Source organism: Molossus molossus, unplaced genomic scaffold (genome assembly GCF_014108415.1).
Source record: "Molossus molossus isolate mMolMol1 unplaced genomic scaffold, mMolMol1.p scaffold_m16_p_15, whole genome shotgun sequence".
Taxonomy (NCBI): domain Eukaryota; kingdom Metazoa; phylum Chordata; class Mammalia; order Chiroptera; family Molossidae; genus Molossus; species Molossus molossus.
Genome location: NW_023425350.1, coordinates 50350835 through 50421858, shown reverse-complemented (window position 1 = coordinate 50421858; position 71024 = coordinate 50350835). Strand labels below are relative to the sequence as shown.

At 42.6% G+C, this 71024-nt stretch overlaps 3 protein-coding genes across 3 annotated transcripts; 1 reads left to right on the top strand and 2 right to left on the bottom strand.

The window, feature by feature from the left end:
• Positions 1–16422: 16422 nt before the first annotated feature.
• Positions 16423–31735, bottom strand: GKN1 (gastrokine 1). Its single transcript, XM_036262413.1, has 7 exons — positions 31651–31735; positions 22237–22295; positions 20536–20589; positions 20309–20446; positions 18434–18544; positions 17170–17317; positions 16423–16517 (listed from the first exon to the last, which is right to left on the bottom strand). Exons 1-7 carry the CDS (start codon positions 31733–31735, stop codon positions 16423–16425), a joined length of 690 nt encoding a protein of 229 aa, XP_036118306.1.
• A 6500-nt stretch (positions 31736–38235) lies between these two features.
• GKN2 (gastrokine 2) lies at positions 38236–45071 on the top strand. Its single transcript, XM_036262228.1, has 6 exons — positions 38236–38247; positions 40162–40215; positions 40653–40790; positions 42950–43060; positions 43720–43876; positions 44989–45071. Exons 1-6 carry the CDS (start codon positions 38236–38238, stop codon positions 45069–45071), a joined length of 555 nt encoding a protein of 184 aa, XP_036118121.1.
• A 5709-nt stretch (positions 45072–50780) lies between these two features.
• LOC118630542 (gastrokine-3-like) lies at positions 50781–60938 on the bottom strand. The gene is made up of 6 exons (XM_036262412.1): positions 60852–60938; positions 55097–55150; positions 54781–54915; positions 53072–53179; positions 51737–51878; positions 50781–50875 (listed from the first exon to the last, which is right to left on the bottom strand). The coding sequence occupies exons 1-6, from the start codon at positions 60936–60938 to the stop codon at positions 50781–50783; spliced, it is 621 nt and encodes a 206-aa protein (XP_036118305.1).
• Positions 60939–71024: the final 10086 nt, after the last annotated feature.

Here is a 71024-nt window from a genome sequence, read left to right as displayed (position 1 = left end):
AGCCTAAAGGTCAATTCAGTCCATCTGAGGCTGAGCCTCCCTGAAGGGCGGAGGAAGGGAAATGTACCTGTGTGCAGACCTTGAACAACCACCCCCTTACAGCCCCTGGGAGACCTTAAACCTGCCTGCCTACTTCTCCCCAAGTTGCTGCCACTTCAATCCTCGCACCGCGGACATCTGCCCCATCTTTGACCAGATGCGAACCTTTGTCAACAGTCTCTGAAAGTGCTGAAAAGGGACAGCTGGAGCAGCGCTCAGAGTGAACTGGGGTTAGTTTGAGAGTGAGAGGGAAAGTTGGAGAGTGGCAGGTTCTCTGTCCACCAGGGTCCTGCAAGGCTTCAGTGGCCAGTGGAAATGTTAGCATTGGTTAGCTTTCTGGTCATCTACTCGTACAAAATAAACCGTCTCAAAATGTAATGACCTGAAACAATAATTTATTATTGTCGCTCATGGTTCTGTGGGTTGATAGGAGCTCAGATGGACATTTCTCATTTGGGATCTTCTACGTGGTTGCAGCAAGATATTAGCTGGGCTGCAGTCCTCCAAAGGGTTGCCTGGCTCAGTGGCTGAGCCTCAACCTATGTACCAAGAGGTTGTGGGTTCAATTCCCAGTCAGGGCACATACACAGATTGTGGAGGGCATGCAGGAAGCAACCAATCAATGTTCACTCTCATCAATGTTTCTATCTCTCTCTCCCTTCCTTCCTTTCTTTCTAAAATCAATAAAGAAAAAATAAATTAAAAAACAAGAAGGGTAAGTTGGGTTGGATAGTCAAGATGGCCCACACACATGGCTGGCATTTGATGCTGGCTGTTGGCTGGGAGCTCAGGTAGCGCTTTTACTAGTAACATGTATATGTGTCCTCCCCATGTGGCTTGGCCTTCGAACAGCTTGGAAACTCAGTTTACAAAAAGAACAGTCCAAGATTGAGCATTCCAAGGCACTCAGGCAGGGGTGGCCAGTCTTATATCTGACCCTTGGAAGTTTCTGAGCATCACTTTTACTTCTCTCTGTTGGTCAAAGGAAGCCATTGAGGACAGCTTAGATATAAAAAGAAAGAATTAGACTCTACTTTTTGATTACAGAAAAGGCACACCTACTGAGTGAGGTAAGGAACTGATGGAGGCCATATTTTAAGAGTTGACTGCAACCTGAATAGGGCCTGGGAAATGTATGTAATGGAATGCAACAAATGGGTATTAGTGCTTACTATGCATCAATACCTTTGCACATATTGTTATATTTAATGTTTTTAACAACCCTATAAAGTAGTTTTTTTTTCCTCCAATGCTTCACCCTTTTCTGGGTCCATGCTTTTTGCACATAACTTTTCAGTGCCTCTCACATGAGAAGTACACAAGGAGATTACTGCCCTGGACCTTGACTTTTGACTTGACCATATGACTTCCTTTGGTCCCTGGGATGATAGTAGATGTGATGCAAACAGGGTTTGCAATGTACTTATTTGGTTGTCTATGCTCTATGACATCTTTGCCCTTGCCATGAGAAAGGTTTCTTCCAGGCTGGTGCTGTGTCTTCCACCTGGAACCCAGAATGAGACACATGGACTAGACCAGAGCCAGCTTGATTTGTAACTCAATGCAGAGATGTTAATCCAAGCCCAGCCTAGGTCAGCCAGTTTCCAGCTAGCTGACCACAGATGGTAAAAAAGAAAATGCTTATTATTGAATTCAACTGAGATTTTGTGGTTGTTTGAAATAGTTGACGAATGCAAAAGACATTGTTAGCTTTATGTTCTTTTCCTGGGGCCCCGAGCAATTGATTAACTGACCTAAAAACTAGTTTTTATTTTTTGAGCCCTGCTTAGTCCAGCACCCCACACTGTCTGCTACACTATCACTACAGGAAGTGGGACCAAGCTCCTACACTGTCCCAATGGGGTGGGAGTTGGAGGGACTCATTTCTAGGGACCTAAGTGGGAAGGCTACTGCCTAGATTGCTTCTCTAGGAAGTTCTTAGAGATTGCTGACAGTTTGATCCTGAGGTGTATGTGGGTGGGGAGGGGGGATTGCTGTGTTGAGTTTCACTATTTCTTGGGCAATTTCCACTGAAGAAACAGAACAACTGAGGAGGCAGGGCCCATTTGTAGAGTTCAAGCATGAAAGACAGAATTGTTGATGTAACTGCCTTGTGTAGTTAGTTAAAAGACTCAAAAGGCCCTGGGAGGGCGTTGTTCTCATAGAGATTCATTGTGTGTGTGTGTGTGTGTGTGTGTGTGTGTGTGACAATGACTGGGACTGGAACTCTGTACCTGAAAGTTCTAACATTTGATACTCTTCACAGTGAGAACAGAGACATTCATTTACGACTTAGCTTTTGATATTTACACAGATTAAGGCTCTTTTATATTCCATGCTTGTTCTCTCAATAAATGATATTATGTGAATAAATGTGTGAGAGAATAAGAACTGGACTCATGTTTATTTTGAAATAATTTTAGATTTATGGAGAAATTGTGAAGATAATACAGAGAGTTCCTACATACCCTTCACCTATCTTCCTCTATGAGACTATTTTACATAACCAAGGCACAATGATAAAAACTGTAAAATTAATGTTAAAATAATAAGAAGAAAGTGTCAAATAATGTTAAAAAAAAAACAAACATTGTCACAATGTTATTAACAAACCTACAAGCTTCATTTGGATTTTACCATTTTTTTATTAGTGTCCCCCTTTCCACTCCAGGATCCAGTCCAGGGTTCACATTGCATTTAGTCATCACATCTTCTTGGCCTCTGCCAATCTGTGACAGTTTCTCAGTCTCTTCATAGAAAGTTGAATTGAGTCTTCAAAAAAGATATATCCAAGCCCTAACCCCTGCTACCTGAGACACTATTTTGGAAATAGGATTTTTGCAGATATGAGTTAAGGCTTTCAGGATAAGGATTTAGGGGGGACCCTAAATCCAGTGACTGGTGTCCTGATAAGAGATAGGAGAGGGAGACTGAAGACAGAGAGACATATAAGGAAGAAGGTCATGTGACACAGAGGCAGAGACCAAACTCATGCTGCAACACGCAGAGGAACCCCGAAACCACCAGACACTGGGAGAAGCATGAAAGAATCCTTCCCACAGCCTTTAGAAGGGGCATAAAGCTGCTGACACTTTAATTTTAGACTTCTGGCTTCCAAAATAACGAGAGAATAAACCCCTGCTATTTTAAGCCATTGAGTGTGTAGAAATTTGTGGTCGCAGCCCTGACACGCTAATACAAGGACTTGACAATTTTGATGAATACTATCAGAGATTTTGTAAAAGGTCCTATATTTTGAGTTTGTCTGATGTTTTTTCTCATGATTTCACTGGGGCTATAGATTTTGGGGAAGAATGCCAGAGAGATGAAGGGCACATCATATCAGAGGGCACATGATATCAACATGCCTTTAACACTGACGAGGTTCACCTTGATCACTTAGTTAAGGTGGTATCTGTCAGGTTTCTCCATTGTAAAGTTATTATTTTTCCTTTTCCATACTCTACGTATGAGAAGCAGTCACTGAATCAACCCACACTCAAGAGCAAAGAATTTAATTCTATCTCTGTAGCTTTACATTCCACTTTGGATCTTGGAGCCCTGACACACATTCATTTTAAATATTCCTAGAATGTTGTTGTTGTTGTTTTTAATGATCATAGCCTAGAGTATCCATATTGTAGAAATTATTATCTTATTATTACTATTATTATCCCCACAAGACTGTCTTCACTTCAGATAGTAACTGCAAATCCAGAAGTCTCCAGGCCATCTTCACTGCTGATCAAGGGCTACAAATTCAGGAGTTCTCAGTAGCTCCTCAGGTCCAATAATTCACCTAGAATGACTCAGAGTCCAGGAAAGCAGTATACTTATGATTATAGTTTTATTATAGAAATGGGATATAAATCTGAACCAGCCAAAGATAGATGCAGGAGGTGAGGTCTGGTAGGGCCTCAGTCATGAAGTTTCCTTTTAATTTTATTTTACTTTATTTATTTTTATTAAATTTATTGGGGTAACATTGGTTAATAGGATTACATAGGTTTCAAATGTACGTTTCTATGATACATGATCTGTACATTGAGTTGTGTGTCTGTCATCCAAAGTCAAATAATCTTCCATCACCACATATTTGGTCCTCTTCCCCCTTTACCACACCCACCCCCTTCCCTTTGGAAACAACTATACTGTTTTCTGTGTCTATGAGTTCCAGTTTTACATCTCACATATAAGTGAAATCATATAGTTCTTAGCTTTTTCTGACTGACTTATTTTGCTTTATATTCTCAAAGTTGATTCATGGTGTTGCAAATGGCAGTGTTTCATCTTTTCTCATGGCTGAGTAGTAGTCCACAGTGTGTGTACCACATCTTCTTTATCCAATCCTCTATCAAAGGATACTTTGGTTGTCTCCCTGTCTTGGCCACTGTGAATAATGCTGCAATGAACAGACGGGTACATATATCTTTGTGAATAAATGTTTTTGAGTTTTTCGGGAGGATACCCAGAAGAGAGATTGCTGGGTCACAGGGTAGCTCTAATCTTAGTTTTCTGAAGAACCACCATACTGTTTTCCATATGGCGGTACCAGTTTATAGTCCCACCAGCAGTAAATGGGATTTCTTTTTTTCACACCCTCTCCAACATTTGTTATTACTCTTCTTAATAGCCATTCTAACAGGTGTTGAGGTGGTATCTCATTGTAGTTTTTTTTTTTTTCAATCCTCACTCGAGGACATTTTTTGCTTTTATCTTCAGATAGAGTGGGAGGGAGAGAGGGGGGGAAGAGAGAGAGGAAACATTGATGTGAGAGAGACATATCAAGTGGCTGCCACCCACACGATCCCAACTGGGGCTGGGGACAAACTGCAACCGAGGTACGTGCCCTTAGTGGGAACCAAACCCAGGCCTCTCCGGTCTGTAGGCCAACACTCTAACCGCTGAGCCAAACTGGCCAGGGCTCATTATAGTTTTGATTTCATTTCCCTAATAGCTAGTGAAGTTGAACTCTTTTCATATATTTGTTGGCCGCTTGTATGTCTTCTTGATAGAGATGTCTGTTCAGGCCTCTGCCCATTTTTTAATTGGATTGTTTGTTTGGTGTTGAATTGTATGAGTTCTTTGTATATTTTGGATATTAACCCCTTCTTGAAGCTGTTATTTGCAAAGATCATCTCCCATTCGATTAGTTGCCTTTTTGTTTTGATGAAGCTTCCTTTGTCCTCTCTCTCTAGAGGCAGGATTGTGACCATCTTGGCACATTTGATGTGGAGTATTGCCCACTCGAGAAGCTCACCGAAGCTTCAGAGTCCCTAGTTTTGTTGTTGTTTTTTTTTATCCTCACCCGAGGACATTTTTCCATTTTTTGTTCAGGTAGAGTGGGAGGGAGAGAGAGGAACAGAGAGAGAGAGAGAAACATCGATTTGAAAGGAACACATCGAGTGGCTGCCAACCGCACAACCGACCAGGGCCAGGGACAAACTGCAACCGAGGTATGCGCCCTTAGCGGGAACCGAACCCGGGTCTCTCAGGACCGCAGGTCGACGCTCTAACCTCTGAGCCAAACTGGCCAGGGCGAGTCCCTAGTTTTTATTGGGGTTTCATTATATAGGCATGATTGATTGAATCATTTATCATGTGATGAAATCTCCAGCCTCCTCCCCACCCCTGAGGTCAGGGTGATATCATGTGGCTCAAAGCCCAAACCTTCTAGTCACATGGTTGGTTTTTCTGGCATGATTGGCTCCCATTTTGAGTCATTTCCTTCACATAAACTGCCTAAGCGCCCACCATGAGTTATCTTATTAGCATAAACTATCGGGCGTGTTCTGAAGGGACCACCATGAGGGACAAAGAAGTTCCTATCACTTGGGAAATGACAATGCTTTAGACATTACCTCCTAGGAACCTGGAACAGAAGCCAGCAATAGTTTTTATTACACACTTTCCTATCTGATATAAAATACAACCCCTTCCCCACCTCAACCTTTCATTAATGGTTCTCCTTGTTCCCTCATGTTGCTCTGTTCTCTCCTTAATAGTTACCATTATTATTTATATTGTGTATTTAATTGTTTGTTGTTTTTTTCCACTGTTTGAATATAAACTTCATGAAGACAGACACTTTAATTGATTTTTTCTGCTTTATCTCTAGTTTCTAGAAAAGTCTGTCACATAGTAGGTGCTCAATGATACTTGTTAAATGAATAAATGAAGGAATGAATGAATAATATAAATAATATAAATAGAGAGTTGTAAATAGAATGTGATATTGATAATGATATTAGTTAAGGGAACTGAGCTGTAACTTTTGTTGTCTGATTTGAATCTTATAGGTCAAGATAATATTGTTGGGGGTAGTAGGAATGGCACCAGGTGTTAGACTCATTGGTCAGACCAGACCTGGGTTCAGCAACCTTGGTACTTGAGTTCTGGCTAGGAAAGAATTCAGAGCTAAGACTCAAACTATAAGAGAATGTTTATTTAGAAAATCACAGAGGTAGAAAAAGCAATTTATAAAAGAAATGGGCCAAGGAGACAAGTTATAGAGGTAAAGAAAAGGCCCTTGGAGCTTAGAAGTGAAGAAGGTAAAGGTCATAAGCCTGTGGAGGGGGAGGAGGAAGGGAAAGGCTCGGGTGTGCTCCCGGGGGGAGAGCACACTGGGTCCCTGTCCTAAGGGTTTTAAGGGTGGAAATTTTAGGGGAGGTCCCAGAGGAAGTTCTCAGTAGAATGTCCAGCAGCTTTCCATGGGTGTCCTTTCAGCGTCATGGTCTCTACTGACTGGTGGGCTCCAGGATGGGGGTCATTATTCAATGCAGTTGGCCCTGAGGTCAGCTGTGGGGTCATTTGTCTGGTTTTGCTGCTTTTCTGGGCCTGGAGCTAAAATACAATTGAGGCCTAGATGTTATCTCTAGGGAGGAAAGGTCGGGGTCCAAATTGCATGACCAGGGATATGCTAGGGGAGGAAAGGTAACCATGGGGGAGAGGTCCTCCATATAACTGTCCTTTGTAGCACCCAGGACTTTCTGCCATGGTAACCTTCTATACCTGGTTCATCGTCCTTGCTCTGCTCATATCTGTCTGTCTACCACAATAATAGAGAAGAAGATGGTTAAACAGACCCAGCCTAATTTGAATATCTGAGTAGGAGTGATTGAAAGGTAAGGTTTGAAATACTTTTTCTTATGTTCGAATTTGGTTTTACTTCCTGATATTCTTTTTTAAAAAAATTAATTTATTTTTTATTTATTAATTTGTTTTTGTTACAGATGTTTCTCATTTTCCCTACATTGACACCCTCCTCCCCTTTCTGCCTCATCCCCAGCTTTGTTGTCTATGTTCATTGGTCATGCACACATGCATGTAAGTTCTGTGGTTTATCTCTTCCCCCACAACCCCTCTCCTCTGAGGCTTGTCAATCTGTATCCTACCTCTATGTCTCTGGGTTAATTTTGTTCAGCAGTTTGTTTAGTTCAGTATATTCCATGAATAAGTGAGATCATGTGATATTTGTCTTCCTGATATTCTTAATTGATTATTCTTACTGAATATTTGGAAAGTGTAAAACTCAGCAAATAGATATATGTATTTATTGATATGAAAGTACCTTGGAAACATTGACTTTAGGTTAAACTTTGTTCATGAATGTTCTGGAAGGATTCGACTACTGGAGGCTTGGTTTAAACTATTTAGTTATGTCAGAAGTACAATTGGGAGGAGATCAGAAAGAGACTCTTATAATGGGCAAGGGCTTATCTAAAATATTTTCTGTTAACGTCTCTCTCTTAGATCAGGCTTGTAACAGGATATTATCTGCCCCTCTCTTGTGCCTCCTGGGGGCATGAAGTCACTAAAACTTCTGATGACCCTGCCAGCCAGCTCTGTGTACTCCCTGCACCTCCTGCCGACCCTGGTGGGCCGAGTGCTAGGCTAAACCATGGTTTGGCATGAGCTGCTCAGGTTATCCACACGCCAAAGAAAACCGTCAATGGAAGCTGCACATCAGGCTTCTGAGCAGTGATTTAGAGTCCTGTGGACAGCAGGGCTTGGCACTGGCACACCCAGGAACAGCAGCAGCTTCTCCCTGCAGACTTCTCGGCATCCCGGTGCTGAATGAACTCATTTTCACTTACACCCCTCTTCCAGGGGCAAGGGTCAAAAGCTGAATATTTGGAACCACCAGCCTCAGAGTTGAGCAACAGAGGAGAGGCCTCTGCCTCATGCTGGAATGAAAGAGCAGCTTCTTCCCATCCACACAGGTTTACCCTCCTATTGTCTTCATATTATCTTACTAATTGTGCTTTTAACTTTTAAAAATTACAATTAAGTATCAAGTGTAGACTGTTAAAAATATATATATGTAAGCTATAAAGACTCATGATAAAAAACACATGCATGAACTTCCCGCCCTTAGTCTAGTTTGAGAGAGAGAGAGAGAAAAAGCATTACCACTACCTTGGAAGTCTTCCATTTGTCCCTCCATGAGCCTTTCTTTCCCTGTCAGGGGTACACAGTCATACAAATTTTTGTGTTATTTCCTTGCTTTTAGTCAAGTTTTACCACATATGCATGTATTTCTAACAATATATATGTTTAGTTTTGCCTGTTTGAGGACTTATTATATAAATACAATATATTTTCTTCTGAAATTTGCTTTTTGGACTCAAGATTATTTTTCAGAGAGTCTTCTATGTTTGTTATGTGTGGCTGTGATTAATTTGGCTTTCTTTTTGTAATGGTTAGTATTCTACAAAATAAACACATCATGGTTTATTTAGCTATTCTAGCATTGGCAAACATTTCGATTATTTCTGGGTTGTTTTTTTTTTTTTTTTTTTGCTGTTTCAAACACTGCTGCTATGAACATTCTTGTGCATGTTTCTGGATGTCTATGTGCAAGAATTTCTCTAGGACTCATACTTCAGAGTGGAATTGTTGGATCTTGGATCTTAGGATAGTCACATCTTTAGCTGATTAAACAATGCTGAATTATTTTCCAAAGCAGTTGTGTCAATTCATGTGTGCCCTGGCTTGTTCTTGTCATTCTCCATCTTCTCCAACACATGCTATTAGACTTTTTAATTGCCAATCAGATGGGTATAAAATGATCTCTCATTATGGTTTAGTTTGCATTTTCCTTATACTAAGGAAGTTAAGATCTCTTCACATCTAGCTCTACTATTCAGGATTTCTTTTCTGCTATAAATTTATTTATGTCCATTTTTAAATTAGTTAATCATCTTTTCTTGTTGATATGTAGGAGTTCTTTATAGTATAATTTTTTTAAAATCTCACCCGAGGACATACAGAGAGAGAGAGAGAGAGAAAGAGAGAGAGAGAGAGAGAGAGAGAGAGAGAGAGAGAGAGAGAGAGACATTGATGTGAGAGAGCAATGTGCATTGGTTGCCTTCTGTAAGTGCCCAGACTAGGGATTGAACTCACAACCCAGGTATGTGCCTTGACCAGGAATTGAACCAGCAACCTTTCTATGCTCAGGACAATGCTCAACCAACTGTGTCACTTCAGCTGGAATCTTTATACAATTTTTATACTAATTCTTTATCCAGTTCATTTGTTGTAAATATCTCTACTACTTTTGGCTTATCTTATCACTCTATTTTTGCTGTGTCTGGATAAACAGACATTCTTATTTTTAATATAGAGAAATATATCAATATTTTACTTTATATCCAGGGCTTTTTTTCTAAAAAGTGTAGCAAGTCCCTCTCTCAGTAGTCATAAAGTTATTATTCTGTATTATCTTCTAAGGCTTTATTATTTTTATTCTATATTATCTAGGACTTTCATTTTTAAGTTTTTAATATTCTTGAGATTTAATTTTTTAATATGGTGTGACATAGGGGTCTAGTTTAATTTCTTATTTCTTTTTATTCCTTATGGCTACATAATTGTTTTGACATCACTTGTTTAAAAAAACTAATCTTTACCCCGTAGGCCTGAAATGCAACCTACATCCTATTTCAGTTGTTTATATGTATGTGGATCTGTTTGGTAGGCTTTTAATTTTGTTCCATTAATATATTTATATATCTCAGTACTCATATGGTCTTCGATACTTGTTTTCTTAATGATTTTGATGGGTCACATTCACTCATTTTGTTCTACACCAATAACTTGCCTATTCTTGGCTCTTTCAGGAAAGGTTTGAGATTTTACCTTACTTGAAATCTAAAAAGTTAGCCTGCCATAGTTTCATGGGTAATGGCAGACTGTGCCAATGGACCCCACAGAACACCTACTATATAAGACCACCCTACCAAGACTGGAGGACATAGTAGATCTATGTAACATAGAAACAAACACTAAGAGGGAGCCAAAATGGGGAGGCATAGAAACATACACCAAATGAAATAACAGAGAAAACCCCAGAAAAAGAGCTAAGTGAAATAGAAGCAAGCCATTTACCAGATATAGAGTTTTAAAAAACGGCTATAACCCTGGCCGGTTTGGCTCGGTGGTAAGAATGTCTCTTGCGAACCAAAGAGTCCTAGGTTTGATTTCGACCAAGGGCACATACCTTGGTTGTGTTTTGTCCCCACCCTCAATTGGGGTTGTGCAGGTGGCAACCAATCGATATGTTTTTCTCACACCGATGTTTCTCTCTCTCTTTTCCTCCCTCTCTCCCTCCATCTCTATCTGAAGATTAATATAAAAATATCCTCAGGTGAGGATCAAAACTAACTAACTAACTAACTAACTAACTAACTAACTAACTAGTTATAAAAATGCTAAAGGAATGTAGTAAGAATTCCAATAGCATAAGGGGCATAGAAACCATAAAAAAGAACCAGTCAGAAAAGAAGAATACAATACCTGAAATGAAGAATACACCAGAGGGAATAAACAGTAGGTTGGATGAAGAAGATAATGGAATCAGTGATTTGGAAGACAAGGTAGCAGAAAATGCCCAATCAGAGCAACAAAAAGAAAAAAGATTAAAAGCAATGAGTATAGTTTAAGAAACCTTTGGGACAACATGAAGTGGAACAACATCCCCTCAAAAGGGTACCAGAAGGAGAAGAGATAGAACAAGAGATCGAGAAACTTCTTGAGGAAATAATGGCTGAAAACTTCCCTAACCTGGTGAAGGAAAAAGACACACAAGTCCAGGAAGCACAGAGAGTCCCAAACAAGATGGACCCAAAGAGGCCCACACTGCAACACATCATAATTAAAATGGCAAAGGTTAAAGACAAAGAGAGAATCTTAAAAGCCACAAGAGAAAGATATTTAGTTGCCTACAGGGGAGTTCCCATAAGACCATCAGCTGATTGCTCAACAGAAGCATTTCAGGCCCGAAGGGGTTGGCCTGAAATATCCAAAGTGATAAAAAGCAAAGACCTACAACCAAGACTACTTTACCCAGCAAGGCTAACATTTAAAATGGAAGTTGTGGCTTAGTTAGTTGGGCATTGTCCCAGGCAATAAAAGGTTGCCAGTTTGATTACTGGTGTGAGCACATGCCTGGGTTGCAGGCTTAATTCCCTGGTAGGGGGTGTGCAGTAGGCAGCTGATTGATGTTTCACTCTTGCATTAGTGTTTCTCTCTCTCTCCCTCTCCATTACTCTCTCTCTAAAAATAAATACAAATATTAAAAAATTAAAATGAAATAAAATTGAAGGAGAATCAAAGAGCTTCTCAGACAGTTTTCCCTTCAGAGCAACTTTAGCCCAGGGGATAAACAACCGCCCCACCTGCTGGAATTCCTCTCACCCCACCTGCCAGGAGGAGAGTATGTCTAGTACAGAGCTACAACCTGAGGTTCGTTAAGAGTCAGACTCTACCAGCCAGCCTGCAGGCAGAGATGAATCTCTGGCTGCTTTGAGTCTTTTGTCTGGCTGGCAGTCATTGGGATTTGTGGGTCTGGGGACAAAGTTGTGAAGGCTGCTGCCTGGGTCCCTGTGCTTTCATTAACCCATGCTGCAGAAATCATTTTTCTCAGGCAAAGTTTCCCCAACAAAGCAGCTTTAGCCTGGAGGCTTTAGCCTGGAGTGGGGTGGGGGGTTGGGGTCAATCACCCCACACTCTGGAAATTCTCTCACCCTGCCCACCAGGTGGAGTTTACCTCAGGGTGTAGCTGAGGACTACAACCTGAGGCTCATTAAGTGACTGAGACTAACAGTCAACCTGCAGGCAGAGGCAGACTGGTGCAGCCACTATGTAAAACAAAATGGCGTTTCCTCAAAAAAATTAAAAATGGAGCTGTCATTTGACCCAGTGATCCCACTTCTAGAAATATATCCTAAAAAGCCTGAAACACCAATCAGAAAGAATATATTCACCCCCATGTTCATAACAGCACTATTTATAATAGTTAAAATCTGGAAACAGCTCAAGTGTTCATCAGTAGATGAGTGGATATAAAAGCTGTGACACATAGACACAATGGAGTACTATGCAGCAGTAAGAAAGAAAGATCTCTTACCCTTTGAGACAGCATGGAGAGACCTGGAGAATATTGTGTTAAGTGAAATAAGCCAGTCAGAGAAAGACAAGTATCACATAATCTCACTTATTTTTGGAATATAGTGAGCACAATAAGCTGTCAAACAAAATAAATCCATAGACATGGAAGTAGGGAACAGACTGACTAACTTCAGAGGGAAGAGTTTTGGGGGAGTGGGAAGAGAAAAACCAAAGAACTTCTATGCATATATGCATAACCAGTAAGCACAGACAACACTGTTGTGAAGGCGGCAGGGGTGGAAGCAGAGAGAAGGGTGTCAGTAGGGGGAAAAAGGGGAGAAACATCTGTTATACTTTTACCTATAGAGATATATGAAAACAAATTCTGACCACAAGAAACAAACAAAGAAAAAAACACGGTGACAAAGAAACACAGATACAGAGAAAAGACTGACAGCTGTCAGAGTGGAGGGGGATTGGGGACCTGGGTGAAAAGGATAAGGCATTAAGCAAAACAACAACAACAACTTATAGACACAGACAACAGTATGGTGATTACCAGAGAAAAAGGGACGAGGTAGAAGAGGGTGAAGTGAGGATAAATGGTGATCAAAGGAGACTTGAACTGACTGTGGCTGGTAAACATACAATACAATATACAGATAATGTATTATAGAATTGTACACTTGAAACCTATTTGATTTTATTAACCAATGTCACCCCAATAAACTCAATAAAATTAGAAAATAGAAATACAGAAAATAAAAAATTAAGTTTCTATGTTTGCTGTTGATATATAGAAATGCAATTCATATTTCATAGTTATTTTTGTATGTATGAAACTTTCTAAATGCTCTGACTCCCATACTTATCTATAAATGTGTGTGTGTGTGTTGTCAGGACACAATAATAGTTTTTTTCTTTTTTTTTTCTGACTTCTTTTGTCTTTATATTCAATATTGATTTTTCTTGCATTACTAACTTTCAGTACAATGTTTCTAGAAGTTGGGATGCAGGCATCTCATCCTGTTTCTTGTCTTAACAAGAATGCTTTCATTGTTTTTACATGATGCTTACAGTTAATTTTTAATATAAACAGTTTAATGAAATTTATTTTAATTCCAAATGTTCTAAAAATTACTTGTTTATTATGAATGAATATTCAATTTTATTATAAGTTTGCTATTATTGGGATACATCATAAGACTGCTGTCTTTGGATCTTTTAATGTGGCAAATTACATTTTTAATTTCCTCATGTCAAACCAACTGGCATTGCTAGGAAAAGTCCAACAGTCATGTTGTACTGTCTCTACACTTTGCTCAGTTGATTTGCTATCATTTTGACATTTTGCATTGCTCTTCAGGACAAAGATTGCCTTGTAGTTTTCCTTTTTCATACAACCCTGTCAAGCTTTGAAATCAAGTTAATAATAGTCTCATGGAATGACTTGAAGAGAACTCCTCTTTTATCCCCTGTATACTTGTAAGTTTTATAAGATTAGAATAATCTGTATTTTCAGTGTTTATTGAATCACAGTGTAAAAACCACCTTAACGTAGAATTTATTTGTGTGAAGTTTTGAACTTCTAAACTAACTTCTTTACTGGTTATAGAATTATTAAGGCTTTATATTTTTTGGGGGGTGTACTCTGGTAAGTTAGTTATTTAAGAATTCAATTTACTTAAGCTTTCAAATTTACTGATAGAAAGTTACTTACAATATCATTTGATTACCATCTTAATATATATAGCATCTGTAGCTTACTACCCTTTTTTAAATCCTGGCATTGCGTGTGATGTACTTCTTTTTATTTATGGTTAATTTTATCTAAAATTTCTCAATGTTCTGCTTTTCTAAAATAACCATTTGTTGGACCTTGTTGAGCCCTGCTAGTGTCTATTTGTTTTCTATATTATTAACTTCTGATACTGTTCATATTATTTCTTTCTTCCTCTTTATTTTGAATATTTTATGCTTAGCCTTCAGTTTTGAAATTGAATGCTTGTTTCAATTTTTAGACTTTCTCCTTTTATAAAATGATCATTTAAGACTAAAAATTGCTGTAGTTACTACTCACAAATTTTGATATGAAGTGCTTTCATTAATGCTCTGTTCAAATATATTCTACTTTTCATCACAAATTTTTCTTTGACTCGTATTATTTAGAGCTATATGGCCTAATTTAAAAACAAATGGAACTATCTTGATTTATTCGGAGGGAAATATTTATTCTATTTTAAATTGAAGCCAGAAAAATGTGTTTTTTATATCAATCATTTGAAATTTTTTGAGATCTGATTTATTCCTCAGCATGTGATCAATATTTGTATATATCCCATATATGCCTAAGAAGAATATGTATTCTGCAGTTATATATATATCTTTATTAAAATAAGCTTGTTAATTGTATTAAAATTTTTTGTCTCCTTAACTGCTTTATCTACAAGTTATTGAAAGATATGTTAAAAAACCTTTAGTTTAGTGAGATTGTTAAATTCTCCTGAAATTCTTATTTTTCCTTGATACATTTTAATAGATGTGCATGATCTAGAATTTTTATATTTACCCAGCGAATTTAATTTCTTATTCTGAAATAGGGACTAGATAATTCTTCCATGAAACATGGAATTCACCAGTTCCCAAAGTCAGCCACGTGACATTGCATCTTGTTTGTGAGTCAGTTTTCATTCTTTCTCACTCACAGTAGGGCAGTATCTAAGACCTTGATCTTTGATGGGTCTTTGAAAAAGTTCCCCATTTCATAACTTTGGGATATTTTAGAAGTTCTACTACACTGGTAGTACACTTTATGTGAACAGCAATGAAATCGCCTTAGGCTAAAGAAAATTATTGTAATTTTCTCTCAATTAGGATGGTAAATATTGGCAGTCTTTCAAATGGTAGAAATCAGTGTCTCCTTTTGGTAGGAAATAGATTAGATAGCCTTTTATGACACCCAGGATTTAAAGAAAATGTATGGGAGCAATTTTAAAAAATGAACTGTAGTTTCTTATTGTACTAATCACTGGCATGTACACCTGAAATTAATATAATTTTGTACATCAATTAAAAAATAAAAATGGTTTAAATAAAGAAAAACAAACAAATAGAAAATACATAATATTTGGAGTCTCTATTTTCTCTGCGATCTTTCTCTTTCACTGAAGACCCCCGTGCTGTATGTGGGACCATGTGATTTCACTTCCCTGACCATCAAAGTGTGGAGGTCATGGACTCTTAAACCAAACAGGGTCCAGGAAAATTGGAATTTGAATTCAAAAGTATTAGAATCCCTCTTGTGCTGGATAGACATGTAAACATGGGAAATCAGGCTAACAATTTGGTTCAGCCATCTTCTGTCACGAGTACAGAAAAAGCCATCTACATGATGGAAAGAAGAGGAAAGCAGAATTTAGAGAGGAGCAGAAAAGAGCTAACACATGGCTTCAGGAAGAGAGAAGGAGACTTGGGTCGTGGTGTCAATAAAGTTCTCAGCTCCAGTTTCTTTGATATAAGCTGCTTTTCTTATCCTCTGATTATTGTAGATACCCTAATATCCTTGCAATAACTGCCCTTTTTCTGGCTTAAGCTCCTCTGAGTGAATTTCTGTCCTTGATGATCTGAAATGTTACTGTGCACATCAACTACAGAGCAGTCAGATGGTCTTGGAACCATCCCCAGAGCTGTGGTTAGTAGTATGTGAAGCATTTGAAGGGGTTCTTTATACGGGACGGTTCCTGAATATAAGCTAATAGTTGGGTCTAACACACTTTTGACAACTCACCACCACAACACTGCACTTTTGATTAAACAGGAATCATAAGAAATTTTAGGTTAAATTTAATTCAGTATTAAATAGTTTTATTGAAACTTAAAGAAACTAAACAGAGCTTGGAGAGAACAGTTATGAATGATATGATTAAAAACCATTAGAACCCACATTTTTCTGCATAGAATACTGTGATGACTAAACCCACAGCAACTTTTTCTTTAGTATTCCACTATACTTCCACAGAGGGCAATGTTCACAATATAGAGTATATTAGCACTGAAGCATGGTCCTGCAGAAAAAAATAGGCTTGCCCCTGATAAAAAGAAAAGAAAAGAAAAAAACAATGTCAATGTCTTTTCAAGGACTTTTGTGGGGGTGTGGGGATGTGGGTAGGGGTGGGGAGAAGGGAATGTCACACGATTTCCGAACAAGCTCTGCAACAATTTTAAGATCTAGCTAGCAAGCTATAAACATTAAATCAGCTGATTCAAATATCTGAAAAATTGCTATTAGGTTAGGTGCCTAGGTGGATACTTTGTTTTTCTGTAAATTATTCTTTGAATGCCCAGAAATTAAGTGATCATTTGAGCTATAAAAAGTCAATAGATTCTACTGGTATTGTCCTTCCATTTAGCAACTCAAGTATTTCTTTGACTATGTCTTGAGTGTTCTCCAAATTCACCTTGAAAAGCATTATTTCAGAATGCGTAAAAGCATAGAACCCAGAGCTGAAATACTTAGCATTTCAGCAAGAATTTTGTGACCTCTCTTTGTGCATCAGTTTCCTCATCCAGGAACAAATGAGTTAACATACTTAAATCATGTAGAATAGTGCATGGCAGGGCGCAAGCACTATGTAAGTTTTAGACTTGACATCTCCGAGTAGTTGGTGTTCTCTGTGGACACACCTGAGAATAGTCTGACAAATGCACTAATTTGGAGTGCACAGTAGAGAGGCTACTCACCTTGAATTTCTTCAGCCATGTATGTTGGAACCCCCTTGCACATGCCAACAATGGATTTTCCAAACTTGTCCAGGTCGTTGACTTTGTCAGGGTTGACTGAGTATGTCAGGCCTTTGGGAGGTGGTCCCTCTGGTCCTTCACCCTGAAGCTGAGTATGGAGAAGACAGGGGGAAAAAAAGAGGGAGAATGAATGGTAAGCCCAGTGGTTTGTTGTACTGAGTGTTGTGTACAAGACCAACAGGCAGAATTCTTTGGCTCTGATTTTTCCACAATCAAAATGAAGAAGAACCAATTGCAACCATGCACGTCTCAGAATTTCTAAATGTTCCAAGGCATTTAGCTGGCTTAAAATCTCAGCTTCTCGTATAAACCAAAGTCTGAGGCTAAATTTATTCTGAAGTTGGAGCCTCATTTGGTCATCTTCTAATTCTGGGATTGAGCTATATGATAACCAGCCTCTGAGAATGCAGTTAATTTATTTTCTCTACCTTATCTCTACCCATTTGTCAGTCATAAGAATATAAACTCAGGCAAACATTTTCACGAACAATGGATCCCTTCTCTCCACTCATTCCATCTGGGGTTTCCAGATAAAATACAGGACATCGAGCTGAACTTGAGTTTCAGATAAACAACAACTCATTTTTTAGTATAAGTATATCCCAAATATTGCATAGGACATACTTATTCTAAAAAATTTTCCATTGCTTATCTAAAATTCAAACTTAACTATGCCCTGGCCGGTTTGGCTCAGCGCTTAGAGCGTTGGCCTGAGGTCTGGAGAGACCCGGGTTCGGTTCCCTCTAGGGGCATGTACCTTGGTTGCAGTTTGTTCCCTGCCCCGGTTGGGTCATGTGGGTGGCGACCACTCGATGTGTCCCTTTCACATCGATGTTTCTCTCTCTCTCTCTCCCTCCCACTCTATCTGAACAAAATATCAAAAGAGTGTCCTCGGGTGAGGATAAAAAAAATAAAAAATAAAAAAATATAATAAAATTCAAACTTAACTATGTATACTCTCCCCCTCCGCCTCTAAATCTAATATCCTTAACTCAATTCTTGGAGAAAAAATGTCTTTGGAGATGTGCTGAGGGCTTCTGTAGGGACAGGTGTGAACCTAGTATTTGAGTGTGGTGGCAGCTACTTCTCCTCAGGCACTTACCAATTTCACTTCCTTTTTCTGTTGTACTCTACCGTGATCAAGAGGGAATGATTGCGACCTCATTATTCTGGAGATCAAATATAATAAGACTTTTATTTTTACCTTCTTCTCCTTGACCATTGTATCAAGGGCTTGAAGAGAGGGCATGGCATCCTTGTTCATTTTGTGCACAATGCAGGCCTTCTTGCGAAAGACTCTTACTGCAGCAAAACCCTGTTAGGAAGGTGGCAGATAATGAGGAGTATGTTCTCCAAGCAGCTTTTCTAATCAGAAGTCAGTTTCACTAGCAGAGGGAAGTGGAACTCTGAGATCACGATGCAGGACCTGGCCCTGTTTTACAATCATATTTATTGCTAACATTTCTCAGAATAAACCATTATATCTTTGAAGGGGCAGAGACTGAGTAACTTGTTGCTTTATCTTCAGACCCTAGCATGGAAAGAGTCATTACATATGTCTATTTTGCAGAAATAAACTTTGAAATACTATCACAATTTTAATCTCCTTGATCTTTACATTTCAAGGGGGCAGGTAAGACAGGAATTAGTTTTCTAATTGACCAGATCATAAAAAACTAAAACAATAAAGAGTTGATTTTTTTAAAAGTAAAGAGTTAGTAATCCCACTTCTAGGAATATATCTTAAAAAGCCTGAAACACCAATCAGAAAGAATATATGTACCCCCATGTTCATAGCAGCACTATTTACAATTGCTAAGATCTGGAAACAGCCCAAGTGTCCATCAATAGACGAGTGGATAAAGAAGTTGTGGTAGCCCTGGCCAGTTTTGCTCAGTGGTTAGAGTGTTAGCCGCGGACCAGAGAGACCTGGGTTCAGTTCCCCTTAAGGGCATGTACCTCGGTTGCAGTTTGTTCCCGGCCCCGGTTGGGGTTGTGTGGGTGGTAGCCTGTCAATGTGTCTCTCTCACATTGATCTCTCTCTCTCTCTCTTCCCCCCTCTCTCTCTCCCACTCTATCTGAAGATAAATGCAAAGAAAAAAAATGTCCTTGGGTGAGGATTAAAAAAAAAAAGGCAAAAAAAGCTGTGGTATATATACACAATAGAATACTATACAGCTATAGGAAAAAAAGATCTCTTATCCTTTAAGACAACATGTAAGGACCTGGATAGTATTATGCTAAGCAAATAAGCCAGTCAGAGAAAGACAAGTATCATATGATCTCACTTATTTGTGGAATATAATGAACAAAATAAGGTGATGAACAAAATACTCCAGAGACATAGAAGTAGGGTTCAGACTAACAAACCTTAGAGAAGGGAATGTGTGGGGGGAGGGAAGAGATAAACCAAAGAGCTTACGCATATAAGCATAACCAATAGACATAGACAACAATACTGGGGTGGGGGCAGGAACGAGAGGAGAGTGTCAATGGGGGAAAAGGAGAAACATCTGTAATAAAAATAAATAAGTTAAATTAAAAAAAAAAAAGAATTTGTTAAATACAGAGCTGGTAACTGCACAGTTGGGTCTTCTAACCAGAGCCAGATGTTTTTTGTTCCCCTTACCAATTAATATTATCGTTTGAATTTCCTTTGGTCCTTTTGAATTACACGTGAAATGTCAGTTTCCATCTTTTTTAGAAGGAAATCGAAGGTAGAATGAGATAGACTATGCTTTGGCAGCAGTAATATTGTGATGGTCTTTGATCATTACTGAGGGTATCTGCAGGCAAAGCAAAAGGATGCTCGTCTTTGTCTTATAGCCCCATCAATCTCCTGAACATAGTGGATTCTAGTAGCTGTTCATTGAATTTAAACTGATTGTGGGAAACTTATTAACAGCAGTTATATCTAGGGGATGAAACTGGGTGAGCAAAATAGGCACTTTTACTTATAATTATGCTTATGTGCAGTGAGAATTTGCTTTTAATTTTTTATGGTTCGCAGGGACTTTTATTTAATGACAAAAGAAGCCTCATATTTGTAAAGAGTGGATATTGCATGTTGGATACCTACAGTGTTGTAATCCCAGAGCGCATTCCAGGAGTTCCATCCGTCATTATTGTCCACATTGGCTATGTTGTGCTCGTTGTTGACGCTCACTGACTGCTGCCCGCTGCCGCCACTGTTGCCATTGTTGCTGATGTCGATATTCTAAAATGTAAACAAAATTGATAATGATTTAAGTACCACAGTTCTTTGCAGATACATTTTGGTAACACACTTTTAAAAGTGAGACTTACATAGGCAGTCAGAGTAGGAGTCAGGAGGACACCAAGAAGTCCAGCAAAGAAAATCTGAAATCACAAATAACATTAGACCCTGGTCACATGGCAAAACAACGTCTCCTTCTTTCTTTTTCTATCCAAACTTCTAGAAATATTTGCTAATTTTACTATTGGGTTGAGTGGTCTCTCTGTTCTTCTTTGACCCTGTATATTTTTAACCACAGAAAATTTTAATGATGATGTAGAATTGTAGGTTAATTACTTATAGTAATTATGTTATTGTGATATATAGTTTTAGAATTTTAATGTAGATCTTGTGAAAAATAATACTGTTAGTGTATTAAAAAATAAATTTGAAGATGAATAGCATACATGCTATGAACATGGTTATATGTTCTGAGAATCACATCTGAAAATGATTAAGTTAATTTTCCAATTTGATACAAATGCTTCCCTCCCCCCCTAGCTCTCCCAATAGCAGAAATCGTCTTTTTACTTTTTAAAAGCAACAGATTAACAAACAAGTTGAATAATGGTGCTGAGAGGCAAAGGATGGAGTGCCTGGTTGTCAAGTGCGGTTAGCAGAAGGGAAATCAGTAACTGTGTGAGGGTATCTGTGTTAGTCATTTGTCACTGGGTACGTGATACTGCTTATCAAAACACAGAGCTTTATGCAGAGTGTCCCATTCTGAGTACCTGTTCTCTTTCCTTTATCTGGGACCAAATGGTTTGAGAACTGCACTGGTAATTCAAGGTCATTTCTTTATTTGCTTAATTTTTCACTTGATAGTTTATAAAGGAAGTAAAATTAGTCTCAAAAAAAAAAGTGTCAAGAGATGAAAGAAATTTTAGAGATGACTACTATAATACAATGCAGTCTTTTCACAGATGAGAAAATTGAGCTTCAGAAGTCACTTAAGTTTGTATTGGCCACGGTTGTACCTCTTGTCATGGAAAAACTAGGAGAGATACAGATCTGCCCCCCCGCCCTTTTATTTAACTTTGTTGTTTTGGAACTTGTTTCTAGATAATGATTTTATACTCCATTATGAAGCAGAGTCTACTGTTGAAACATGAAGATACTCAGCTGATTCTAGCCCTGTGCATGCTGTTATGAGAGACACATGATACCCCCAGTTATTTGGCAGAATTTTGTGGCCACCTGCTGTACTCTTAGCCTTTTATCTGGAACCACAGGTGAGATGCTGCACTAGTTCATGCTTCATGTGTTTTTATGAATAAATGACTATGGACAGGGTCCAGGGCAAACCGTTCTTACTTAGAGATCCGTTTGATAGCAGAGAAAGTGACAGTTAGTCTCTTACTCATTTGTTTGGATAAGATGCTTTTTATCTTGCCTGAATATACTTAGGAGTTTGCGTAAAAGAGGAATTTAAGAATGTGAAGAAAGATCAGACATTTTCTAGGAATTAGGGACGGCATCCTCTCTGCCCAGACTTAAATCAGGAGATCTTAAAAGTAATTTCATTAAAGATAGCATGGTGTAAGATGCTCAGACAGATAATCTCAGTATAGTTATCCTTCTCTATAGAGATGCTTATAAATGTCACAATACCATGAAAGTAAAAGTGAGGTATTTTTAAAACAAAATTTTCCATTATGGTGATATTGTCATAAGAAGCAGACACCCTTAGCTCAGAATGTCCACAGTCTGCTATTATAAGGTAATACATTCAGAAGGAAAATTCTACTCACTGTGAGCTTCATCTTGCCTTCACCAAAGCAGTGGAGTAGAGAAGACAGTCGGGCATGGACTCAGACAAGAAGCCTTCTCATATTTGTACTTGACTGGCTTTACTCAAACTGGGTGTGACCAGGTGGAGTCAAAGACTTATCTTCCTTCATTTCCCATGTCTATGTTATAATCTAGTGTACCAAGAAGCCTTTGGAATATCTACCTGGTTAGCAAGGCACTTCAACCTGGAGCTAATCTGACTCATCATTTGTTGAAGTTGAAGATATCACAGCAAACTCAATATGACTTATGATAACTTTTGGTCCAAGTGAAGTGTGGGTGTGGGTATTTAATGTATTGGTATTACTCAGATTCAGAAAAGGAATAGTCCCTAAAATCAAACAAAACCACAGATGAGAAACTGTGAGCACACTGGGCCTTCCAGATATCATGTAAGAATGTGGAAATGACTTCATCTTCTTACATTTACCTGAGCCCTTTTAATGGATTTTGCTTAGGCTAAACATGTTCTGTTAGCTCTTCCCACCAAAACTATTCCCCTTTCTGCAGCCCTGAGTTCTCTCTGTGATGGTACCATTCATCTGGTTGGACAACCTGGGGGCTGTCTTCAGCCCATTCTTCTGACCATCATATCCAGTTACCCAACCTTGTCATTTCATCTTAGAAATGATTCTTGCTCTTTTTCATGGCTCCTTGGAGGTGGTTGGTTGCTCCAGGATGAAGCTGAACATCTCTTTCCTAGCCACTGCCTACCAGAGACTCATTGAAATAGACAATGAACGCTAACTTTGTACCTTTTATGAGAAGTGTATCGCCACAGAAGTTGCTGCCAACACTCTGGGTGAAGAATGGAAGGGTTATGTGGTTCGAATCAGTGGTGATCATGACAGATGTTTCCCATGAAACAGGGGGTCATGACCCATGGCCGTGTCAGCCTACTGCTGAGGAAGGGGCATTCCCGTTGTAGACCAAGGAGGACTGGAGAGAGAAGCACAAACCTGTTCGGGGTTGAGTTGTGGATGCCAATCTCAGTGTTCTCAACTTAGTCATTATAGAAAAGGGGGCAAAATATATTCCTGGTCTCACTGATACTACTATGCCTCGTTGCTTAGGGCCCAAAGAACTAGCAGAATCCACACACTTTTCAATCTTTCCGAAGAAGATGATGTCTGCCCATACTTCGTGAGAAAGCCCCTAAACAAAGAAGGTAAGAAACCTGGTACCAAAGCACCCAAGATTCAGCATCTTGTCACTCCATGCATTTTGCAACACAAATGTTGGCGTATTGATCTGAAGAAACAGTGTACTAAAAAAATAAAATAAAATAAGGAAGAGGCCACAGAATATGCTAAACTTCAGCTAAGAGAATAAAGGGGGCCAAAGTAAAATGCCAGGGACAGCCCAGGTCTGGTGGCTCAGTGGTTGGGGCATTGTCTCATGCACCAAAAGGTTGTGGGTTCAATTCCCAATCAGGGCACGTATGGGATGCAACCCACTGATGTTTCACATCGATGTTTCTCTCTCTCTCTCTCTCTCTCTCTCTCTCTCAAATCAATACACATATCCTTGGGTAAGAATTAAACAAAGAAGAGAAAACCTCCAGGGACAGCCGGCCAGGAGACATAGGCTGTCCTCTCTGAGGGCTCCTACCTCTAAGTCCGAGTCCAATCAAAAATGAGATTTTCTGCCGGGAACAATAAGTAAGATCAGACATCAACAGAAAGAAAGAAATTCCTCTTAGCTCTGTCCTTGCCAATAGCTTCTCTCACCTAGACTTTACAACAGTTTTGTAACTGATCCCTCGGTCACCATCTTTTATAAGTCAGTGCATGGCTACCATGCTTAGCATCTTCCACTGGCAGCCTATGAGAGGAACTTCAGACTCATCGGAAAGGCATCCAGGGTCCTCTATAATAAGGTTCCCAAAGCCTCCCAAGCTGTAGCTGTCAGTCTCCGCCATGTACTGACCCTCTAGCTACACCAGAATTCCCACGATTCCTGGGATATTTGGGATGTTGCAGGCCCGGTGCCTTCACACACGCTGTTCTCTGACCCTGGAGTGCCAACCTGTTGCCTTCCTGTACTTAGGACACTGTTCTTCATTTCTCAAGGCCCAGCTCGATACCTCTGCTCCTAGCACATCCTCTTCATGTCCTACGCAGTGGTTCTCAACCTTCCTAATGCCACGACCCTTTAATACAGTTCCTCATGTTCTGGTGACCCCCAACCATAAAGTTATTTCTGTTGCTACTTCATAACTGTAATGTTGCTACGTTATGTCTTAGGCAAAAGGGTCACGACCCACAGGCTGAGAACCGCTGTCCTACGGGAACCTTCTTTTTCCTGGAGCTATAAAAATAACTCTGTCCCTTTATTTACTTCTTGATCATTTCCTTTTCAGAAATCATGTTAAAATAATTTAAAAATGTTTCCATCAGAAGCAGAGTAGAAACTGTCATGGGCAAACACATAAACGCTCAGGAGGTGCATTTGTTTGATCCCCAACCCCACCACACATTTAAGCTACTAAACCAAATTGCTGAAGAGAAAAACTGTATTTTCATGAATCACTGATCTATACATTTTCCCTTTGAAAACCTTCTTGAGCCCGTGATTTTCCTTTTATGCGTGGATTAAAATCATAGCCCATGGTTATCAAGCTTGATTCACTACCAACATCTCTTTCAAAATGTTGGTATGGGTGGTGGTAAGATTTCGTTGTTGTTTTTAATGTGACCACAAATTTCTTTCAAATTCACTCTTTAGCTGCAAAAGATCAATGACCTAGGGTGGGAGACAGACATGTGTGAAGACGTTTTCATCTGCTTTGGGAACCGACGCTTCCCTGCAGAGTCGGAGGGGACAGCATGCTCCCTTTCCAGCCACCTGCGGGTGGTAGTTTTAGTACACAGTGCAGTGTCTCGGGCACTTCGTGCAGGTCATACCTTACCAAGGACCTGAGGCTGACATTTTCTCAGTGGGCCTGTGAAATGCTCCATGACAAATAGAGAGAGAGAGAGAGAGAGAGAGAAAGAGAGAGAGAGAGAGAGCAAGCAGGATCCAATAACCCCTCCCTTAGAGACGCCAATGCACATTCCTACACCACAGGCACCGAGACATCTGTAGGGGGGGATCTATGGCATGCTGTCTCATCCAGATCTTCAACTCCAGTGATCCCAGGTTTCAGTTGTTTTCCCTTTATTAATTCATTAATTCATTCTTTCTAGCACATACTAACATCCCTGGGAGACACATGCTACCTTGGAGGCTGCATCCTGGATTTGAAAATCCATTTGGGGAGCGACTGAGTGGAACTAGAAGCCAGGTGACCTAGATTTCTGTTCTGGGTCCTTCTTTCAGAGTTTTTTTTTGCCTGCTAGGTTTTAGGTTTCTTATGGGACAAAGAGAAAAAAAACCCTTCTGTATACAATATTGTTATTTTAGTGGCTTCAAAACAAGATGACCCTCTTCTGTACTTTGTGTGGCATGTGTATGAATGCGTGTTTGAGAGTGTGGGTGGGTGGGTGGGGTGTTCAACTGTTACCTCAACCCTTGTCTCTCACCCAAGGCCACACGTCTTAAGGAAGCATGAGCAAGTCCCGTGTCCCTCTCATGCTGAGAGCTATGTTTTGTGTGATTCTTGTCCCATAGGAAAAAGGCAGAACATAGTCATATTTGTCTATTGTCACCTCCATGGAACCTAGAATATGTTGGCACTTATATGATGCTCAATAGGCATAGTTTTAAAAAGTTTAATTGCATAAAGAGATATTTAAACTAGAGAATAAAAAATGCATTACATTCATGTATTTCTGAGTTCTGCAGCCAGCAGGAGAGGTGCTGAGCTACACTGGCTACAGTGATGCATCAAGGGAGTCCCAGGAGATGGTGTGGCCCCAGTGCCTGATGCTCAGTGTGGGGTGAACCAGCTCCCGAGTAAACAGGGCCTGCCCTGCCCGCAGAGCATGAGGTGGGGCCACGCCAAGAACCAGGCGCCTATCGTCATTTTATCTCACGGGGCACACACCCAGGGCTTCACGTCCCCCACGCCCTGTGATGTCGAACTGGGTGGGAACTCCCTTTGTGCGGGACAAAAGGAATACAGTCCGTGTCTAAAACCCTGCACTGGAGATCTGGAGGGCCCTTAGCGCTCTCCCACGGAAATCAGGCTTTTCTCTGAGTGGAAGGGAATGTCTCCTTGCAGGGCAGTGTTTCATCTTTAAATACTCGTATTCAAGATCCCACCTTCTGTACAGGCATGTTAATGGGCTGGCTTTGCAGTCACCCCCAAAGCCCTCGGTCATCTCATCTTCCCTTTAATTCTTGCCTGTTTCTGATAGTCAGGACTCAGCTGGCCTTTAGCCTGTCTGACCTCACACTTGAATTTATTTCCTTGAGTGCAGAAACCCCTTCCGGCAGAGATTCTCTGTCTCTTTGCTCTCGTTACTGTTTTCCTGAGCATCCTGCACACCAGTTTGAAGAGCCTCGGGTTGCTCTCAAGTCTTGTGATTCATTGTCAGGTCTGAACATACCTTGTCACCACAGGGGAACCTTTTGTCCTTGCCCGCGGTCTTGGTTTACCAGCCTGCAGCTCAGATTCCAGTTGCGGGCAGATCTGCTACAAGTATACCACTGCCTCAGCCCCCGGGGCTGGTCCTCGCATCGGATCTGCCCTGTGCGTTTGTGGCCAGGAGCGACATCCAAGAAAAATAGCCATAGGAACATGTGAATTAACATTTTAAAAACTATTGCTAGAGAGCTCTTAATTCCAGGCAATCCATGCTTATTACATAGTTGTTTTGCATAGCAGAGAAATTCTTCTCAAGTGACAGCCAAGTGGGGGAAGCTCCTCCCTGCGGCACCCCCGAGCCCTCTCTTGTAGTTGCCTCTGGGACCACTGCTGTCCAAGATACAGACCACGCTGCCGTTCTGTTCCTGCTTGTATGTTTGTCCACCTGCACTGGCCAAACCTTTTGGATCCCCCAGCCCCACCCCGAGGCAACCAAACTGTAAAAATCTTGCTACAAGAAGGTCTCCTGAGTGATGACTTCATTTATATAAACCACACGAAAGTGGAGATAGAAAGAATGTTGAACGATCCAGCCTGGCTGAGTACTTTCATTCTGAAAAGGATTTGGAGAAAATATACCCATATGAGGAACAGAATCACAAAGGGATAGTAGCATGTTGCTTTATAATGATCTCCTAGCTAATTAAGAAATAAGAGTACTTATTCCTTGTTCAGTGTTCATCGTGAAGCAGGTTAGAGAAAATGGCGTAAAAGCACTCACGCTTAAGGTGTGTTTCTTCAACCATGGAGTCAGCCTAAAAAAGGCAGAATACTCTGATGAGGATATTGGATTGTCAGAGGGGCCCCAGGAAATTCTGAGCTTCCAGGTTTACTTTTCAGTTAACAGCAAGTCACCATGCTCCAGCAAATGCAGTGCCCCAGCTAAGCCCAAGTGCTGCAGAAGAGTCCAAAATGTAAAACAACCAGAGCTCATGCTCCAAGATCCTGAAATCTACGTGAGAGACAGGGCTGGCTTCACCAACGTGTAGCTGCTCAGGGCTTGTGCTCAGAAGAGAGCCCCATACTTGAGCTTAATGCTTTGCTGGTGCCATCTTGAAGTTCTTAATACTTTTGTTTTTGAGTCTGTGTTTTGTAAATGAAGTCTGATGAGACAATGGAGCATGCACTGGGGGCGTGGAGCCGTGGCTTATGTGTGATCCTACCTCCTGTCTCTCTCCACCTTCCAGGCCAGACCCTCTACCTCCACTGGTGGGGCCTGTGTGCAGGTGCAGGAAGGGTCAATGTGTAACACATACACCTGCATGCTGAGTCACAGGGTGAGGACAGGTGGTGTGAACTTGAAGTCCAGGGGCTGTGAGGAGACCAGCTTATGACTCTCAGATTCTTAACGCTCTCAGATTCACCTTTATGGTTCTGAAATATCTCAGTTTATTACAATGAGGTAGAGACAAAATTGAGTCAGAATTATTTCATTTTTCAAGGAACTACAATTTGCTTGAGATATTATATGAATTTAATCCTCACCAATAGCTACTTAACACTTCCCTTTCTCCCTGGTTGTTAGGCTCAGGTGTAGCCCTGCGTGTCTCCTTCTCACACCTGTGTTCCAACACCCTTGAACTCCTCCCAGTAAATTAATATTTTAGTTGGTGGCCATAGGTGTTCCTCTAGAAAATCAATCACTTGTTTTTTGTTTTAATTGACACACCTTTAATTTTTTTTCTTTATTGATTTTAGGCAGAGAGGAAGGGAGAGGAAGGGAGAAGGAGAGAGAGATGGAAACATCAATGAGAGAGAATATCAATTGGCCGCCTCCTGCATGCCCCCCACTGGGGATTGGGCCCACAACCTGGGCATGTGCCCTGACCAGGAATCGAACTGGCAACCTCTTTATGCATGGGTTGACACTCAACCACTGAGCCACACCGGCCAGGCTGTAATTGACACTTTAAATTTGATTTGATCTCTTTGTAAAGGAATATAAGGCACATATAAAAGGAGATATCTGAACAAGTATGTATATTTAAGAAATGTAGACTCAATTTATTGTTTAAAATGTTATGACCCATCTTAAAATAGATAGAAACCTTGTATATCTGTTATGCTTATGAGTCTTTTGGGACAGAATTCATATTCCTTGTGTCTACCATAGTTACTGATTAGGGTTCAATCAAGGATGATCTCAACTGAAATGCAGGGACATAATAGATTCTATTAATTTTGGCCACTTTCCCCTAATCTAGAAGAGGCTATACAATTTTCTCTCAATTACTGAATGGGAGGTAAAAAAAGAAAAGAATTTAAACTAAAATATAATCCTCCTTGGACCTGCAATAGTATCAGTGAAATTCAGCTTTCCTTATCTGTAGCGGGGTTCTCCCCTCTTCCTTTTGGCCACTGTTCCAAATGTTTGCCAGTCTATCCAAGTCCTTCATGTCTGCCCTACCCTTCACCTAATTGCCCACTACACCAAGAAAATAGAAGGTATCAGGTTTCCATCATCTCCCAATCTCCATCTTCACCCATTCTCCATCCCCTCTCTTCTTGGAGGAAGGTGCTCTTAACAGTCTCCCAAACCAACGTCTCTGCCTCTGAGCTCATCTTCCTCTGTCGGATGGCTGTCCTTTCCTCCAACTTCAATATCTTCCTGTTGGTTTGCTACTTCTTTTGGTTTGTTTGGTTCAAATCTTCCCAACACTAAAACAAAACAAACATAAAAACCTCCCGTTAATTCTACTTTTTTTTTTTCATACAGAGAGCTTATATTTCCCCTTCTCTTTACATCTCAGAAGAATTATGTAGATTTCCTGATTCTACGTCTTCACCTCCCAGTCATAGCTCAGCTCACTGCAGTTTGGCTTCATGTCCAAGAATAACAGGCGGTGCTGGGACTCAAAGGCAAAGGAGCCTAACCCTGCAGTCTCTGATATGCTGCTATCTTGTCAGTACTCCTGTGACTTGACTTTGTACTATTTGATACTGGTAGTCTCTTCTTTTTTAAAATTGTCTCCTTTCTTAACTTCTGTGACACACATTTTTATTTCAGCTGATCCTTCTACCACCTGAAGAGTTGCTTGGCTCTCTCCTGCCATCTGTCCCTTCAATGCTGGTATTGAATTTTATCCTTGGTTCTCTTCCTCCATCTCCCTGCTCATCATTCCTGGAACATCTCTGTTCTGAATACTTGAGCCACCTTACACGATGGAAAGACAGATCAAACCCTCCCAAGTTTCAGACTTTGCTTTACAACTGCATATATTAGATGCATTTAATAATCACGTTTCAGAATCAAATAGAGTTCACACCAAACCATTTTTGTCAGACTCCAATATGAGGTTTTCTATAATTTTTATTTAGTTCAGTGGCATATTTAAGAACTAGTCAATTAAAATAGGCGTCTCAGCTATCCTCAACTCTGATTCTTCATTCCTTCCCCTCCCTTACACAATGGGTCACCAGAGCCAGGAAATTCTACTTTTTAAATATTTCTTTTTGAAAATAACTTAAAATATTTTGCTGACCAGAAAAGCAGCTCATAGAAAATTGTAGAAAACTTAAAAATTTTCAAGAAAAATGACTGTGCCCTTGCCTGGTGGTTCAGTTGGTTGGAGCATCGTCCCAAGTACACCAAAAGTTGTTGGGTTCAATCCCTTGTTGGGGTGTGTATGGGAGGCAACCAATCGATGTTTCTCTTTCTCTCCCCCTCCCTTCTTTTCTCTTGAAAAATCAATAAATATATCCTCAAGTGAGGATTAAAAAACAATTGACACATTATTCTATGGAAAAAAAAAATCACTGTGAACTTTTTAGTGTAGTTCCTTCTCATTTCTTTTGAGACTTCTTGTATTATTTTATCTCCAAATATTTTGGAATTTTCCAGTGATTTTTAATTTAATTCCATTGTGGGCTAAGAACTTACTGGGATTTCTAGTCTTTTAAATTGTTAAGATGTGTTTTATGGCCCAGAATGTGATCTGTCCTGGTCAGTGTTCCGCAGGAGTTTGTTCCATGTTCTGCTGTTGCTGAATGAAGTATTTGATGTGTCTGTTAGATCCAGTTGATTGATGGTGCTGTTCAGTTCAACTATATTCTTACTGATTTTATGTTTACTTGACCTATCAATTCCTGGACAGGGGTATTGAAGTTTCCAGTCAGAATATTATGTTTCTCTATTTCTCACTGTAGTTCTATTAGTTTTTGCCTCATGTTTTATGATGCTCTATTGTTAGATGATGTATGTTAAGGATTGTTATATCTCCTGGATAATTGACTCCTTCCTTTATCATGATGTGATGCCTGTCTTTATCCTGATAATTTTTCTTGTTCTAAAGTCTGCTTTGCCTGAATTTAATATTGGTACTTCAGCTTTTTAAAAAAAACTAGTGCTAGACGACATATCTTTCTTCACACCTTTATATTTAATGTCTTTATATTTATATTTATATTATAGGCAACCCTACCCCTCATCTCCAGACCTTGCCAACTACTTATCTATTTTTTGTCCTTTTAGTTTTATATTTCCAAATGTCATGTTATGGAATCATATAGCAGGTAGTCTTTTGTTTCTGGCTGGTTTCACTTAGTGTAATGCATTTGAGATTGATCTGTGTCGGTCCTTTCTTCTTGCTAAGTGGTATTTCATTGTATAAATGTATCACAGTTTATCTAGTTAATCACCAGTTGAAAGGCATTTGTGTTTGTTTCCTGCTTTTGGTGATTACAAATAAAGCCACTATAAATATTCACGTACAGGTTCTAATGTGCACTTTTATTTTTATTTCCCTAGGAGTGGGATTTCTGGGTCATATGAAAATTACAACTAACTTTATGAGAAAAGTGCCAAACAGTTTTACAAAGTGGTTGTAGCACCTTGAATTCCTACCAGCAATGTATGATTGTTCCAGTTGCTCCACATCTTTGACAAAATTTGGGATTTTCAGTTTTGCTTGTTTTTTTTTCTTAGCCATTCTAATGCGTGTGTAGTGATTTCCCTAAGAACCAGTGAGGCTGAGCATCTTTTTACATACTTTCTTTCCATCTGTCCATATTTTTTAGTGAACTATCTTTTCAAATATTTTGCTTAGTTTTAACTATGAAATGTATGTTTTTTTTTATTAATTTGAAAGTTCTTGATGTATTTTAGATATAAAATTTTATCAAATGTTTTTGCAGATATTTTCTCCCAGTCTGTGGCTTTTATTTTCATGTTCTTAAGAGTGTTTTTGGAAGAGCAGAAACATTTAAATTTTATTGCAGTCCAACTTATTAATTTTTATTTTATTGATTTTTAATTATAATGTTAGCTGAGAGTTTTGTATAGATGACCTTTATCAGGATGAAGAAATTCCTTTTTATAGATAGTTTGTTAAGAGCTGTTATTATGAGCCCTGATTGGTTTCGCTAAGTGGTTAGAGCATTGGTCTGTGGACCAAAGTAGCATGGGTTCAATTCCTTTCAAAGGCAAGTACCTTGGTTGCAGTTCATCCCTGGCCCTGGTTGGGTCATGAGGGAGGCAACCAGTCGATATTTCTCTGTCACATTGATGCTTCTCTCTCTTTCTCTCTCCCTCTCACTCTATCTGTATTTAATATGCTAATATTTTTGAAGATTTTTCCATCTATATTCATGAGGGATATTGTCTGTGGTTTCTTTTCTCATAATATCTATTTTTGATATCAGAATAATATTTGCTTCATAGAATGAGCTGGAGAGTGTTAGCTTTTCTCCTATTTTCTGGTCAAATCTGTGTAAAATTGATATTATTTTTTCCTTAAATGTTGGGTAGAATTTGCCTGTGAAGCCATCTGGGCCTGCAATTTTCTTTGCAGGAAAAGATTTAACTACAAATTCAGTTTCTTTAATTGATATAGGGCCACTCAATGTCTTCATTTCTTCTTGAGTGAATTTCGGTAGATGTAGGCTGAATTGGGCTGATTCTTATTCAAGAATTTTGTTCATTTCATTTCATTTAGGTTGTTGAATTTTTGGACATAAAACTGGTCATAATGTTTTCTTATTATCCTTTTAATGGGTGTCATATCAGTAGTGATGTACCCTTTTTGTTGGAGATATTAATAATTTATGTCTTCTTTTCATTGAACAGTTTGGCTAGAGATTTATAAATTTGATTAATCATTTAAAAGACATCATTAGTGTTTTTTTCATTGATTTTCCCCTTATTTTTCTATATTCAATTTCACTGATTTCCACTCTTTATTATTTGTTGCTTTGTGCTTGCTTTGGGTTTAATTTGATATTTGTTTTCAAGTTTCTTAAGAAGAATAGTTAGATCATTTATTTGAGACCTTTCTTTGTTCTAATATAGTATTTGATGCTATAAATTCCTCTCTAAGCGCTGCTTAAGCTTCCTTACACAAATTCTGACATGATATATTTTGTATTTTTAATTCCATTTAATTACAAATATTTTCTGACTGCTTGTGGCTTCCCCTTTAATCTATGGCTTATTGAAAAATTTGTTGTTGTTGTTGTTTTGTTTGTTGTTGTTTTTTGTGGTATGTGCTCCTAGCGGGAACTGAACCCTGAACCCGGGAGTCTCTGGTCTGCAGGCCAATGCTCAACCACTGAGCCAAACTGGCCAGGGCTGTTTTCTTAAGTTCAAATAATTAAGAGCTTAACAGATATCTTAGGTTCATTTAAATTTAATTTAAAAATGCTGCTTGAATTTGCATTTCTCTAAATTTATAAGGTTCAGATGCATTATTTATAGTAAAATAATAATAATACTATTAGGTAAATTTTGTTGAGTGCATACTCAGTGGCAGTGGTAAGTATTTTATGTGTGTGAGCCCTCAGCATTCACAGGGATGCTTTGAGGGGGCACTTTGCTATCCCTTTTTTTCACACGGGAACTTAGAGAAGTCAGAATTCAGGTCCAGGCGGGATGTTTCTGGAGCTTCATCTTCACCACCCCTAGTTAGTGCTTCCTCTTTCTCTACCCGGGTTCTTTGTCCATTTTTTAAAAATCATATTTGTTTGTTATTTTTCTGTGGATTTGTAAAAACTTTTTGTGAATTGAAAACATTACCCTTTGAATATTTTTAATAAATACCTGTCTCTCACATGTGTTAAAGTATTTTCCTGAGTTTTAAATTTTTCTTTTAAAAAACAATTATCTTGGACATTTTATGTAGTTAGGCTTATATATCTTTACTCTTGTGATTTAGTCTAATACTTTTAGGCTTGAAAAAGATCTTTTGCATTTCCCAAATCAGATCAAAGTTTACTTTTATTTTCTGTCAGTGTTCTTCTTATTTGCTTCTTTTACATGACATTGTTTATATGTATCTTTAAAATTGAAATTATTTTTCCTATGGTAGAATCTACATTAGCTTTCCCAAATAACCATACCCTCACCCCAGGGCCATTTAGATTGAATTTTTTGCCCCCTAACAGTAGTTTTGAGCCCTTCTTGGTTATGACAGAAAGGATGACTTGGTAATGAATTCATAGGCTGACTGCACCATATAAAAGAGGATCTTTGGGAGAGGAGGGAGCTGAGGAGGAATATATTAGGGCCTTAATATGTGAGTTTAGAGTCACTAAAGGAAAGGAGTGATTATTTATACAATGCAGAAAATAACGAATATAAATATATTTTTGCTTCTCATCAATAGATACCGCCAATACAATGTGTACTTTGGATTATCATATCATTCTACTCTTGCCTCTCCTCTGATACTTAACATTTACTTTATTTTAATAGTTATTTGTTTTATATGATAGCAAACACTCTGAGAGCAGAGATTTATTGGGTCTAGTTCATCCTTCTGTCTCTTTCAGAATATTTTCCCCATGATTTTCTTAAGGTAGGAAGTCACTAAGAATAGAAGGAAGAAGGGAAATAAAGGAGAGAAGGAAGAAAGACATAATGGATAGAGGTGGTATGAAAGGAAAATAACACGATAAAAATGGGGAGTCTAGGATATAGAGGGAAAGGGCAGGAAAAGTATAATCCTTTCTATATGATTTGAGTGTCTTTTGTGAAAATTGAGTACGTGAACCTCTTTCTACCTGTAGGATCACATCTCCTATCCATTATTAAAAACATTTCCTCACTCATATCACTGGGAAAATTAGTTTGGAAGAAGACTCTAGAGTGAGTTAAAAACCAAGCTAAGAGTCTTCAACTTTGTCCTAGAGTTTTTGGAGAATTTTAAAAAGTTTTGAATATAAGAGCAATGTAGGCAAAGGAGTACTTATAAACCATGAATTAATAGTGATGTTGAGGATGAAACAATGGACAGCCTGGAAGCAGGAAGCACGATTTCGGTCTTTTGGCACAGACAGGCTTTGTCTTCTTGGCAAAGAGCTAAGCTTTATTTCCCTCAGGTCTAGATTTGGTGATGTGACTGGTCGTTACCAATGGATAATGAGCAGATGTGGTCACTTTCAACCCGAAGAAATTGAAAGGAGATGTGTCTTCTCATGCTGTTTATCTGAACTCCCATCTGCCACTTTGAAGATGTCAGAACACCGTGAAGCTACGTACTGAAGATGGGGACGCTGCCTAAGGAAGGAGGTGGGATCCAGAAGGCACCATTTGGAGGAGAACTGCCCACCATGGAGTTGTCTGTATTGGCCTTTATGTGAGTGGGAAATAAAAGTTTATTTAGTCAAATCACTGAGATGTAGGTGTTGCTTGTTACAACAGCTAGTGTTAATTATTCTCATTAAAATCATTGTGACAGGGACAGTGTGTGGTGGCGATGACAAGGAATGGAGTAGGAGATGACAAGGAATGGAGTAGGAGTTGATGGATTGGAGAGAGAGACACAAATGGGAGCGTCATTACAGAGGAAAAACAGCAGAAGAATCAAGGATAACTTCAAAATGAGTCTGCAGACCTGGAGAAATTGTCGACAGAAATAACAACCTCAAAAAAAAAAAGAGCAGCTTTGGTGAAGAGAGTGCAACATCCTTCACTTTAGACATGTTGCATCTAATATATTATGGTACATCCAGATGTAATGTAAATGCCTGCAAAAAAAAAAAATAATAATAATAAAAGAGAGTGAGAGAGAATAGAAAAAGTAAATTGTGAGATAGAGAGAAAGGAAAAGAGAAAGTAGGGATGAAAGAGAGAGAGAGATACTGCAAGAATAGAGAATTTAGGTCTCAGAAAAGGTAACAGTCAAAACGGGTTTACACTTATGCAAAGAAAGGCAACAAACCAAGTGCATTTTCTATTTTGTTTGAACACTAGAATAGCAAGAAAAAGTCCTATCTTTGCCATTAACTATGTATATGACCATGGCCACGTGTTTTTTGTTTGTTTTGTTTTTAAACCTGTTTGAGTCTTAATTTCCTCATGAGAGGTTTGAATAGGATTTGAAACAGCTCTTTTGATCAGAACCACCATGGTGGTTTAAAAGTCCACATGCCTGTGCCCCTCCTCAAACTTGTTACGTCAGAGTATCCAAGGTGTGGGCACAGCCCACATGAGGCCCTTCCATGTCAGCAATTTCATCCCTCAGTGGGGAGCTGGGCAGCTTCGCCAGGAATTTCACTTACAACAACTGTTACAAATATAGTGTCTCATTGCCCCTATTTAAAAGTTTTCACCATTATTGGGTAGGCCTGATTTTCCAGGTCAATCTTTCAGTCAAGAAATATTCTGTTTCTGGGAGGGGAGGTTGAGAGGATGGGTGAAAATGTGAAGGGATTAAGAAGCACAGACTGGTTGTTACAGAACAGTCATAGGAATGTAAAGCGCAGCATAGGGAATATAGTCAATAATGTTCTAATAACTCTGTATGATGTCAGATGGGTACGATGATCAGGATGATCACTTAGTAAGTTACATAATGTCTAATCACTGGGGTGTCCACCTGAAACGAATACAATATTGTATGTCAACTGTAACTGAAGAATGATTTAAATTTAAAAAGAAACATTTAGGAACAGAAGCCTCCTTACCAATGCGCCCATCTAGTAAGGCAAGAAGTTACACGTATCCAGCCACCCGCTGAGAGGCATGTAGTACTGGTGGTGATGAGTGTGGGCTGTGAGGTCAGATTGGGCTCAATTTCCCCGCCGCCCTAGACGCTGTATGATGCTGAGCAGTTACCTAACTTCCCCGCACCTTAGTTTTCCTGTCTGTAAACTAGAACATGGATAGAAGGTAATGAATAGAGGATCAAATGAATCAATATATGCAAAGTGCTGAAACATGTCAAGTGCTTCGTAAATGCTGACTATTCTCGTTGTCAAGCCTGCAGGCTGAGAACCCCTGGGCCAGGCAGGAGGCAAAGTAGAGCGTCAGGGGCGATAGCTCTGCCCTCCCCCCTATCGGTGTGTGAACTGGCTTGGAGAAAAGTGGCAAATATACCATAAAACTGTAGTCCTTCCTGCTACTATCTCAGAAAGGTAAAAAAAAAAAAAAAAAAAAGGCAGCACATTTTACATCCACCCCAGTTAAAGAGCCAGTGTAGAGAATTCCAGTGAACTAAGTAACCCCCAAATGATCCAAAGGTCTTTTTTAAAAGCCCCATTTTAAAAAGCTGCTAGTTAAGGAAGTCACTGCAGTTGTAGATCAAAGACATCACTTATGTTATTTCTTTGCTTACTGTAGTGATTCTCAATATTTACCAATTTTGCAATTTCTTGTTTTTGTTTTGTTTTTTGTTTTGTTTTGTTTTTCCCCACCTTCTGAGCTCATGATCCCACCCTAACACTAGCTAGCCGTTTCTGATTGTGGCGTTATAAAAATTACACAATGAAATTTTATTCTTTCTATTTTGTTAACCTGAGAATTTCTCAATGCCCCTTACGATAACCAGAGATATAAAAACCAGTTTTCACAATGGGTTGGGCAAGGCTTAATATTAAAATTTGGCTAACCCTGGTAATTGGACAGAGAAAATCTCTGGACCCTATTATACCACGTGAATCTCTGGAAATTGGCACCAGCTCTAAAGGAGAAGAGAAAGTCACAAGGTTGTTTGTTCTCAAAACAGGTCACCCTGCCACTGTCCTCTTGTCCATTCTTTGGGTGGAGGACTCAACAAGCAGGGCAGGGATGAAAAGACACTGAGTGGGGACCCCAACTCAGGTCTTAAGGGAGGGCTTTACCATCAGGGGGTAACGTTAAGAATATGCCCTTATATGTCTGCAATATGTTTGTGTAAAAACAAGCACCTTGCAATGTTGTTAAAGGGTGGAAATTGAACTCTCAAGTGCAACATAGAGCCGATAAGCAGGGAATATTTACAGAATGACCAAGTGGTGAATTTTCATTACTGACTAATGAACTTCACTGATACCAGGTTATGTGGTTGAGTCCCATTCCTGATAAAGGAGTTTGCTGGGGCGTGTCAGATATGACACACCTTTTCCCAAAGTGATCGATCTGGAAACAGATTTCCACACCTTAAAGCCAATATAAAGGGTAGGAGCTGCTCCAGGCAGCCTCACTTGCTCCAGAACCTTCTTCCCTTCAGACAAAATGAAAATCCTTGTGAGTATCTGTTTACGCTTCTCTATACTCCCGCGGTGGCTGCCTACAGAGAATGTTCATATCTAGTATGCGTTGGATTTCAGGGTTCTTAGGCACGGTGCATGCTTCTAAGCTTCTGTGATTGAATTAATGATGTCTTTGTCAGCAATAGTGTTGAATATTAAGTCGAATGTTTATTTGTCTATTGTTTATTTTTTTGTTTCGAGATGTCCCATAAAAACTACAAAGAAAAAATTTTGGAAATGCTAGAGAATTTTAATTTGGAAGATTTTTAATAATAATTCTTATTATAAGCTTTGGAGGGAATGTAGGCATTTTAGGATAACCACATTTACTGTCTTAAAAATAACATTAACAATATTAACAACAACAATAACAGCAGTAGTCATTTCCCAAGACTACAGTAAGCTCTATGCTAAACATTTCACATGAATAATTTCATCCATTCACTTCAACAATTCTATGAGCTGAGTAGTACTACCCCATTGTACAGATGAGAAGACTGAGGCATGAAGGAATGTGATTTTTACAAGCCAGTGAATTTGGGATTTAGGCTTGAAATTTACCCATCTTAGGCCTTACGTACAGAAGAGATTATGCGAAGCATCCTTGTCGTGATCACCCCTACTCCTCTACCCGACCCCAGCCAGACCCCAGTCTCCCATCATTCACTGCAGTGCTTCATACGCAGTGGACTATGCTCTTGAAACTCTTTGCCCCAGGCTCTAGCCTTTATCCTCATTTAGAAGCTGAGGGAGAAAGCGAAATGATAAGTACCTCTTCATAAGGTGTTAGAGACTGTCAGATTAAAGAATGCCCTCTCCTGCGAGTCTCTTGATTTTCCAAGAGGAGACCTAACCTGAAGCTCAGACCTATAACTGTGGTGTAATAATCACAGTGTTGAGTAGGTGGTTATTTCCTGAGTTCTCTCTAATCATACCGCTAAGGTGGTCAGTCTTCCACCCACCTGTTTACACCTCTGTAGTAGACCTATTAATAGAATACATAGGAGTGTCTGAGGTTACCAGAACCAGACTGTGGATGGAGAAGATGTGTCCCTGTGCAGGTAGGCAGCTGGGATATCTGCACAGAGGTCTTTGTTAGACACCCGCCCCCAGTCGTCAGCAGATACATGTTATTGCCAATATAGAAAGGGCAGTAGAAAAGTCCCACAGACAGTTCTTAAAAGTGCCTGTCTCCTAGCAAACTCCCTCCAGCAACAGTTTTCATCGCAGCATCTGTCATTTCAGAAGAAAGCGCACAACCAGGGCCAGAATATTGAATTAGACTTTTACAACGATAGCAAAATGACAAAACTGCCTCCGTGTCAGTTCCACAGCCTGGCATCTGTCCGATGGTAACACTAAGGCAAGGGTTGTAGGAAAATAGGAGATTTTCATTGATGTCAGCTTCGAAAAGTAATTATGTCTGCAAGCATCTTATTTTCATAGTTTCCCTTAGAAACCCATTATATCGATTGCCCATGAATCCATTTTCAATCTGTTTACCCTTATTATTATTATTATTATTATTATTATCAGAGGACACACATTGACCTCTTGCAATCCAAAACCAGAATGAACCGCACCAGGGTACTCCCACAGTAAGATCGGTCATTTCTCACTGCTCACCTGCCCCAAGTTCTTCCTGGCATAAAACACGCGGGAAGGGCTGGGAACTGGGTGAAAAAGGTAGAACCTTGTGTTTGGCAAATAGCATGAACCTGTCAAATGAGTGAGTGTGTGTGTGTTTTATATTTTGGAAATGGGACTGTTGACCATCCATGACCACACACCAGTGTCTCTAGGTGTACATTTTCTGAGATATGTATGTTTGTCCTGTCCAGTGTCCCCTCATGTCTCTGTCTTCAATGACTAGCACATAGGGGATGGGAATGACTGGTCTGTTTTTCAGGTGTTATCTCTGGTGGTGCTGGCCATCTTTGGAATACAATCTCACGGGTTTGAGGTGAGTTGATTCATTATTGACTTTATAGCTTGGAGATGGTGGGAGAGGAAGAGGGAGATACAAGATCATTTGAAGGACAGTAGAGAGTCCATATGACCTATTGGAGATAGAATCCCAGAAATAACCAAGAATGAAAACAATGACATTGAGTGTTTCTTTCCAACTGCAATACCTTTAAGAATGTAAACCATTGCTTTAAAATGTGGTCAGTCTCATTTCTCCTGTGATTTCATTGCTTCTCCCATATAATAGTCAACTATGAGGAGGACTTTTGCATTCATATTTTAACATGTGCTTTTGGTCTGGGATCCTAGTGGAGAGGTTGCAGGCTTCGATTTCTTGTTTATAGCAGGTGGAAGGCTTTAGTTTGCTGAGAAGCATTCTTTCAAATGCATGTGATTTATGGATAAACCATTATGTTTTTGCTATCAATCTAGGTTTATAACATCGTCAGCCCTAACAACAGTGGTGGCAATGTTCAGGAGACAGTGACAATCGACAATGAAAAAAATACCGCCATCGTTAACATCCATGCGGGATCATGCTCCTCTACCACGGTCTTTGACTATAAACATGTAAGCAGCAAGGGGATTTTTCTATTCTTCAAGACTGGGTTTCTGAAGGCCAGAGGGGCAGGCATTCAGCACATATTTGAATCATAAAATCTGTCCTGCAATTCCATCAGAATTTCTTTACTTCTGCTTTTCCTTTTAAATAATCAAGCTATTGATGAACAAACAAACAAAATCATCCATAAGAAAAAGATGTAAGAGGGAACATACATATTTACTTGACTTTTCAGGTGGAAATTGGAAGCATGATGATACTGTCTTGCTACAGGCTCAGAAAGAATGACCAAAGCCCAAAGCAACACCCGGCACACAGACCCTCAAAAATATTTGTTGAATTATTAATAAATGAATGAATTATGGCTTCTCATACAAAAACAATTGTTCAGAAAAAGAACAACCATGAAACAGTCACAAATCCAGAAATCCAACACAAAACTACACACATACATAGGCTATGCAATAAATCAAGCTGCTTCTGCCAGAAGGAAAGTATTTTAATTAAAATACCAAACTATTTCCAAGTTTTAGCTGCTGTTATTAACAACAAATCTCAGAAACCTGCTCAGACAACATATTCTGGACTCCACCCATGCATTCATTGGCTTGTTTCCGTTTGTTCCACCGACACCGTGAGTCCGCTTGTACCTGGGGCTGAGCTGTGCGCTGGGGATGCCGGTAGGCTGTCGTCCACCTCCCCGGCGATCTGAACACCTTTGCCTCTCCTTTTCTTGTGGAAACACCCTCACATGCTCTCTCCACATTGGTATTGGGGAATCCGGGGCACATTTGAACGTATAGAGTCTTTAAAAAATACAGGTTAAAAGGAAGTTGTGCTGCCCTGGCTGGTTTGGCTCAGAGGTTAGAGCTCCAGGCCACGGACCAGAGAGACCCGGGTTCATTTCCCGCTAAGGACACGTACCTCGGTTGCAGTTTGTCCCCGGCCCTGTTTGGGGTCATGTGGGTGGCAACCAGTTGATGTGTCTCTCTCACATCAATGTTTCTCTCTCTCTCTCTCTCTCTCTCTCTCTCTCTCTCTCCCTCCCTCCCTCCCTCTTTCTCTCCCTCCCTACCTGAAGATAACTGCAAAAATGTCCTTGGGTGAAGATAAAAAATATTAAAAAAAAAAAAAAGGAAGTTGCGCTGAAATTGGTTTTAAGCTGATACCAAGAAAATCCCAAAGTGTCTTGAAAAAAATGAAGTGGTGGAGATTTGATCTCAACCTCTTTTGCTGTCACGATGCTTAGCCTCTGTTTATTTTTTAATTGTAGGAACTGGAAATGTGTGAGAATTGAAAAGGAGGAAGTAGAAGGGTTTATGTTATATACAGCCTTCTAGGCTGTGTAATTATTTGGAACTCTGAAAAGCTCTACTCTAGATGAAGATTAGACGGCCTTTGGTCCCTCTGGTCCTAAGGTCCTCACCGTCCATTGCTCTTCCAGTTCCAGCTTCCTCCAACCCCTCCCCACCCGGCCGGCTTGGGTTAGAGGTGGAGAAAAGATGGAGAGATGGTGGTTGAGGACGGACGACTAGACGAAGCATGTGTGTGTGTGCGGGGGTGGGGGAGCGGGAGGGCGTGAGGGTGGGCATGGGTATACGGAGGAGACGTCCTAGACCAGCATTGCCCAATGGCACCTTCTGCAGTGTTCTACATCTGCATTTCCCAACAGGGAAACAACTGGCTACTTGTGGCTGTTGAGCCCTTGGAAAGTGGGACAAAGAAAATACATTTTAAATTGTATTGGATTTTAAATTTAAATGTAAAGAGCTACATGTGGCCAATAATGAACATATTGGAAAGCACAGTTCTAAAGAATATTGTGTGTGTTCCAAGTCGAGGAGGAGGCTGGACAAAATCAACAGAAAGAGACAAAGAGCCGCTGCTCCTCAACCGTTCAAATTGCGAACGGCAGACTCTGGTTCCGTAACGTGAACAGTGGGGCACAAAGCATGTGTTTCCACGATTCCAGAGACAGAGATGGCATGTGGAAAAACAAAAGTGCCATGTCAAAGAAGTTGAATGGGGAGGACTGATTGCGGATTAAAAATCCATCACAAACACTCACTGTGCCTACTCACGTCTTTCTCAAGGCTCACACGTCATTCTCTCCGGTTCAGAACCCAGGGAACTGGGAGGGGCTATAACTGTTCTCTTGCCGCCTCAGGGTTACATCGCCACCAGGATCCTCTCCCGGAGAGCCTGCTACATCCTGAAGATGAACCATGAAGCCATCCCTGCTCTGGACCAACTCAAACGGTACATCTACGAGAGGCAGGTAATTCTGGAGTCCCCTAAATAGTCCCTGTTCTTGAGCCAGGGAATTCTGGTGACTATGGAGAAATGAAGAGGGTGAAGGATCATAACATTATACCTTATGACTGCCCACGGATTAGAGTGTTTTCACATTTATTGTCTTTGGTACAGGAGTACGTCTCTTAGCTTGATTTCCACCACAGAGCCCCAAATACAAGAATTTGTAGTAAATTCCAGTGTTTCTGTAGAAAGTACTACATGGCTTTTCTTCTCAGAGCAGAGCTCTAAGAAATAGTGAATGGCAAAAAAAAAACAAAAAAAAACAAAAAAGGAGTGGAGTTATTCAATGAGACAGGTGTAAAGAAATAATATAGTGTAGTGAGAACAAACACTACGTGAAGCTAGAAGTCCCGGGTTAATTCTCCCTCCGTAACTTCCCATTTGTGCCATCCTGGGCACAGGAATCACCCTCTCTGGGCTTCACCACCACCACCCGCAAAATAATATTGGTAATAATGAGGCTTCTCTGAAGACCCAGTGGTCAGAAAGAGATGACGCCTTGAGATTCCTGACCACCTACTACTGAATAATCTGAAAGAGAAAAAGTCACAATTTAGAATGCGGCACGCCAGATTATGTCAACATATTTTTACCCAATCCCACTCCGTCATCCTGATCTAGGCTCTGAACACCATGTTCTCCAACAAATACACCTGGGTCAAGTACAACCCGCTGCAGTCCCTGCTCACAGACGTGAAGTGGTTCGTGTTCGGGTCACCCATCGAGCAGCTCTGCAAACACATTCCCCTGTACAAGGGGGAAGTGGTTGAAAGAACACGTGAGTACCAATAAATCATTCCTTCACCAAGTTTCTTCTGAAAGCTCTACTGTGCCAACACTCTGCTGGGTGGTGTGTGAGATATAAATACACATAAAACATGGCTCAAGCTGTCCTACTTTGGGAATGAAATGCCAACCATGTGTGGAAATTTTGCTGAAGGTTAGGAGAGGTACAGAAACGAAGAAAACTCTGTCCCCAAGGAACACTGTCTGGTGGAGTTGACCAGTTAGCACAGAGGATAGAATAAAAACGACTCCTGGGTGTCAAGGAAAAACGACGGAGTCTCTAAGGTACTATGCACATGGTGTGCGTGGTGACTATAGTTAACAGCACGGTGCTGTGCACTTGAAGCTGGTGAGAGGGATCTTCGGCATTCTCACCACACGTGCCGAGCAGAGTTGCCGGTGTCGGCTGTGGAGGCGATGGGTGTGTCAGCTGGATCTTGCTAATCATTCTACAATGTGCATGTATATCAAATCATCATGTCAGACAGTTAAAACACATACAGCCAGGTTGGTCAATTATTCCTCAAAAAGGTTTTTAAAGAGTAACATTCTCAGAGTCTAGGGTCAAGTTGGTCCAAGAAAAAGCAGGCAAAGTGCTCGGACGGGGACGGAAAGCGACTCGGGTCACTGCGGTCGTTCCTGGCATCTTTTCGCAAGGTTTAGGGAAGAGAGGCCAGAGTGAAGGAGGCCGGGCGACAGGTGTCGCAAACAACAACAGCAACAACAATTCCCCAAAGTAGTGGAAGGTAGATAAAGAGAAAGATTAGCACCCAACACATTTCTACTGCCCAGAAGTAGTTTTGAGTTAAGACACTTTTTTTTTCTTTTGGTAAGGTCATGATTATTTATAAGCGAAGGCACTCAGGCATGGCTTTAATGCACAGTAGCAACCGAACTGAGCCAGACAGCGCTTCTGGGAGTTGTCATTCTACCTAAGCTAGTATTTTATTCTCCTCGGTAGTACACGCATAGCTAAGATCTTGGATAACATGAAATGACATGTGCAGCCTCCAGTCAAGACATTTACAAAAGGCTCTGGTTTGCTGCATTCTAATAATGTATTTCTTAATGCTCTCTCTCTTCAAATATGTCCCCCCTTTTCAGATGACATCGGTGCTCAGGGCTGTGCAAAGGCTGGGCTCCTGGGCATCTTCGGGATTTCCGTCTGTGCAGACGTTCACGTTTGAGCATCAGCCCCCGGGTGGCATCTTTTCTACACCCTTTGGTTTCTACTCAGCAGCCACATTAAATGCTTTCCCAAAGCCCCAACTGATTTTGAGATTCAGTAGTAAAACATAAATACTACATGTACAGGTATCTGAGTGTTTGCTTTTTTTGTAAACAGCAAAGGGATGTCAAATAATGTCTATGTCAATATATAGAAGGAAAGAAATGGCCAGGATTTCAAGTAAGGTGCATACAGTGTGAGCGTGTCCAGATAGCACGCTGGGTCCCATGCAGGCTGGTCTGTGAGTACGGGTCTCCATCTCCACCTCTGCGCACTGACCAGCCGCCCCTTTATTTGTCCAACGTCCCGGGGCAGCCCGGGGGGAGCAGGGACGCAGGCAGCACTGGCATCCACCTAGTGAAGGGGTGTGGATTTGGGGTACCCTTAGCAAACAACTTGATTGCTCAGATGAAGGAAACTCCTCTCTGACAAAGCACCCAGCTTTGAGGGCCATTCGCGGGCCTTTTAGCTCATCAAAGCAGTAGACTCAACCTTCATAAACACTCTCACGTTTACTTTGTCCCGGAGTGAGGAGAGAGGGAGGTTGGAGCACCCATCACCCAGGGAAAGATGTACCTTGCTGAAAATCTTAGCAGATGTAAGAATCTAATTGGAAATGCCAATTCCATATGTAGAAGGGAAGCAATTTCCAATATGTCGAAGAAATGGGAAAATATGGGCAAATTTCCAGATCACGTAGCCGGTTCTCATGCTGACGGATCAGCTGGGCCCAAGTTCAGGGAAAAAAAAAAGAACCACTTTAACAAGAATTTCTATCTGTCATCGACTGTTCCTTTTCTTAAAACTGTACTTCTTAATAACCATTACTCAGTGTACTGAAAGCACTCAGCACTGGGGTAGGTGTGTTAGAAGAGGGGGCCCAAGGCAAAGCCGTCCTAGTCAAGAAAGTTGTTTTCTTGTTGGGGAAGTGAGACATTTATATGACAACATTTGTAACCGTAGTAAAAGAGCGCAGGATAAACTGCCAAATGCATGGTAGGGTGTGCTGGCTGGGACCTTGATGTTTGCAGGTGATGGAACCCGAATCGAATTCACAGAGGCTACATGGCGTGGAATTCACTGCCTCAGCTGACTATAGAGGGAGAGGCATATGCTGGCCTTGGGTGGCTGGAACTAGATAGTGGAAGGTGGCCAGACTCCTTTTTGCCCTGTGTCAACTCTTTTTCTCTCTACGTCAGCCTCAGTACCTTCCATCAGCTTGCTCCATGAGGGCAGAATTCAGCACTGCCGTCAGCACCAAGGTCCCCATCTTCCCAGCATCATCGTCGGAGAGGAGGAGACTCCTCTTGTTTGAATTTCAAATTTAAACACCTCTGGAAAGGACCATCATTGAATAACTTGGGGCGGATTCTCACTCCTGTGGCCAGGACTGGTGGGGGTGGGGTGGGAAGAAGGGATGTTTTAATTGGCAAGTTCCTTTGGAATCTACTGCTCAGAGATGTGTTATCCTCATTAATGTTTATAATGCTATTGCCATTTTTAGAACAAACCTTTGAGTTCTACTTTTCCATGACTCTGCCTTCCTTGAGTTCGTCAGCCCTGCTCAGGGCTGGTGTCATACTGGATAGCTGTTAGGAGCGCAGGCAGAGTGGCCGGGCACACGTGGCCACTGCCTGGTTAGGAAACACTGCAAGGTGGCCTTGGCTATGGGTAGCCCACAGCAGCCCTGAGGCCCTCGTGCTCCAGCCGCAGGGTCTGGGGACAGGCCAGAGGGTCTAGTCCTGTGGGGAAATGTAGGGCCACAAAGGTGGCAGCTCAGCTCGAGGAGGAGGGCTGGGGGGACAGCCTGCGTGAGGGGGAGGGCTGGGGGCACAGCCTGCGTGAGGGGGGAGGGAGAGGGTTGGGGGGACAGCATGCGTGAGGGGGAGGGGGAGGGTTGGGGGGACAGCCTGTGTGAGAGGAGGGCTGGGGGCACAGCCTGCGTGAGGGGAGGGCTGGGGGGCACAGCCTGCATGAGGGGGAGGGCTGGGGGCACAGCCTGCGTAGGGAGAGGGCTGGGGGGGACAGCCTGCGTGAGGGGAGGGCTGGGGGGCACAGCCTGCGTAGGGAGAGGGCTGGGGGGGGACAGCCTGCGTGAGGGGGAGGGCTGGGGGGGACAGCCTGCGTGAGGGGAGGGCTGGGGGGCGCAGCCTGCGTAGGGAGAGGGCTGGGGGGGGCAGCCTGCGTGAGGGAGAGGGCTGGGGGGGACAGCCTGCGTGAGGAGGAGGGCTGGGGGGGACAGCCTGCGTGAGGGGGAGGGCTGGGGGGACAGCCTGCGTGAGGGGAGGGCTGGGGGGACAGCCTGCGAGAGGGGGAGGGCTGGGGGCACAGCCTGCGTGAGGGGGAGGGCTGGGGGCACAGCCTCCTGGAACAACACCTCCAAAAATGAGGCCAATGAAAGGCTCTATAGAAATAAGTACCACGATTTCGGTTTTTAGGCTAAACTGCGGGGATGGTGTCCCCACCCCAGGAGACAGCAGGATGGCCAGCGGCACATTCCAGGCAGGATGAAGGCCCCTGTGCTGATCCCTTGGGAAACAGCGTGTGTGGGCGGAGCCAGAGCATAAACATTGGGCAGCTACTGGCCTGGGCTGGGGACCCAGCTCACCCGCCCCCGCAGACCCCAGGCTCAGGGCTCAGCGGGCTCTTCCGTGAGGCTGCGCAGAAGCAGGAGTGATGGGAGAGTTAGGGGAGCCACCATCTAGGTGGAAGGGGCGAGGGAAGGGAACAAGACTCCCCCAAAGGCCGTTCTCTGAACAAGGAGGCCGGGGAACTTGACTTCTGTCTTGGATCTCCTCTCTCTGAGAAGGGCCTCCCGGGCAAGGTGGACGTCTGCAGGAATCTGAGATTTGGAGGGGTTTTGTGTGGTTCCCTGCTCGGATTTAGACATGACCAAGGACTGTGGTGCCCCCTCTGAGTGCACGTTCCCAGGGGGACAAGGACACGGCCTGAGATCGGGGACACCGTCAGCCCAACAGCAAATCCTGGAAGGGAAGGGCACGCCCTGGCGCGTTCCGGTGGGCACAAGCTCGAGGCCCAGGGTGGTGGGCGGGGACTGCGAAGAGAAGCAACAGGAGGTGCCGCAGGGAACAGCCCTTCTGGCTCCCGTCTCTCTAAGAGACGGGGTGTGCGCTGCAGCGATGTAAACCGTGGGCACGGAATCGTGGGCGGGGAGGCACCGCCCTCTTTCTGTGTTGAGTCCAGAGGCCTGCTCCTGTGAGCCCCGAGGCTCCGCAGGGGTGGCAGGGTCTGAGCGGGGGCCCCCCAGCAGAGGGGCAGCAGGCGGTGGAGGCCTCAGCTGTAGGTTCCCCATCCCCTTCTCCTGCTTGTCAGAGGCATGTGGACGATTCTGGGAGAGGTCAATGACAGCAGCTGCCCCAGGAGGGGGACAAAAGCAAAGAAAATAGAAAAATTTCCTTGGAACATCTAGGGTCAAGGTCATAGCCATTTCTTAGGCACTCCCAGGGAGACTTAAAGATGAGCACATTGGACTCAGCCGGAAGCACGAGTTCTTCAGTCACGGGTGGAGGACATCGTCTGCTTTAATGTGTGTGTGATCACATTTTCAACAGAAGGCTGGTGGCCTCGAGAAATGTGCAATGTGTTTGGGTCAGGATGAGACACGCTGGCTTGAGATTCAAATATGGTCAACTGTATGGAGTGCTGGATTAGATTAACTCCCAGAATAAACATTAGCAGTGGTGATCAGAATGGTGGCTCTATAGACTCGGTGTTTGTGGGCCCCTTCCACAGTCGTATATTGAAACCTAATCCCCAATGTGCCCCATTAAAAAAGTCCCAGAGAGTTCCCCTGTACCTTCCACCACGGGGAGGGCCAGAGGGAGGACACAGTGAGAAGGCGGCCATCTGTGAGCCAGAAAGAGAGAGCTCAACAGACGGAGAAGCTGCTGGTGCCTGGATCCCCAGCCTCCAGAACTGTGAGAAATAAACGCCTGTTGTGTATAAGCCACCTGGTCGATGTCATTCTTGAATTTTGCCCTCCCAGTCCCAACTCCTAGACGACCGAAAGCCTGGTGCATGCATGGAAGATTCTTTATAAAATCATGATTGAACTATAACCGGAAGGACCAAGGTCGACCTTGCAGCCCCGTTGACGGCCCAGCACGCAGCAGTCCTCGAACCCAGACACTCTGGCTGACTGTCTGCGGGGATGATCACACGAGGGGTGCATGGAGGGCGGGGTCTTGACATCAGGAGGATCAGGTTTGTTACAACAGTCGGGTGGAGCCCGGTCACGGGAAATCCAGGAGCAGCTTGTGCGCGATGTCTGGGTGAGGGTGGTGGGAGAGGAGGTTGGCGGAAAAGCAGTCAGGAGGCCGCGGTCCTCGCCCCAAGAGAGGGCCCAGGAGCAGGGTCCCGGCCACTGGAACAGGGACTCAGCTATGCGGAAAGACAGGACTGTTCCTGGAGCTGGGCTGAAGGTGGAGGCTGGCGGTCAGCAACGAGGTGCGTACAGGTTTGGGTGGACGGACAGCCATGAGGACTTAACTCTGGACTCACTGGGCCAGACCCTGCTTTGTGGTCCTCTCAGGGACTGTCACACTGTACTTCCACCCCGAATGTGTCTATGCACCTATCTTCACCTTCTTCGTCCTCAACAAGACACATGTGCCCAAATCCGTAAGTTCCAAGCTCGTGGCCTACCCAGCCATGCCCTGATTGAGCCCAGAGGTTTATCTTGGACCTGTCCCCGCGGATGCCTTTCCATTGGTGATGTAGGTAGCCGCACCACATCACAACTTTGCAGAGCTGACGCGCAGCTCCGTCCCCTGCAAACTGGTGATGAGATCACTCAGAATTCTCCCACTCCAGGTACTCCCTCCCCTCAACCCCATTCCAGTCCCGCCCATCCAAAGAGCTCCCAACTCCACACAACCTCTGTGACATCTGCATCTGTCTCTCCAGTATTCCTTCCTCTGTTCATTCTTGTTTCTAAGGCAAGGGGAGCCAGGGGTGTTCTGTGTGGTATGGGCGGAGCTGTCTCTGCCCCCCGCAGTAATGGGCAGTTAAAGAACCAGGGCTAAGAGAGAAATGTCGGGGCGTTACCACTAAGGGGTTTAGACCAGTTCCGAAGGGGGGTCTGGGGCCTAATTTCATTTGGATCTCTCTTGGGGGTTCCCATGGTGCCAGCTGGGTCACCACGGTGAGTAGAATCTCAGTACCAATTTGCAGGAGTCAGGGACGTGGCCTTAGACCTGCCGGCATGTCTATGCTGTGGCTAGTGTCTTTTTGTTGCTTATTTATTTACCGCCAGAATTCTCAAGGGATGCTTTAAGGGACGCCCCAAAGAGAGGCCCTTAGGAATGAGGCGTTCCGGGAGAGGCGCCTGCCCCGCACACCCCGGCATGCAGTTGCGTGGACTGCACGTGGGTGGCAATGCTGGTGACTCGAGAGAGGACAGTGCAGGCAGGAGGGTTAAACCATCATATGCTAGACCAGCGAGGCAAGAAACTTTATTGTTCTAACCCAGAAGGAAAAATTGTACCCAGTTTTCCAGATGACGAAGCTGGGTCTTGGATCGAAAGGTAGAAGGTGGAAACGAGGAGGGTTTTATTGGTACAGGGGCAGTGCTGAGCCCCCGAGGGCTGGTTTCAGGCCAGTAGTCCCATCTCGGCGGGTCCGTTCTCCACGTGGCCGGTGTGGAGGTTCAGAGCCCAGGGATCTCACCACAGATGGAGAGCCCCATAAAGGACAGAAGCTGCACTTCAAAACACGAGTCAGGGTTAACTGCCAGTACAGCACCTTTAAGAAGAAAGAGAAGCACTTTACAAAAGGATCACTTAATCCCTTTAAGACCCCAAAGGCGAGGTATCTTATGACTTGCACTTGAATCGGATGCTGTGCTCAGGACTGTGGGACTAAAATGGGAGCTCTCTCTTTTGCTGCAATAATTGGCCCCCACACCCCCTCTTTCTATTTATTTTGTTGATCTTTAATTATCCTCCTCACCCTCAGCCCCTCAAGCTCTCCCTGCTTTCTTGCTGGATCCTCTTGTTATGAAGAAGCCTTGTTCACTGGGTTACTTTACACTCAGGTGTAAGTGACTGGCCGTAGCCTAATGGGAACCGTCACTGCCTGTGTCTGGAATAGCAGGTAGTTTTGAATCTTATCTAGTAGCTTTTGGCCGGGCCACCATTGATCCCCACCATATCCCCAGCAGGGTGTCAGCCACTGTTTCCCAGCGCAGTCTATAGTTTTTAGGGTCCTGCTTTCCAACCTCTGGGAAGCCTGAGAAAGAGGAGGACTGAGAACCCCAAGCAATGGACCTGTAATGATGGGACACAGGCACTGTGCCGTTGGGCAGGGGGTGATGAAGCTGTGGGTCAGGTGAGGGCTCCACCACCTGCCACACCCCCCTGATCAGATGACTGTCCTCACCCTTCCGGTAAAGCTAAACGAACTCTGCTTCCTGTTCCCAATGAGCCCTGATGGCAGGAAGTCACCTTTGCCACCAGGGGAAATCTATCCCAGGTCACATGACTTTTATACCCAGTAGCAAAGAAATGGAATAGACCCACACACTGTCATTAGAATTTGCCAGTGAGCTAAAAATTGTTGTGTGTCACCAAAGGTCTTTGGTTTCTAGTTAAGTTACTAACACACCTTCTTTTTGCTGCTGGGCAAAGTAGGTAGGGACCTCCCGGCACATGTCCTTGATGGGCATTCCGTACTGTGATAAGTTCTTGACCCGGCTGGGTAAAACCGTGTAGGTCAGGCCGCGCGTGGATGGATAATGCTTTAAAGCCTGGAAGACATGGTATTTGAATATAGTGAGACGGCACATGGAGGCGGTGCAGCAAGGAAGAAGAGACAGGAGACGGATTTCAGCACCCAGGCGTGATCCACTGTACAGAAATAGCTGTAAACCCAAACTTGCCCTTGCTTTGTCTCGAGCTGCAATATCTTCTGTGGCCACAAGGCGGCAACATTACTCTAGAAAACTCTGAGTGAGCCTGTGTGTCTTCGTGACTCGGTTTGTATTCCTTTAAACTTTCTTACTTTCTCAACTTCTCTCAGCTGAGGTGATAATATAGAATAGTTTTAAAATTATTTGTGATTTATGTTACGTTCTTACCTGTTGTAAATCAGATGAGTGGAATACTTTCTACCTCTCTTTCTATGTGACCCAAAGTGCATTTCCCCCCAAGTTCTGTGACTCTCCTGCCATGGACATTAATGTTGCTCAAATGGTCTGGGCAGGTTACTAGAGAAGCAAATGACAGCACATTTCAATGACTTGCCAAGGACTTCCTGCTGATTTTTAACTTATTTGACTATACTTGTCATTTGAGAGGCTGAGAGAAAGAGAGTTTCAGCAGACCTGGGGTTGTTGTCATCTGAAGATGACATGTACCTATGTGATGGGTGGGGGTGGGGTGCAGGGGAGGAGAGAAGACATGGGGACGTGAACACTTTATTAATTTACTCTAATATTTATAGTCAATATTTATATCCACAAACATGTAGCTCATACCCTTTTGGAATACATTAAAATTACGTTAGCACATGGAATTTTTTAAAACATCTTTTTTCTTTATTGATTTTAGAGAGAGAAGAAGCAAGAGAGAGAGATAGAAACATTGAGAGAGAACATCAACTGGCCGCCTTTTGTATGCCCCACCCCGGGAATCGGGCCCACAGCCTGGTGCCCTGACTGGGAATCGAACCAGTGACCACTTGGTGCATGGGTCAGTGCTCAACCACTGAACCATGCCAGCTGGGCATCACGTGGAATTTTTATTGATCAGGTTATGATTTGACTTAGATGGGCCATAGACTGGACTTGGGGTTCTTTGCATGAAGATAAGATTTCAAGGGCATTAAGCATGAATATGAACTGAGTTCCCTCTGTGTATATACCACTGCCCCAGGAAATCGGAATGCAGAGTTACAAAACACCAGAATAGGAGGGGTCCATAATGAGCTGGTCTCACTTACCTGGTGGTCCAGGGCCTTGGTAATGTCATCCAGAGTTGGGAAGGCATCTTGATCCATTTTGGCCAAGACACAAGCCATCTTGCTATACAGCTTAGCCACCAAGAGGGCCTTAAAGCAACACAGCAGAACCATGTCATTCATAGTCATAGTATCAGTGGACTCCTGCCCACCATCGGCGCTGGCAAATAGCTGTGATGCGGAGAGTGCAGCTCTGGGCGCTGGAGCGAAGGGCCGGCAGCGGGACTGGCGATGCACATACAGCCCTGCTGCTCCCAGGGCCGGGTGGCACTGTCCACCGCAGGCCTGGGAAGAAATCCCACAGGTCACTCTGCACACCACTGATGGACTGGTGGGACCGGAGTCAGCCTCGGTAACAAAGCTGACTTTAAGGTCCTATTCTGGCACTTGGCAGCTGTCATGGTGCTGAGCTGCCTCCATGACCCTCAGCCTCCCCATCTATAAAGGAGAAACGATAGGCCTTCCCCCACAGGGTTGCCATGACGATGAGAGGATGAGATAACATGCTACTGCTTGTGAAAGCATCCTGCTTGTTACAGAATGTGTAGGCTGATTAGGATCTTTGGGTCATACCCTCTAGACGCAGATCCTAGGCCTGTGTCTGCCACCAGCTGCCCCTCCATGTGGCCCTGCCCTGTCATTTGGCCTGTTAGCACCGGATCACAGTAGTGGTTCTCCACTGTGTCTGACTGAGCCCAAGGACACGTCACCTCACCTCCCCCCGTCTAGCCAGAGCAGTTATGACTTCTGTTCTACATAATAAAATTCTATGGAATATATTGTTTGGAAAAAAAAAAAGTTTCTATGGCTTAACACAGAGTTGGCAATCCCTACACTGTATGCCCTGTAGGAGGCTCCGGGAGCTGTCTCCCTGAGGAAGTCAGGGGCGGGTTGGGGAAGAGTGACGGAGCATGTGTTCGGGGAGGAAAGCATGGTAGAAGAAGCACGTGGGAGCCGGGAGAAAGGCTGTATTTGAGGTGTCTGTCCCGGGATGTCCAGTGCGGAGTAGACGCAGCGGCTCCTAACCAGCAGTGGCTGGATGTCAGAGTGAAGAGTGTGGGCTCTTACGCCACTAACCCTCCCAGAGCCCTTTCAGGGAAGGAAGGCAGCCGCTGACGCTGTTTTGCAGATGAGAAAACCAAGGCACAGAAAGGCTGAGTGCCGTCCCTGTGGTTCTAGAACTTTCCTGCCAGAGAGCCAGGCCCAGGACACAGGAGGCCGCTCCCCAGTCCTGCGTCTTCTGCTGGGTCTTCTTATCTAAGGACCCAGGCAGGCAGGGTGCGGCAGGATTCTAAAAGTGAGAGCAAACCACTCTTCTTTGTAAATAAAGTGATTAAGGTCTGAGATCAAGACAAAGGAACCTTTAGAGTATATACCAGTTATACGAAATGGCTCTCTGGTTTCAGAGACCTTCCAGAGCCACGTGACGTCAAGGGCTCACAGGGGCGCGAGGGAAAGTGGGATCCCCACAGACAACGAGAGGGTCCTCCTACAGTGACTGGCTCAGAAACAAAGTCACACAGCTGCAGGAAAGCTAGTCCCTTACCTAGAGACGGGTAGTCCCATCGAGAGCCTAAACCTAGAGAAGGCAAATGTAGACAGAGTCCTCTTCTCTCGGAAAAGCATAAGGCTAAATTTTGGAGCAGACAAGGTTGGCTTTGGCATTGTAATGAATGTGTTCCCCATCTTACATTCTTGTAGTCCAAGACTCCATCCCATTCACTCAAAACATTGTTGTCTCGGATGCTGACCGTACCTCGGAAGACATTGACATGGATGCTCTGGGTCCCAACAGATCCACCCAGAGGATGGCTGTCACTGGTGTTCTGGAAAAAACCAAGCAACAAGGAGGAGAGTTGAAAGTCCGGAGTTTCTGCTTTGTCCACATCTTGCAGATTTAAAGGGACACTCAAAAGAAATTTGAGAAAAGCCACCCTGGATTATCATCTATGAGATACTTCTGCTTAAGGAAAACTACACAGGCTGGATCCTGCCACCTGCACTCACCGTCAGGGCCAGAGATGACGTGAGGAGGAGGACCACGAGGATGGAAGACGCGATCTGAAATGGAAACAAATGTCAATGCACCCCGGCTGCCTTAGTTTCAGATGAGTCCAGAGTCTAGAACTCTGAGGGCCCCCAGACTTAGAGCCTTCTTAAAATGACGTCCACAGATTCTAGTACCCCCGGGCCCCAGAGCGCGTCAGAGGACCTTTGGTGTGGTCGCTGTGGGTGTGCTGGTTACCCAGAAGGCAAAGCTCTGCCATCCGCTCAAGAGCATCTTCTGTTTTGCTCTATATCCACTGCCAAATCGCTGGGCTGAATATTAGGCAACTTCCCAACCACTTATCTGCACATAGGGCAGGGCCACATTAAGCCAAATTGTAAAATAAAAGCTCATTCAGGTTCTCAGCCTTTCCTTTCTGTACCTCCCTCTCTCCTCCCGACCACTGGGGGTTCCTCCCGACCCCCTCTCCCACCTGCTATCTTCCTGCCTTCTTCTGTTTTTCTCTCCCACTTTGCCTGAGAATAAAGGACCAGGTGACACTTATTCACACCTCACTTGGAAATAGATTTTGCTCTTGAGATCTTTTCAGTGAATCATTGTCTCTTGGGATGGCCTGCCTTGCCCGTGGAGGGAATTCAGGCATCAGTGAGTAAGTGAAAGAGAATTAGAAGGGCAGGAAGAAGCCAGGATAAGAAGGTGGGACTGTGAACCTTTCCCCACTCAAGGGTCACTCGGCTCAAGTGCACTTACAACATAAGCAAACAGCGACAGGCAACATCCCTCTCCCCGTCCCCACGACACCCTGTGCAATATTCCACACGCCATGACCCGTGAAAGTGAGGTTCATCCTCAAAGGAAAGAAAACAGCTCCTCTGCGAACAGTCATCGTAATGCAGTGCGATTGATCAAGGAGACCCATGAGATGCAAATAGCAATAACATTTTATTAAACTATTCTGAGAGTTGGATCATCTGAAACTTTCCTTCACTGGCAATTTTTAAAGAAGATAAATCTAGGAAGAGAGTACCCCAAAATATGAATATCTACTCAATCTCCAAAGATGCTTGACCTTTAAGAAATTAGTTATTAGTTCTTTTGGGAAATACCCATTATTCAAATGGGTATTCCAAAACAGAGGGGCTTGCCAACAGGGAGGTTATGTGTCAAATTAATATTTAGAAATTCCATTTGGGTTTAATTTGAAAAGTCCGTAGGAGGGAAAAAGAACTGTTCCCTGGCAATTTTGATTCTGAAAACATAACCACCTGTATTTTAAATCAGAAAACATACTTACAAACTGTTTCATATTGCCTCTCCTTCAGACCCCATGCAACTGCACGCATAATAGAATTTTCTATGCTCTGTTTATTTTCTAAGTCTGGTTTATATAGTTCTGGACCATTCAATTATTGCCATAATAAAGGGCTCTGGGTAGTTAACCATAATCCAGATACCATTCAGAGGAAAATAAGGCAAGTTTATGTAATCACAGTTATCACTTTCTTTAACTACTTCTAAATATTTTCCCTTTACTGTGCTACCTCTACTGGTTCCAAGGCAAACACGGCATGTGAACAAGTCTTTGTGGCTGGCATGCCCATGACCTTAACAACTAAGGTAAGAGTTGCAAAAATCAGATCCCACAAAATGGTCCTGATACAAAATCAGGGAGCTCACCCTTTCAACTCCTCAATTCCAGAGAAGTTCTATGCTAACAGCGGAGGGTTGCAAAAACCTTAGGAAGCCAAAAGAGACAGATGGGAATTACAAGATCAGATTGAAAAGCAAACTGGTTAGCTCTTCATCCAAACCTAAAATCACATGGTTGGTTTTCCAATGCTCTCTACCCACCCACCAAGCTGACCTCATTTTACCTCTTCCAGCATCCACCTCTGGTTGACTTTCCTGACATTCTGATATTTTGCTTTCACTGTGTGGTTTGTCTCTCCTGCTTTCATTTCAGGGTGCCTTTTTCCATAAGGGACCATTTGACCAGCCCTGCAACTCCTGAGACCATCAGAATACCTTTCTATGATGAGTCCAACGCTAATTCAGACCTTTACATATGTTATCATATTTTTTTCTCAAGCCCTTGAGTGGTAGTGACCCAACTGCCTGGTCAAAGTACAAAAGGCCAGAATCAAACAGATACTTTTTTTTTTCTGAGAGAAGATGAAGTATATGGATGAGTTTAGGAACTAAAATGATCAAAGACAGACATCTCGGTTGTTACAGTGCTTAATGTAAGTGGGCAATGGGAAACTGAAGGAGGCGGGCTGTGGGACTATCAGGTTGCCCAAGGCTCAGGTACATACCACTATCTCCATTACTGTCAGTACTTGAAAAAAACATGCACAGCCCTGGCCGGTTTGGCTCAGCGGTTGGAGCGTCCACCTGCGGTCCGGAGAGACCCGGGTTCGGTTCCCGCTAAGGGCATGTACCCGGTTGCAGTTTGTCCCCGGCTCTGGTTGGTCGTGCGGGTGGCAGCCACTCGATGTGTCCCTTTCACATCGATGTTTCCCTCTCTGTCTCTTCCTCTCTCTCCCTCCCACTCTATCTGTACAAAAAATGGAAAAATGTCCTCGGGTGAGGATAAAAAAAAAAAAAAAGAAAAGAACATGCACAGAGCACATATTCAACAGTTATTGACTAATAAAGTGAAATGTATTTTAAAAAAATGCCTTTCATTATTTTGCATGTAGATATCCAATTTTCCCAACACCATTTATTGAAGAGACTATCCTTTTCCCATTGTGTATTCTTGTCAAAAATTAGTTGAATAGCCCTGACCAGTTTGGCTCAGTGGTTAGAGCGTTGGCCTGTGGTCCAGGGAGACCTGGGTTTGGTTCCCGCTAAGGGGATGTACCTCAGTTGCAGTTTGCCCCCGGCCCTGGTTGGTAGTGTGGGTGGCAGCCACTCGATGTGTCCCTTTCACGTTGATATTTCTCTCTCTCTCTCTCTTCCTCTCTCTCCCTCCCACTCTGTCTGAACAAAAAATGTCCTCGGGTGAGGATAAAAAAATATTAGTTGAATACACACACACACACACACACACACACACACACACACACACACACATAATGTCTGAGGTCTCTATTTTGTTTCACATGTCTATGTCTCTGTTTTTATACTGGTACCATACTGTTTTGCTTACTGTAGCTTTGTAATATAGTTTGAAACCAGAATATGTGATGCCTCCAGCTTTGTTCTTCTTTCTTAGAATTGCTTTGGCTTTTTGGATCAAGGACCCTAACAATCAATAAATTTAAAAGGTGACCTATAGAATAGCAGAACATATTCACTAATATATAAAGAACTCATGAAACTCAATAGTAAAATAAAAAGCAAATAACCTCGTTAAACAACGGGCAAAGTCATGAGTAAACCTTTTTTCAAAGAAGACATATAAACGGCCAGTAGGTATATGAAAAGGTGCTCAACATCACTAATCATCAAGGCAATGAAATTTAAAACCTTAATAAGATACTCCCTCACACCTATTAGAAAAACTATTATAAAAAAACAAGAGATAACCAATATTGCTTAGTATGTGGAAAAAAGGGAACCCTTATATACTCTTAATGGGAATGTAAATTGGTAGAGTCCCTATGGAAAATAATATGGTGATTACTCAGAAAATTAAAAATTGAACTGCCATATGACCCAGCAATCCTCCACCTGGAGATATATCCAAGTGAATTGCAATCAGTATCTTGAAGAGATAGCTGCACACCTATATTTATTGCAGCATTATTCCCAATAGTCAGGATATGGAGACAACCTAAGAGTCATTTGACTTATAAATTAATGAGGAAATGGGGCTGTATATGCAAGTGTACACACATGCATACACACAGAAATATTACTCAGACATAAACATAAGAAATGGTGCCATTTGCAACAACATGGGTGAATCTGGAGGGCATTATATTAAGTGAAATAAGCCAGACAAAGACAAATACTGTTTGGTATCACTTGTATGTAGAATCTTAAAAAAAAAAAGTTAAAGTCATAGAAACAGAGAATACAATGGTGGTTTCCAGAAGCTGGAGGAAGGAAAAATGGAGTAATGTAGGTCAAAGGGTATAGATTTTCAATTGTAAGAATAAGTTTGGAGGTTCTAATATACAGCGTGACAACTATAATTAGTAATATGATATTATATATTTGCAAGTTGGTGAAAGAAGATAAGTATTCTCACCACACACAAAAGAGTTTACTGTGTTAACTATGGAGGTGATGTATTATCTTGATCTTGGTAATCATTCTACAGTGTGTATGTATATCAAATCATCACATTAAATATATATAGTTATATTTGTCAATTATTCTTCAGTAAAGTTAAAAATAAAAGAATAACTTTCAGGGACTAGTGAAATGGCAAGCTGTGTCTCTAAGTAAGTGGTGGAAATGGGGAAGAACTAAAAGTTAAACTTTTTGTTTTGAGGCCCAGGGAGTTTGTGAGAAGATCTATAGAGCAATTACATTAGCATCCGGAAGGGATCTTAAAATCCAGTGTGGATTCTCTAATGGGAATGCTGCAGAAATCAGCAGGAGAGAAAACAGGAAAAATTGTGAGTCGCAGATTATCTAAGGGAAATATAAGTGTCTATATTAACAAGATGCTTTATCACCGTCGTTGTGGTGACTGCATTTGCTTCTCATTACCAACTGTGAGTAGGAGAAGCAGCCGCTGTTGACCAGCCCTACAGAGAGGGCCTGCAGTCTGTAGCCGCTCTCCCGGGCCAAGGCCCAGCCCGGCTCTGCATCCACCACTGCTCTCCGTGCAGAGTAAAACCTGAATCTTGGTCTTCGCACTTCAAAGGCTCCAACTCCAGGGATTTCCCCCAACAATGGGCTGCCGCTGGGGGCTCATTCACTTGAAGCTCCGGATGAACCGAGCAAGGAACAAGTGGTCTCCTTTCATGTCCTTTACAGCTGTTTGCTTTTCAGATAACCAGGCGGAGCCCTGATTTTCTTGGAGTTTCTCCCCAGGCAAACGGGCGGCAATCATTCAAGCCGCAGCCAGCCGAGCCGCTCCTCCTGGCCCGAAGTCCAGGTTTGAGGGGCACGGGGAGCAAAGACTAAAGGCAGCTGTGTCTGGTCTCTTCGACCAGAGATGAGCCCAAATGTGGTTCTAGTCATGGAGCTATCTGAAAGGAAGGGGCACTGACAAAGGAATACAAACAAGTGGAGACAGGAGTCAGAGAGTCGGCCCGAGAAATCAGAAAGGCATGAGGTGCACACACCGTCACTTCTCGTCCTCCACTCGGGACATCCGGTGTGAGGGGGTGTGGATTCCAGAGGGTCCTCCCACTTCCCCCCCCCCCCAAACGTTCTTCCTGTAGGGCTGGGCTCTGGGGTCACGCTCTTCAATTTGTTGGGGTCTCTGGTGAGTAATAACAAAATGTTTATATTACCTTACTCATGTAAATGAGTCGATGTTTTTAAAAAATGATGATTTGACTGCTTGTTAAAACATTGGTATGTGAATTCAATACACTGTTCGGCCTCATATTCAAGTCTGCATTTAGTTCTGCAAAGGCCAATGGTCATGTGCACAAAGGAATAATCAGTATATTCAAACCATTCATTATTACAGAATGAGCTTTGAGCCAAAACAAAGTTTGGGAAACACCTCCCTTTTGCCCTACATTCTCTCTTCTGTGTTTCAGTCTATTCCACAAACTCTTAGTCTTGCTACTTCACTTCTCAAAAGTCATCTGAGGACTTCCATAACTTGGACCCACTAACCTTTGTAGTCCTGTCTTCCAGTTCTTCCCATCCTATGCCGAGGTGCTCAGCGGATCTGGCTCTCCGTAGTCCCCGCGTGTAGTCCATGCTTTCGCAGCTGCAGGCCTCGGCTCAGGTCTGCAGACTCGGACCCCACTTCTTTCTCCTGTGCATTCGTCAAGGCCCATCTGCCCTGTGCCCCGCTCCCCAGCCTTTCTTCACTCCCAGCCAACTGTGATCTCTTTTTCTTTCAAAATATCATAGTTCCCTGCCTGTACCTTTTTTTGTTTGTTTGTTTGTTTGCTTGTTTGTTTGCTATTTATATTCTTCATTGTGTTATATTTACTTGTATAGTTGTTTGATCAGGTCATTAAATTGCACATTTACGTCCTTAGACTATCGCTGTCACTCTAATATTTAGAATAGTACCTGACACAGAGTAGGTACTCAAGAGATATATTTGTTAGGTGAATGAATGAATGAATGAATGAATGGACTGCACTGATGGTATATTAGCCATCTCTCTCTCTCTCCTGGGGTACTTAGCCGTGTCTGGCACATGCTGAGTACACAGTAAATAATCGTTGACTTTAATAGCAAGTTATGGAATCAAGTATTTAATAATAATGTGAAGGGGAAGACATTAGACATCTGAACAGAATGGCATGCACAACAAGGAGAAATGGCCCTCTTTATAAACTCCAATTATAGTGCAATTATTAAGTTAGCAGAGCGACATTAATGTTTTTGTCCCGGGTTTGAGGGTAGGGAGTGAAGAAGAAGGAAAATGGAAGCCAGGAGCCTGCAGAGTTGTTTGCCTTTTATCTTGCATCCTGGAACCTCTGGCAAGAACAAGTCTCCTTTGCCCGGATCCCTTGTCCTGCTTGCTGTTTGCTAAGCACCCTTTGATTTTCCCTGTAATGTACCTTCCACCTGCTGTAAACCAGAAACTTCCTCATCCCTATTTTACCTTTGCTGGTTTCGTCTGGGAATTCAGACTTTCATATTCACCCCTATAATAATAGTGATATTTAACCAATCTTCCCAGCTTTGCAGAACACAGTGGGCATCACAACTGAGGTATTCTTTCTTTAATTCACAAAGCTTTGATCATGCCCCAATATTCTCACCTTTATTCCCTAATCTCTAAGATACTGAAAAATATAAATCAGTGATCAATCACGTAATTTCAGCCAGAAAACAAATTTCCTTCTATTATTGTTTGTTCAGTTCGGTAGTTTTTAATCAGGTGTCCAGAGCTTCCTGCACAGTGAGGCTGAACGTGGCCCAGGGGCCACTTGTTTCACCCCTTTGTTTAATTAGGATTCTCTTCATTTGCTCCCTAAGGCTGTTTTCAAGGTCAGCACCCACTCCCCTCCTTCTCTGCCCTTCCGAGTTTTTCCTCCCAGCCCCCTTTACCTCCACATCTCTCCATACATCCTGAAACCCCTCTCTGACCCCCTGAGACACTGACCGCCCAGCCCCGTTCTGTTCCTGTTGTCTGTTCCCTTTCTGTTTTCCTGGATGTTATCCCTGCCTTTTCTTTTGTCTTCCCTGATCCCAGACCCAGATAGCGTCTCCAAAGCAGACACCCCTGAGCCTGCATTTCCGGAGCAGGTACAATCTCGGGACAAACCTTATCCTGCCGAATCTTGTATCTACCCTGAGCTACTTATGGATATGTCTACCCAACTTGCAAATGCTTGATGGCTCCCACTTCTTCTTGAAGTTTATTCCAGATGAAATAGCCTCCAAGATCCAGTGTACCCTCTTGATAGGCAGTTCACATTATCTTTTTCAAAGTTAGCTTTTACAATAGAGCTTTTCTTAAAACAAGGGATCTTATCTACACCCACGATTAGTGGATGGTTGTGGAGTAAGCCTCCTGAAATTCCATGTGAAACTTTACATGGGCGGTTGGTTCCTCCAGGGAGAAGAGCCATACCCTTCATCAGATTTTGCAAAGGAGGCATATCTTAAAGAGTCTAGGGACCACTGCCTCAAAGATTCTCTTCCTGCACAGGAAATATATATTTATCTTTTCCCCTTCAATTAATGGTCTGATCGCCTACTTTAGTTCACTTGGGAAAAGTTCAGAAGGGGAGAATAGTAAGGAAGGTTGATTTTAGGTGGTAAACCATTTTGGAGGTGGAGATAGTAGAGTTTTACCCATCTTAGAGACGTGGACACTGAGACCCAGAGAAGTCAAGTGAATGTCTGGTCAAAGGTCACGCAGCAAATTAGTGACAGACTTGGGACCTGTGTGCACTGCCTGCTGGCCTGGGCCCCTTCCACCAGGCTCACGTTCCCCTCCCTGGCTCTGTATTGTCCCTGTCGGGGGCTTCCTTCTCCTTAACCCAGGGCCTCTACCAGACCAATGATGGCTCATCTCCCTGCAGACTCCTGGGCCAAAGTCACTCCTTCCTGAAAGACAGTCTTTCAGGACTCTCCAGCCTTGGGCCAGAGCTGGACTTTACAGAAAAACAAAGCCAGCTCTCCCTGCAGCAGCCTGGAGCCAGTAAACTGTGGCTTCTCCTCTGGGCCTCCCTGGGGTCCCTCTTAGTCTTCCTGTGTCCCGTCTCCCAGGGACAAGGTCCCACCAGCACCAGACCACTCAGCTTATCGCCCGAGATGCAGCTCTAACAGGGGAAGGGTAGAAAATGGATTTCAACGATATTTTTATTCTTCTTTTTATTAACTGACCTCTATCCTTTCACTGATAATCTCTTGGGGGAGGAGAGGAAGACCACTTTTCTGAAAATGTGGCATTTTTCTTCTCTGGATTCTAAATGCCTTGATCTTCCTACTCAGAAGAAGAAAAGGCGGGCAGGGAGCAGGAGCTTGTGCGCCCCCATGACACACCCTAACCGGAAGCTTGCTCTGCTGTCATCTGCACTCCCTCCAAAAAGAACTGCCAGAGGAATGTAAGGGCAACTGTCCTCAAAGCAACCTCTACCCCTTCATTCTCCAGAAAATTCTCTGGTTATGGTATGGCTTGCTTTGCATTTCTGTCTTAAATGTTTCAGAGGAAAATATGGAATATTGGAAAACGCACCCACTGTGAAGTCTGGAGCCCAGGACTTTAGTCTCAGCGTTGTCTTCTACATGCGTGCCCGCTGGCTGCCCTCTGCCCTCCAACAGACGAAGGTCCGGAGGTTTGGCTGGCATCTTGGATGGCTGCAGGAAACCCAGTCAAAAAGCCTTTGGAACCAGTTCCATTGGTATCTACTTCCTTTTTATCAATCAACGAATGGTGGAAGAACCCTTTTGGAAATACGTTCATGCTCTTTGTGGGGGGAGCAGGTAAGAGGAGTTAACTTGCTGACACTGTCTGTTAAAGTGTATGCACTTACATAGGTCAGGAATGCAGTCACCCACTCACTCCTGCAACAAACGTTCCTTGAGCGTCTTCCGTAGAACGGGCCTCGGTGCTGCAGAGGTTGCAAAGACGAATAAGACAGTCTTTCCACCCCGAAAGCTTTCTGTTAATTGGGAGAAATGAGTTGTTTAACTTAGTATATAATAAAATCTGGCTGTACACGGTTTTGAAGGGGATTGAGGAAATGTTAGGAGCTTTAACTTCACATTAAGAAACCAGAAGACAAGATTCTGAGGGCTCATGAAACGACATTGCCAAATTCACTCTTTTGTCCCCAGCTAGATCATCCCAGGCTGAATGAATCAGCACTTGCCTGTGGTACCCCACCCCAGGTCTCCCCCACCTCTCAGCATATTCAGGCTCGCTGGGCTGGAGCTGACCTTCCCTCTCCCGGAGGACAGCCTGGTTGATTGACAGTACACCTTTTTGGCTTGGGTGGGTCTAGAGTTGAGGGGGTTGGTGGGAGAGAGGGTTGGCTGTTTTGCTCAATTCCCAATTCGAGACCCTGAGCATAGGCCTTGGGTCAGGCATCTTGTCCCTGGCATCAACGCAGTCTTTACCTACACCAAGAATAGTCCTTGCTTGTTCTGGTGCTGCCGTATTCCTGTTCAATCCTTTAGCTCAGACAGATTGGGAATCATAGTGTCTGCTTACACTGAACTTAAACTTGGCGTTTGACTGCATATTTTGATGACTGCCAGGCTTTAATTTGTTCCCTCTCTCTTCTGACTGAGTCTAAAGGTTCCACACAGCTGCCCTATATCTTTTATGACATAATCTGCTTCTATTTGTGAGTTTTCCTTTTCTTGCCTTTGAAGTCAATTCAGTTAATTTCATTTTAACAAATATATTTGAGTACCTACAATGTGCCAGACACTATGATAGTACTGACGAGGCAGAAATGAACAAATTAGACAAGGTCCCTGACCTCACAGAGCTGACAGTCCAGTAGGGGATATGGCATTGAACACATTCACCCATTCATTCCATTGGTCATTTATCCAACAAATAGCTATATTGAGTTCTTACTGGGTGTTAGCAGCATTGTAGGTGTTAGAAATACAGTGGTGAGCTAGATCGAGCTGGTTTTTTGATGACAAAAAGCTTTCAGTTAAGAGGAGATAGAAACATGTTTGTCATCTACGCCTCCCCATGTCTTCACTTTCTTCCTTACCTAGCTTAAATTCTGTGGCCAATTATTTTAGTAACTACCTTAGACCCATCCTCCACTCCCTGCCCACTCTTGCTTCAGTGAACTCTCTTGATTAAACCACATCTTGGACCACTCCGTGGCTGAAGAACACACAGTCCTGCTGAGTGGGCTAACGTTAAAACCACGTTCTCTTACTCTGTGTGCCTTAAAACTGACAAACAATTATGCCATATTCCTCAAGTCCAGCCATACTCCCTTAGGCAACTGCCTGCCTTTTTCTCTCTTCCTAAATGTTCAATATCTCTTCCCCATCCTCCCTCTCAGACGAAGACCCTGGGTGGTTTGTGGTCCTCAGCTTCATTTCTGACCTTCCAAGATCTTTCCTGCATTGCAGGGGGCTGCAAGTCTAAAAACTACATTGTCCAGACCCCCACTGCCAGCTGCTTTCTGGTTAAGTTCAGCCAATAGGAGACGCTGACACAAGATTAGAAGGCAGGAGGAGGGGAGAAGACCACTAATTTTGGCTCCTACAATGTGAGCTGGCAAAAGGCAGCCACAGGCTCCAGCCTGCGGGCTCCAGTCACATCAGCTCCTCTGACAGCTCCTGCTAGAGGGTAGCTCCAGTTCTGTCAGCAGTGACTTCTGTGGTCCTCTTACAGGTAACACCCCCTTTCCCTTCGGCTTCTTCAGCCCTCCCAATTCCTTAAATTAAACTTCTCTCTGCTTTAGAGTGTTTTTTGATTTCCAAATTAACACCGACTAATAAACCTTGCTCCTTATTTCGTTGAGAATATGGAAGTGATCTGAGAAGAACTTCCTTGTGCTCCACCACTGTGTCTGCCTACCTACCAGTACCTGTGTGTGTAGATTCTAATTCCTCTTCTATTTCTAAGAATGGCCTCTCTGTATTCTCAGCTAAAGACCACTTCTGCTTAGGTTCTAGATCTCATTCATTCCCTCCCATTCATGCTCTTCTCCGTCCCTGGCAGTTTATCTTCCCTGTGTCTCCCATTTTCGCTTCACTTCTGAATTATTCCCATAAGCAAAAATACATGCATTATTTCCACTACATTCAAGCAAAATAAAACAATAGTAACAACAGAAATAAACTGAAAAGGAATTCCTCTCTGGGCAGTATTTCCCACTCTAAGTATTACTCATTTTCTTTCCTTCCATTTAGAATAAAATTCCTTGAAAGAGAGGTTCACACTGTCCTCGCACTCCACTAGTGTTTAACCCCAAATGCACCACAGAAACAGCCTTTAATAAACCTACTGACCTGTAAACACTGCGTGCAAAGGCCAGTCCTCAGCCCTCCTCCTATCTGACAAACCAGCAGCATTGACTCTGTTGAGCACCCCCTCTCCCCTCGGGGGCTCCAGGACACCACACTTGCCTGGCTTTGTGCCCACCATTCTGGCCCTTCCTTCTTCCTTTTATTTTCCTAGACCTTAGTCCTTGGAACTTTCCTCTTTGGCTGTCCACGTGTAGCTCACTCAGTGTTATGGATTTAAATATAATCGATATTCCCACGACGCTCACGTTTATTTGTGCAGCCCAAGCTTCTCTCTTGACCTCCAGACTCACATATCTAATTCTCTACTTGATATCTAATTATCTAAAAATCAACACGTTCAAAGCTGGACCTCAGCTGTTCCGCCTCCCACTCCCTGGCTGCCCACGGCCTTTTCCTGTCGGTCTCAGTGAAGGGGAGCACCTCCTTCCACTCCCGATGTCAATGGCACTGCAGTCATTTCAACGCTTCATTTTTCCCCATCCACGTGCAATCTATCAGGAAATCTTTTCAGCTCTATCTTCAAAATACATACAGGATTAGATAACTTCTCATCAACTCTGCCACCACCCTTGTTTAATCCCCCCCTGCCCCCATCTGTCACTGGAATGTTTTGACAGCCTCCTGCGAAGTGTTTGCCAGAGCGCTCCTGCTCAGCGCTAGGGCAGAGCGTGTTCTTCCTGATCAATACCCGGCTGTGGCTTCCCATTGCACTCAGGGTAAAAGTTACATAAGTCACAGGGACCTACCAGGACCTACAGGGTTAGACCCCCATGAGCTCCGCCTTCACCTCCTGCTATTGCTGCTGTTACCCTTCAGCTGTGGCCACTCTGGCTTCTTTGCCTCAGGGCCTTCGCATGTTTTGTTCCATCTACCTGGAACCAGGAGTCCTTGTTCTGCATCTTTTTCTTTTAGGGTCAAGCTGCAACCTAGACCTCCCCTGGGTGCCCTGTCTAAAAGTGGACACTGCATTACCACCCCTGACACACTCTGTCCCCTTCTGCTTTATCTTTCTCTGACCCACTGATCACACCCTAGCATACTGTGTAGTTTACCTGTGTAATCAGATCCGCTCCTTCCACTGGGATGTCAGCTCCATGAAGTTAGGGACCGTTGTCTGCTTCACTGATTGCTTTATGCCCAGCCCAAACACAGTGCCTAGCACCCAAGAGGGGCTCAATAAATGACTGAATAAAGCAGTAAATCATTTGTATAAGTGCCCTCAGCACAAGACGAGAGTGTCATGAGAGAGCATCACAATGAGGACCTAGTTTAGATGCAGGGAGAATAGAAGGGAAAGAGGGAGTCTCTCTGAGATGTGTTTTGGGCTAAGACCTTCCAGAAGCATGACCCAGTTAGGGGTGGGGGCTGGGTGGGGAAGGAGCCAGAGGAACTGTTTTGGTTTGCCAGGGCCGAGAGGTTTCTGCGGCGTTAAAAGGAACGTGCGGGGCAGACCGGGACTACTTGGTCACTCTACAGGAGGGGGAAGAAGGTGTCCCCAGCACAGGTGGAGACAAATGCAAATGTTCTGCTGGAGGGGCCACAGGGCCAGGCTGGACAGGGCCTTGGAGGCTGGGCCAGGGGTTGTGTTCTGTTGTCTGTGCAATGGGAGGCCACCAGAGGGTCTTTTCAAGGCTCTGCCTGTAGACTGAAATGTGGAGGCTTGTTATCTCCATGTAATAGTAATAAGTGTTATGACAGGGGGTCTGGGTTTTATGAGCTTCAAGTCAGATCCATTCCAGGCCCTTGGAGTGGGGGTGGGGGACAGACTTGAGTTACTGCTGCCTTGTCTCTTGGGGCTGGACACTGGGCAGATTGGGGCCTACCCATCAGTTCATATAGGCACTTACTGTGAATTGCTAAGTGGGTGACATGGGAGTGGTTTCTTGATAAAGAGAGAGCTTGTCAAGGGGGATTTCTGAGCCATTTTCTACATCAAATCAATAGAGGTGCTAATCCTCAATCTAGATAACAGAATAATTCAATTACAGACTTTGGCTTTAAACCCCTGCAGACCAACCAACTGTCAAGGCCCTCAGCCGCCAGCGACAGGCCTTGATGGTGAAGAATGCCAGACCCGCATGGCAGGCACCATGCACATTCCAGACCTGCCTCCTGCACCCTGGGCACAGGGCAGTGCCCACCAACTCCTGGGTGGCCGGCGTGCTTTACAGACTGTCATCATCATGCCCCCGGGGCTGGAAGAAACCTCTGTGCCAGTCTGCAGAGTGGGAACTCGGGCCCAGACTCTTCAAAGCAGAAACTACAAACCTAGGAAAAGAGATTGGCAGACAGACGAGCATCATCAAAACAGCTGTGTCCTTCTAAAAATACATTTTTAAACAGGATGAGAACATTACTAAGCATCTGGAAAATAAAGTTGACCCTAACACTCTCACAAAAGCTATGATTATTCTTGCATAATCCCTCCTGATATTTTCACATGGGAATTTATCTATGAACATAGTTTCTATAAATAAGTGTGCATCTTGAATTTTTTTAAATAATTATATATTTTAATTAATCATTCAAAGAGGTTAACAAAGTGTGTGTGTTGGGTGGAGGAGATTATACAAATTCAGGATAAACAGAGTTATAATTATATGCTTAATGCTGCAATGAACATCTTTATGTGAAACATTTTTTATTCTTTTGTATTATTTCTGTAAAATACACTCAACAAAATAGATGAAAATAAAAGCATTTGAAACACATTATAATTCATGATCCACACATCAAGTTGCTTTCCAAAATATTGTGTTAATTTGCACTTCCACTCAAAACGTACGGGTGTTCACATTTTGCAGCAATAAATACTAGCTTTTTTTAGTTTTATGGTTTAATAAGTATGACATCATATTTTACCTTTGTTTTAATTTTATTTCATTGATTATTGATGATATGATTGAATGTTTATAATTCTGTATGACCCTCACCTTTGTTTTAATTTTATTTCATTGATTACTGATGATATGATTGAATGTTTATAACTCTGTATGACCCTCAGCTTCCTCTTCTCTAAAATGGAGATACCAGCAGTAATACCTTATGGGATTGTTGTAAGGATTAATTAATCAGAGCCATCTCGGATGATGGTTACAGGCTTAGCTTGGATGTCATCTCACTATCTGGCTTTGGATGCTGACTCTTGGAAAGCTGATGGGTGGCAAAGTCACATTGTCAAGAGCAGGGATTGAAGATATTGTTGCAGCCAATTTTGGAAAGTACATCTGTCATATTCATACTTTTTTTCTTTAAATAAGTCTCTAATTACAAATAATTCACCCTATTAAAACCCTATTAAAACATGAAAGCTAAAGCTAAAGTCCCTTTTGCTCAGCACCTCAGCCCCAACTCCTCTCCAGTGGTGACTGCCATATTCTGCTCGGTGGACATCTAACGGGACCTTCTGTAAGAGCTGATATACATGCACACACACACATGCCCACACACACATAGACAATCCATTGTGAATCTATGTTCACATAAACAGTATCATACAGCATGTATTTTATTTCAATGTGTTTTTCACTCAATGTGTCCAGAGACAGCACGATGCCATGCCTTGAGAGCTACTTCTGTCCTTTTGCATGTGTGCATAGTATAGATATAACACAGTTTATTGAATAATCCCCCTATTCAGCAACAGAGAATAAGTGTCCTTTCCCAGACTCTGACAGGTATAAAAAGTGTTTTCAATTTTTGACAATCAAATTGGTTAAAATGCCATAATTGTTTTACTTGGAATGTCTTTAATTAGTGACTGTTTACATCTTTTCATACATTGATGGGCCACCTGATTTTCTTCTGTGAATTGATTATTTTTATACTTTGCTCCTTTTCAATAGGGTCATTTAAAAATTAATTTATCACCCTGGCCGATTTGGTTCAGTGGTTGGAACATCGGCCTGCGGACCAGGGAATCCGGGGTTCAGTTCCCGCTAGGGGGCACGTACCCAAAATTAAATAAATAAGATAAAATAAAAATTAATTTATTAGTTTTCTTATAAACTATTCTTTCATTGCAATACTCTTCTTTCAGATTTTTAATGATTGTTTTTACTTTGTTTATGGTCTTTTATTGCACAGAATTTTTTATTTTATTGTAATTAATTTTATTATACTTTAAGGCATAGTTTTGCGTTTTAAAAAGTTTTGTTTAAAAGCCTCTTCTACTACCAAAATATTTTCCTTTAATACAATGTAGCTTCATTTTCTAAGTTTAGATCAACAGCTTATCTAGTATTTAGTTTTATAAATGTGTGACTTAGGTTTTAATGGACGGTTGTTCCAATTCATTTACTGAATTATTTCCCCATTAACTTGAAATAATATTTTTATTATATGCTAAATTTCTATATTTACAGA

Bases quoted from the DNA above. Each gene is read 5' to 3' on its own strand.
- GKN1 (XM_036262413.1), bottom strand. From the start codon at position 31,735: ATGGCTAAGAAAAAAAAACAAGCAAAACTGAAAATCCCAAATTTTGTC. The intron at 20,590-22,236 runs GTGAGTAGAATT...TTGTGATTTCAG, and splicing joins AAGGCAAGATGAAGCTCACA to ATTTTCTTTGCTGGACTTCT. The intron at 18,545-20,308 runs GTAGGTATCCAA...CCTTCCTAACAG, and splicing joins CGCTCTGGGATTACAACACT to GGTTTTGCTGCAGTAAGAGT.
- GKN2 (XM_036262228.1), top strand. The intron at 40,791-42,949 runs GTAAGCAGCAAG...TTGCCGCCTCAG, and splicing joins CGGTCTTTGACTATAAACAT to GGTTACATCGCCACCAGGAT. The intron at 43,061-43,719 runs GTAATTCTGGAG...ATCCTGATCTAG, and splicing joins GGTACATCTACGAGAGGCAG to GCTCTGAACACCATGTTCTC.
- LOC118630542 (XM_036262412.1), bottom strand. From the start codon at position 60,938: ATGGACTACACGCGGGGACTACGGAGAGCCAGATCCGCTGAGCACCTC. The intron at 53,180-54,780 runs GTAAGATGGGGA...TGTTGCTTTAAG, and splicing joins GAGTCTTGGACTACAAGAAT to GCCCTCTTGGTGGCTAAGCT. The intron at 50,876-51,736 runs GTGTGTTAGTAA...TTCTTCTTAAAG, and splicing joins TGCCCAGCAGCAAAAAGAAG to GTGCTGTACTGGCAGTTAAC.